The 66,634-nt window shown below is 45.9% G+C and overlaps 1 protein-coding gene across 8 annotated transcripts; it reads right to left on the bottom strand.

Annotated features, from left to right (window-relative positions):
* Nucleotides 1-21,614: 21,614 nt before the first annotated feature.
* SLITRK3 (SLIT and NTRK like family member 3) lies at nt 21,615-39,114 on the bottom strand. 8 transcript variants are annotated; one of them, XM_064721333.1, is made up of 4 exons: nt 32,634-37,313; nt 25,398-25,455; nt 24,578-24,749; nt 21,615-22,058 (listed from the first exon to the last, which is right to left on the bottom strand). In XM_064721333.1, the coding sequence occupies exon 1, from the start codon at nt 35,677-35,679 to the stop codon at nt 32,842-32,844; it is 2,838 nt and encodes a 945-aa protein (XP_064577403.1). In that variant the 5' UTR covers nt 35,680-37,313; the 3' UTR covers nt 21,615-22,058; nt 24,578-24,749; nt 25,398-25,455; nt 32,634-32,841. The 8 variants fall into 8 exon arrangements, with proteins under 8 accessions (XP_064577403.1, XP_064577402.1, XP_064577401.1 ...); XM_064721332.1 differs by lacking the exon at nt 21,615-22,058 and adding an exon at nt 38,831-39,114 and having other exon boundaries at nt 23,056-24,749; nt 32,634-35,697; XM_064721331.1 differs by lacking the exon at nt 21,615-22,058 and adding an exon at nt 37,331-38,794 and having other exon boundaries at nt 23,056-24,749; nt 32,634-35,697.
* Between the last annotated feature and the right edge of the window lie 27,520 nt (nt 39,115-66,634).

The following is a 66,634-nucleotide window of genomic DNA, read 5'->3' as shown; positions in this document are numbered from 1 at the left end:
TAGCTCATTGAAATCCAAATGGCACAGAGGGGAAAATATGCAGAGTTCAGATTCAGTGAAAGCAAAGTTTTTAGAAGGGGCTTCCTTCAAGTGCCCAAATCCCAGAGCAGCCCCTCTGTGGGTACAAAACCATAACTGGGACTCACCATTGTTCTTTTCTGGTTGTGATTCCTGGAATATGGGAAAATTCATCCAGGGAAGACACAGCTCATACTCTGAGTCTTTGAAGAAACCACAGACATCAATTCCTGCCTGAAAGTTTAAAAATTATCTGATTGGAATAAAATCTGTACAGAATCAAGGTAAATAATTGGGAGGTAATAACTCATTAGCTTATGAGATATTCCAGAGAGACTGAACTCCCTCACACCTAGAAGGAAATAGAATTGCTTACATTTTCCCTCCCTTTGGTGTCCTGATTGTCACATGGATAATGCACATTCAACAATTTACGACATTTCTCAAATTATTAAATATATCACTCAGTTCATGGGAGTTTATGCTCCTTAGTTGCTCCACCAGGGACACAAACTTTTTTCTCTGACTGGTGTGGATGCATTTCTGCTCAATTTCCTTGGAACAACCCCTTCGCACCCTGAATCACTACAGCAAAATCCAAACACAAAACATGTCAGAAACTTGCCCTGACTAAATCCCACTGCTCTCCAATGTAAGAGCCCCATAATTGCCCAAACTGCTGCTTCATTAAGGCACTATTTGCTTATTTTTCTATTGGATTTGCAGCTTTAGTGACATCATAATTACAGCAAAGATACACAAGCCACCTAAATTACCACAGCAATTAAACCCGACTAATGTGCCACAATTATTTCCTCCAAGACAAACTTTCCAAGGATCCTTTATTCCTTTGTTTGATGCCATCCAACACTTCCAGCCTCTGTTTGCTTTCCCTGTGTCAATAATGCTTTGGAAGTGGCAGCTAAAATTCCGAAAGTGAAGACAGCAAATGTCACATGTAGAACTGCTCAGGGATAAGCACAGCTCAAGAGTTTTGCTGTTGGGGTGGCAGCTCTCTGCTCTAGCACTGAATACCCATGGAAAGCAATTATTCATGTTAAAAAGCTTGAATTTACCTCCAAAAAACGCTCCTGCATTCAGAGCTCTGGCTATGCACAAACCTCATTACAAAAGAAGAGCATCGAGGCAACATCCCCAAGTTTCTGTGCCTAAAGGATGGAGGAATGAAGTGACACCAGGTTACATAAAATATTGATGCTCACTTTTCAGTTACAGGGTTTTATGTGTTTTGCATGCAAAAGGTCTTCCTGCTTGGAAGGTTTACTACCAGAATAAATTATTATTACAACGTGTCTTCTTTTGCACAAGTGCTTCTTCAGCTGGCAGCAAAGAATAACTTGGGAGCTGATGTACAGACAGTTTTCAAAACTCACATTTTTCTGGAAAATTTAAGTGCAAGGATATCTGCACAAGCTGTGTAATTTATCACAGTGATTTCTGTTCGGGCACCTCTGCAAACAGGAGGAGGTTTGTCACTGCATTTCAGTTCACATGCAGCAAAGATGGTAATATCCCTCCTAGTGGTTTATTATTTTTACTATCACTTGAAATGCCCAAATCCCATCAGACTGGGCTGCCAGCACAGGGATCAGCCATTCCCTCCCGTCCTGGCAGCAATTTCACCCCTGCCTTGCCTGGCAGGGCTGCCACTGGAGCATCCTCTCACAAACCCAAGCTGCCCTGATATTTCCTCTCTTTGTGGGAATATCAAAGTTCCCAAGGGCTTTAAGGTCGTTAAGAGCTGTCCAGAAAATCTGCTCCTTGCTCAGTGGCTGAAGTGTAAATGAAAGAGCCAGCTCTGTTATCATCAGATCAGGTGTTATCTGAAGCAGGCTGGGGACAACTCAGAGGGACAGATAATGCTGTTGGCCTTGGAGCTGGGAGAAGAAATGCTGCAGAGTAAAGCTGCGCACTCAACTTTGCATTTTTAAAGCCTTCAAACCTCAGTGTTAACATGCAGCAGTTTATAGGAGGAATAATTAGTAAAGCCAGGAAATAAATGCGATTATTTCTATAACAGACCTTGTTTATTGTGAGGAAAATGTGAGCTAATTCAGGTTTTAGTCCTGCAAACCAAATTAACTTCATGATGTTTCACCGGGCCAAATCATGCTCTGCATTGCCTCCTTTAGTAATTATATCCTGACAGTGCATAATTAGTGTCTCAAGCTGAATTCCCCCACAGCCATCAAATTTGCAAAGAAAATAAAAACTAAAACAGGGCGCAGGTAGAAGGCTCGGGAGGAGCAGGAGTGGGGTGTGTGGGATGGGTGTTTGGTGCAGTCACACACAGGGCTGATTTAGAACCATGATTTTCCTGACTCCAGCTGGATCTAGACAAGAACCAGGAGGCTCAGATCTTGTGGAGAGTTCACCAGCAGAGCCAGGAATATCCATTTGCCAGAGGAGGAGGCTGAGCACAGCAATTTTTATTCTGTTCCTGCTCTTCCAGCACAGATCTTCTTCTGTGAGCCCTCCTTGCCAGCTCTGGGGGGACAAAGGGGTACCAAAGCACAGAGGGACACCTTGAAGAGCCATAAATCCCCATGGCTCACCAGCAGAAGTGTCCACCCACATGTTTCATGCTTAATTAATTAACAATTTAGCTGCTAATGATGTTCACTCCATATATAACCAGAGTTCTTGCCAGGGAGCTCCATCAGACAAACTCCTCGCCCAACATCAACCCAATGGTCAAAGCTCCCCTCAAAAAAAAAAAAAAAAAATCCCAGAAAATGTGTCTGGGGGTAAAAGGCACAAATTCAAATTATTGCTTCCACCCAGGGCTCTGAGCAGGCTGAGACAATCCAGAAATAATCTGTTCCATCAGATTTTACAAATCAGGGGCAGCTTTTGGGGAAAAAACCAAAACCTGGTGTGAGTCCTTTGCTGGCATCAGCTCAGGAGGAGAGAAACTGCGACTGGGTGCCAGCTCTGGAGTAAACCAAGCTTAGGTGAGCTCAGATTTAAGTAAATGTGATCCTTACCATGGTGCAGATTCCATTTGAAGGCTGCCACATCTCCAGGGGCAAATTCTGCATCAAGCAACAGCTAAATTCACAAGGAATGGGAAACTGGAGTTGGAAACAGATTCAGAGATGAGTGCATTTATCTGTACAAGATAAATCAACAAGAACAGATCAATATTCCTCTTTCCAGCTGTTAGCAAAACACACAGCAAAAGTCAATTCCATTAATAACATTCCTTCTGTTAATTTAATTTTGTACATTTTACCTTTCCTGTTCATTAGAGACAAAAAATTCCTCTTCCAAATAAAGAATGTTGGGAATTTCAAGTATTTAAGCCAAGCTTAATTTCACTCATTTTTTCTATGGGAAGCACTGGGGAAAGCTGTGACAGAGGAGCAGAGTCTGGACTGGCTTGGCCAGCAAAATTTCAGGTGTGACTTTTCCTGTGGTGCCAAAAATGCAAAAATTATTCCATGGGCATCTCCTCCTGATGGATGGTGGGAAACATCCACAGGGATGGAGATGATGTGGTGATTGATATTTCCATAATGAATAAATAATCACATATTGTATAATTATATATTAATATCTATCTGCAGTTATAACACCTGAAGTGATAAACACCCTTAAAATTAATGTCTGTTTTTGTAAAGTTGAGAAAAAGCTGTGTTACTTTCCCTATGTGAGAATGATGTCTGCTAAATCTAAATAATAGATTTAATATAATATTTATATATATTTATATATATATAATATATATTTTATATAATATATATTATATATATAATATAAATATATGTAACTTTATATATATAAATATATATTATATATTTTGAGTTATGTTAGCATAAATTTTGATATCTAAAAATAAATATCAAATCTCTATGATGTAAATAAGGATGAATGATTATAAAATATTTAAATATATAAATATATCACATTAGTTAATAATTATATATTAATATCTATCTATATATAAAACTGAATGAAAAATTAAAATTAATTTTATTGTAAAGTTAAAATATTTTATATATATTCTAATATAGAATATAGTTTAAATGTCAAATAATATCACACAAAAATATGGCAAAAAAAAAGAGTTTCTACTTAAAACTCCATTGAGTGAGTGGATAAAATGCTATTCCTTTGAAACTGTGGGTGGTGTTTATAAACACAGAGGTATTTTGGCATCTCAAAGCAAGCAATTTTCTGTGCTCCCAGGGCAAGGCTGGGTTCCTGCAGATCCCTGTAAGCTCTGGGTTTAATGAAGCTGAAAATAACCTTCAAATCTCAGGATCAGCCTCATTGCAGTTGCTCCCCGCTTTAAATCTGCTTTAACTCACAATTGCATCCTATTTGGGATTGTTTCATTTTCAAAGTGATGGCTGATGGAAACTCAAGCCACTTCCAAGTCTGATGCATTTGCCAAGTAGAAATATTCAAAATCTAAGAGGAAAACGAGAATTATTAACCACAAAAGGAATGAAATTTAATATTTTGATTGGTTCTCTTTGATGTTGCTTAGGAAACACAACGTGGTTCAACCATTCGGGTGCAGTTGGTTTCTTTGGGGGTTATTTATCTTTACTGCTAAACAAAGTGTGAAAATCCTATTTTTTTGGACAGATGAGAGAAAATAGCACATTTTGGTGGTGCTGTGGGCACTCACCTGTCTGTGGAAAAGACCCCTGAGGATGCTTCCCACATCCATCAGGAGGAGATGCCCAGGGAAGCCTTTGGGCACCATCAGGGACCCCAGGAGGAGTCACCCCTGAAACTTTGCTAGATAAGGAAAAAAAATAGTGAAACTAATATTTAAATATTTAAAAATTAATCCCTAAATATTTAAACCACCCATAATCTTTATTTAGAAGAAGAATTGTTTGTCTCTCTTTTTCTGTGACATTTGTGACATTTAGCAGACATGATACATAGAGAGAGCAGCATAAACTTTTTCTCAACTTTACACAGACATTAATTTCAAGGGTGTTTATCACCCTGAGATAGTTATTAATATATAGTTATGTAATATATGATTATTTGTTCATTATAGAAATATTAATCACTACATCACCTCATCACCACTAAAATGCTTATGCCTAAAGAGGTCCTTAAACAAATAAACACAGAGAGAACTACACTGACTCTCTTTTGGGGCTCAAGTGTGACAAATACTGATGGAAAGCTTTCTAATTACCTGGATAATTAAGAGGTTTGGTGCACCATTGTAATTTTTCTCTCTAGAGACCACATGTACTTTTATGAAACTAAACAAAGGCCTAAGGAAAATTTTCCAGAGCCAGTATTCCAGAGAATTGTTTCAGTGTGGTCCCTCAGGTGTCTCATCCCCCTCCCTGTACCTGTTTAATCAGTCAGGCACTGCTGACTGCCAAGTCCATCTTCTGTGCCCTCTGTAATTGCAAATCAATCATTACAGAGGATTCCAAGCAAGAAAACAATACTAATAAGAGCAAAAAGCAACCCTTAATTAATGAAACTCGAAGCCTTGCTAATCCAGGTGGCCCAGCCCTGTGACAGGTAATCATTCCTGGCTGATTTAATGAGCACCTTCATCTGGCACTTCCCTGCTCTCAGGGCACTTGGACACCTCTGGGTTGGTGGCTTTGGCTTCATTAATTTAATTTTTAGACCCTAAACGTGGTGAAAGAATTCAATGGGTATGTCCATGCAATATTTTACATACAGAGCCACTTGCAGTGGAGGTTGCTTTATGTGTTTGGGAGCTGATTATGGCTGGAACTGTGAAGTGCAGGGGTGTGCCCTGGGCTGAGATGGACACACAGCCCCAGATTTGCCTCTTTGCATCAGCTGCACTTGTGCTTTTTGCTCAGGGAAACTCCTGCTCTTGACAGAAACAGGAAAATAATATGCAGATATGAGTCTGGACAGGCAGTTTTACTAAAACACCGAGGTGTTTGCCTTGTATAAGCAATAATTCTTATTTTTCTGCCATTTCCACCTCCAAGCCGTTTGCTCCAGTCCCTGTGTGTGAATGGAATTACACAGAATGGGACTGGAAGTAAAGCAGGTGCTCGGCATCACAGCCCTGCAAGGCAGTGGTTTCCCAGGTACCAGTAAATGGTTTTATGGTTATAGGGGTTTTTTCCACACAGTTTTTCTGCTCCCTCAGTCTCCTGATCCTTGAGCAGGCGTGTGCTGATGCCAAAATCCAGGAGGACACATCCTGTGACTGTCACCAGGCACCAGAGGATGATCAGGGTGAACTCCACTCTCTAAATTCCTCTTATCCATCCAGACCCAGAGAAACCCCACTGGCAAAAGGAAAACACAGTGACAGCTTTGAAAGCCCCATAAATTACATCACTAACTTATTCAATTATCAACACTTATAAATAATTCAGCTTTTAAATCCTGCCCCCTAATCTCAGGGTTTAAATCAAACACTCTTTAAGGACTGTGAAATAAATCTCCAGTTCAGGACAATTCACCCAGCACAGATTACAGCATTATTACACCAGTGGGCAAGCACTGAGAATTGGGTTTTATTCCTTGAAAAGCACTTTACACACAGAGAACAATTTTCTCCTGAGATGAACTATGGAGTTTCCTACAGGTTACTAAAATTCCTGAAAAGGAAAAGATGTTGGGCGCTTTTTAACAAATTTTTGTTATCTCTTTTAGAAGTAATGTCCAGCTGAGGTTGTTGATTTGTTAAAAATGAATTTATCACAACCTCTAAGGAGCTCTCTACCATGCTCAGAACATGTGAAAAGGCAATGCAGAGGTAACAGGGTGAATTTCCTGTTTGTCCAGTGGGAGAACAGATCCTGTGCACAATCCCTGAGTGTCACCAGAGGTGCAGCTCAGTGAGAGCAGCAGGAACTCTCACAATTCCACTGGTGGCTGCTGAAATCCCAAATATGGGAGCATATTTAGATGGACTCCAGCCTCAAACTGCTGAAAACCTCATGGTTTTCCCAAATTTCTTTTTTTTTAGTGAGGCAGAGTAGAGGAAGGAGTGCTGAGCCAAGGGGGCTGTGCTGGCTCAGAGAACAACCCAGAGCCATCAACACTGAACTGTGCACCAGCAATCAAACTGATTAAAACTAATTAAAACTAATTAAAACGAATCTCAGCAGCCAGATCAATACACACTGGCAGCTACCACTGCATTTAGCTGGTGGTTAAGGGATTTAACCTCATAAAACAGAATTAAATACAGAGAAATTGGCTGTGTTTCGCTAAGAAAGTGTGGAAATATCTGTGCTCAGAGAAGCAGCGGCTGATCCTGCATCCCTGGAAAGGTCCAAGGCCAGGTTGGATGGGGCAAGAGCACCCTGGGGAAGTGTTGGGAGCAGAAAAAGATGAGTTTTAATGTCCTTTGCAACCCAAACTGTTCTATGATCTTAAACAAGAAACAGGAGAAAGAAATATTTAATATCTAGTCTGGCTACTTACTGAGTTGTTGTTGGAAAAAACCACTGGGAATTAAAATATTCCATTCAAGGCAGTAACCAGGAGCTGCAGCCTCCTGGGCTGGAAATCTCATCACAAATGGCATTATTTTTTGGGCTCCTGTGCTTATATCTCCCCTCTTCCTGAGAAGATGATTACCTAAGTGCTTCCTGTCACCTGTGCTGCTGCTCATCCACAGTGCCCTTGCTCCATGGATTCTTGATTTCTTGATTTCCAGGTGTCTTGGGTTGGAAATGCAAGCTGTGCCTGGGGATGTGAGTTCAATTCCCATCTGTCAGAGCTGGGGCAGTTCTCTGCTGTTCTTTAGGAGTTTTCTTTATCTCTCCCACAGCCAATCCTCCCTCCAGATCTCTGCTGCTCATGGATCATTAATTATTAATTATCTTCTGTCCATGGCCAGCGAGTGTCCCTGCATGGCTGATCCAATCCCATCATCCCATGGGGAGATGCTCCGCCCAGGGGAGGAGCCAAGCATTCCTACCTGGGTACAATCTGAGCTTTGGGACAGCACAGCAGCCTCTGCCCCCTGCACTGCCAGAGGAGCAGCTTGTCGCCTGCCTGCACTTGCCAGAGGAGCAGCTTTGTGCTGCCCTGCATTCCCAGAGGAGCAGCTTTGTGCCCCCTGCATTCCCAGAGGGAGCCCAGGCCCATCTGCAGCAGCCCTGGAGCTGCAGAGAAAACTCCCCCCTTGTGCAGGATCCCTGCTGCAGCATTGGCACAGCTGGCACTGCAGGAGGGCTGAGCCCCCATGGGATGGGGCTGGGACACCGCCCTGACACACAGGGGGCAGGGACTGCTCTCACTCTGCCAGTGTTGTGTTGCATTACTGCATTTTTATTTTATTTTTATTTTTTCCCCAATAAAGAACTGTTATTCCTATTCCCATATCTTTGCCTGGAGCCCCTTTATTTCAGATTTATAATAATTCAGAGGGAGGGGGTTTACATTTTCCATTTCAAGGGAGGCTCCTGCCTTCCTTAGCAGACACCTGGCTTTTCAAAGACACCGGGGCTGCTGTCACAGCTTTCTGTGGCCTTTCAGCTGCTGCTGGGTCTCTGCAGGAGCAACCCAGTGTCAGGAACCTCCTGCTGTGCCTCAGACTAAATGAGAGCTGTCCCTGACCTCCTGCCTGTCCCTGTCCCTGCCTTGTGCTCACATTTCCTATTTGCTCCAGGTGAGACTCAGATATTTCTCACACTTCCATCTCTCAGTGTGTCTGACAGCTTTCACTGAGCTGCTTTTCACTGCCCAGGGAGCAGCCCCAGTTTGTAGTGTCACACTCTGGAGTGCAGGGACCTGGCCCTGCCACGGTGACATTGATGGATCTCTTCTTTTGCTGCACTTGCTGCTTTCTCTTCCCTTTCTTCCATCCACTGTGAAGAGAACAAGTGAAAAATTGGCTTCCTCAGGGTGAGGGGAAACCAGCACATGGAATTTCCTGCTGGTTAGCTCAGCTCAAACCCCACGCTGTGTCTAGCCCTGGGACATCCTCCCTAAACACTGGCTGGTGGGAGAACTGCACAACCTCATCGGTTCCAAGGGGAATTACTAACATTTTAAAACATCTGAATATTCAGTAGCTTGTCCCAAAACTACTTTAATGAAACAGAATGAGACAGAAAGCACAGCAGAGGGACCATGTGCTGACCCCTGCCTTGGGAAGGATGGGTTGGGAATGCAGGGAAAGTTCAGGTGTGGCTTCCACCTCCAGCCTGGGCAATCCCTCCCCAGAGGCATCAGTTACCTCCAAGGGATGATGACATTCCAGCTACGGGGATAGAAGGAGTTTGATCCTGGCCACCTCTTCCAATCACACAGACAAAGAACCTGAACAACTTTCTGACCAATCCTAAGCTAAATTTAAACTAAAAAAATAAAAGTGCTATCAAGCCTAATTACCATGAGTCTTGCTCTGAAAGAGGAAAGCATTATGCAATTGTAAATTATTTTTAGATAATGAACTGTTGGTTCTTAACATGTAATTTTTCCTGTCTGAAGAATAATGCAGACAATTTTTTTTTTCTAGTTTTCCAAACTAAATCCTACCCCAAGAGTGGAAGTCAAAGCTGGTGAGATGCACTGTCAGAGGAGAGGGACTGTGCCTGATTCATTCAAATTAATTTCATTCACCCTCCATGTTCCAAGAGCTGAGGTGGCGAATCATTGGCATGATGGGAAAAAATCTGGTTTTCTCATGTGATATACAGGAGTCAACAACAAAACGTTTCCTCAGCTACTTCCATTTTAGCTGCTTTTCTTTTATTGGCATTCCCATTGGAATTCCCCTTTTATTGGCATTCCCAAAACTCAGTTTTGGGCAGGAATTGTCCCCTGTGAGGGTGGAGAGCCCTGGCACAGATTCCCAGAGCAGCTGTGGCTGCCCCTGCATCCCTGGCAGTGCCCAAGGCCAGGGCTTGGAGCAGCCTGGGGCAGTGGAAGGTGTCCCTGCCATGGCAAGGGTGGCACTGGATGGCATTTGAGGTCCCTCCAACCCAAACCATCCTGGGACTCTCTGACAGTTTCAGTTTGAGCAGGGGTAACCTCTTGGTGGGGTTTTGTCTATTATCCACACTTAACCAGGACTGTGTGGCCACGGCTGCTTTGTTTAAAGCACAAATAACACTGAGAGAACTCTTGGAGATATCTGAAATCATTCCTTCAGCTTCCTCTTGAAGTTTCCATCACCTGCCTTAAGCAGCTGCTGTCATGCACACAGGGTGGGATGGGATTTTATCCTCCATATCCCCACCTGCCCATCCCTTACCTTTAAATTGTGTCTTTTCTCCTTAGTGAGGAATATGCCAGGACCCAGACATATTCCCAAGGGTGGTGGCTGTCACAACACCCAGGAGCTGCCTGTCCTGGCCTAGCTCAGGTGGAGCAGTTCTCCAGCAGCTCCTGGAGCGGTTTCCTCATGTGTGTGGTTTCAGGATCCGGCTCCTCCCTGTAGCAATGTGGGGTTTAGATGGTGGAAAATCTCCTTATTTCCTGTGGAAAAGCCGTTTGAGGAGGTGTTCAGGCCAAGCAGTCAAGTGCACACAGCACAGTCAGCACGGCCTGCTCAGCCAGGAGAGGCAGCAGGGCCTTTGGTGGGATAAATCCCAGCCAAGGTTTATTCCAGCACCCAGGAGGGGATCAGGCACAAAAGCCCAAACCGTGTGGTGTGCACAAGGTTAAGTGTGGGTCAGTGGCCGATGGTTTGAGGGTTGTGGTTTGATACCACAAAAAATGAGGGAACAGGGAAAGGAGAAACCATGAGAATTAGGAACACATAAGGAGCACAGACTGGGGTGGATCAGTGTTGAGAGGCTCCATGGGAAGGCTTTTCCTCCAGCCTAGATGGAAACTCTATGGTTTATTCTTCCAGGGCAAGGCCCTGGGGATTTCCCTGAGGGGTTCAAGGGATTCCTCACTTTCCCTGCAGGAATTGCTGCCGGGAGCAAGAGGAGGAGCCGAGCCCTGCTTGGAGCTTGGAGCAGGATCAAGGCTGCTCCTCTGCTGCCATTTGAGGAGTTTGGAAACAAGGGAAAACAGCAGATGCAAACAGAGCTGCACAGTTTGTAGCCCGGGGTGGGAGGGTTATTTCTGTTGATTTAATAAGTGGCTGCTTGGTCAGCTCCTGCTCTAAATGAGGAGCCAGTTCCAACACTGTTGGTGTTCAGAAAATCATCTTCAGTTTAGCTGGAACATTGCTGGAGTTCTACTCTGTAAATTGCCATAACTCCTGGGTGTCTATTAGGGACGTTTGCCCCTGTCAGAATGAATAAAATTATTGAGAAAAATGCAAATAGTTGGGTCTTATGTGAGTAAAGTAAAATATTGTCAGCTCCAAAAGGATTAAATTCTTGGTGTCTCTTCAAAAGCTTTATGTATTTCATCTTCTGATTAAAAAGGAAGAAGAAGGAATGTTTGCAATATGGAAGCATCATGCAGTTATTATTCCATGTCCTCCCTGTGTCCTCCCTGCACAGCCAACCCTGACTGAGACACTGGAGATTCAACTTTGGGAGAATTTCACTGTCTGCCCTGACATTTTACACTTCCCTGTCCAGACCCACATCTTCAGTTTGAAACTGGAAACTGTAGAAATCTTTTAGGCTTAGTCTTTGTGTGTTTTTGGGGTCCCCCAAAAGTCATCACTGCAGGTGGAAAAGCCTCACTCAGACCCTTCTCTCAATCCGTCTGTACTTGCACAAATTCTGCACCTCTGGGGTGTTTTATTGTGTGAAATATCTGATCCTTGTGCTTCAGAACCTCATTTACATTCACTTTTGTGCTTGTGTGGCACTTACACAAAATTCAGAGAGTTCTCAAGAAAATGACTGTTGGTACTTAAATGCAGAATATGCTTTTTAAACATATAATTAAACCAAGATATCTCCACCAAGTGCACTGAAATCCATGTGCCCAAATTCAAGGCTATATCCCTGCCATGTTTTAAGTCTGTGTTAAAACCAAATTTTTATTAAAAATCTGGGATTTTTTTCTGGTTTGTTCTAGGCATGCTTATTTTGCATAAAAGGTGGAGTTTTGGGGATGTTTCCTCAGTATAATTTTCAATTGGGGGATCAGATTTCCTCCTAACTCTTTTCTATTTCTGGCCAACCACAGCTGAACATCTGTTTATTTCCCAGGAAAAATGTTAAACAACAATACAAGGTTGTAAATGGAGTGAGCATCTGATGGAACAAATTCTTGTTTATAACCCAGACCTGCACATTGGGAATTTTCTCCTGACAGTTCAGAGCTCTGCATCAAAGTCACATCTCCTGAAAATGAACATCAAAGCAACTCAGCTCGTTAGGGTGGTGTTTCAACAAAGTCTGTAACATCTCTATAAATTAACAAGTAATTACTGCTATCAACTTTTTATTGACTGTATCACCATTCTGTTGTACAGGATGCAACTCAATGGAGAGAAGAGTTGAAGGGATTAAAAATAAATCTATTTAAAGCAGAAATTAGGTTGGTTTGACTTTCCTGTTTTGATATTAAACAAAGAGTCAAACCACCATAAGTATTTTCCTGTAAGGAAAAATACAGAGTGCACAGCAGGGTTCTGAAGGCAATAAAACAGGACATGATCAGCCCTGGACAGGATTTTATTTAGGGAGACAAAATCCTCAGCCAGGGAGTTCACGTAGCAATGACAAATCCCATCAGAGGCCAACGAGCACAATTTGTGTCTCTGTGGTTACCATGAGCCACACGATATTTTTAACAGATTTTGATCATTCTGGAGAAGAGTTCAAGATCTCTGGAAGTCCTGAGGACATCTCACAAATGATTGCAATGTGTGTGTTTTACATCTAATAATAGCCATGTGTACAGAAATGAAATCACTGTGGCTTTTATACGTGGTTCACATGTAAAAACGAGTGACTTTGAAGGGATGGCTTTTTATTTGTTTAAAAACTGCTGCTGCCATGTGGTTTCTTTTCCTGAGACAAGTGATTCTCACATATCTTTTTGTTGAGCTTCATCAATAACCAAGAGTTATTCATCAATCCTGGTGGAGATTCTCATCCCTAGGTCAGCAAGATCCTCTCGACTCCGACTTGTGACCTCCCAGCCACAGCCTTGATTTGGGCAGTTTTGGAACCTTGCACTTATTTTATGATTTGAAAGCCAATTTCAAACTGTAAACAGATGCATGAGTCATTTTATAGGCACTTTCTCCAGAAGATGCTTACCCAGTGTTTTTAAATGCTCACTAGTTTATGCTTCTGTTTCCTGGAGATATTTAGAGAAATAATTATAACTGGGAAGATGCAAAGCTCCAACTTTTATTAATAATGCACAAACTCGTGACATCCAACAGCTTGTACACATTTAGAGCATCCAAATGCTCCAAAGGACTCCGTAGATTTTACATTTGATATTATTTTCTTGGAAGCTTTGCTATTCTGGATTTTCTAGTGAAGGTCAAGTCAATCAAGTTGTCTCAATTTATTGTTTGAACTCAGATAAAAATATTAACAAATGTAGGGATTTTACATGAACTAAAATTTCTTCTTTTTTCTTATTTTGTATATGTTTATACATTTTTCTGTTGAAAACATGCCTTGAATCACAGCATGTTTTCTATTCTAGCTGCTAAAATAAAGCCTTCAGGATGGATGCAGCATCAGCCCTTCCTCTGACTGTAGTTACCCTCATTGGAATTTCTGATCACACCCAAATCCACCTCCTCTACTGAGATTTTCCAGCCCAGCAGATGGGAAAGTCTATTGAATAATACTAAACACTCCTACAAAAGACACAAACCCAACTGAAACCTGACTTTTCAGACTTTTAGCCTTTAAAAGACAGCGAGGAATTTGGAGGATTTTTTGCCTACATAACTTTTGGGAGCTTTTCTGCTTTTCCTCAGCAACATGCACAATCTGACACAACATGATAAAATGGTGAGGGAGTCCACCAGGAAATCATTTCAGTGCTTTTTCTGAGTGTTGCAAACTGCTTTAGTGGCTGGAAAGGAACTTCTTTCATTGAAAGGATCTTTCTGTTTCCATGAATTTCTATGCAGCAGCCAGCTCGCTTTGCTGGGCTCTGTGTCCACAGGGATGTGCCCACACAAAGTCATGGGAGGAACCATGCCCTGGAAAAGCAATCAGAAGAATTCTTCCCCAACCTTAGGTGGTTATTTTTTCCCAAAGAAACACAAAAAGAGGCAATGCATTGTGGTTTTGTTCCTCTTGTTAAAGGCTATTCTTGTGATTTTTCAGTTCAGATTTGCCTGGATAAAATATTCAGAATAAAACACATTATCCATAATCCCTTCTGGCCTAATTCCATTCCGAGTTTACTGATGATGCAAGCTGACATTCCCAGTAACTGAGGACTAAGTTTAGCCTCCAAACATGCATGTTGCACTCGGCTGGAGCAGTGTTCCCTGCAGACACGGATCTGCCCTGACTCACAGCGAGGGGATCTGCTCCCTCCCAGAGGGGCAGTGCCTTCCACCATGCTGGGGCAGAGCAGATCCTCTGGGGAGCACCCCCAGGCCATGGGGCACATCCCTGTGTCCAGCCTTGTCCCCAAACCCTGGGGCACATCCCTGTCTCCAGGCTTGGAGCAGATCCCCATGTCCATCTTTGTCCCCAGGACAGGGGGCACATCCCCATGTCCCTCCTTGTCCCCAAACCCTGGGGCACATCCCTGTGTCCAGCCTTGTCCCCAAACCCTGGGGCACATCCCCATGTCCATCCTTGTCCCCAAACCCTGGGGCACATCCCTATGTCCAGCCTTGTCACCAAACCCTGGGACACATCCTCATGTCCATCCTTGTCCCCAAACCATGGGGCACATTTCTGCATCTGTCCTTGTCCCCAGGCCATGGGGCACATCCCTGTGTCCATCCTTGTCCCCAAACCCTGGGGCACATCCCTGTGTCCAGGCTTGGAGCACATCCCCATGTCCATCCTTGTCCCCAAACCCTGGGGCACATCCCCGTGTCCAGCCTTGTCCCCAAACCCTGGGGCACATCCTCATGTCCATCCTTGTCCCCAGACCCTGGGGCACATCCCTGTGTCCAGGCTTGGAACAGATCCCCATGTCCATCTTTGTCCCAGGACAGGGGGCACATCCCCATGTTCCTCCTTGTCCCCAAATCCTGGGGCACATCCCTGTGTCCAGCCTTGTCCCCAGACCCTGGGGCACATCCCTGTCTCCAGGCTTGGAGCACATCCCCATGTCCATCTTTGTCCCCAAACCCTGGGGCACATCCCCGTGTCCAGCCTTGTCCCCAAACCCTGGGGCACATCCCTGTGTCCATCCTTGTCCCCAGACCCTGGGGCACATCCCCGTGTCCAACTTGCCCCAAACCATGGGGCACATCCCTGTGTCCAGGTTTGGGCACATCCCCATGTCCATCCTTGTCCCCAGGCCATGGGGCACATCCCTGTGTCCAGCCTTGTCCCCAGGACCTGGGGCACATCCCTGTGTCCAGGCTTGGAGCACATCCCCATGTCCAGCCTTGTCCCCAAACCTGGGCACATCCCGTGTCCAGCCTTGTCCCAAACCCTGGGACACATCCTCATGTCCATCCTTGTCCCCAAACCCTGGGGCACATCCCCGTGTCCAGGCTTGGAGCACATCCCCATGTCCATCTTTGTCCCCAGGACAGGGGGCACATCCCCATGTCCATCCTTGTCCCCAAACCCTGGGGCACATTCCCGTGTCCAGCCTTGTCCCCAGACCCTGGGGCACATCCCTGTCTCCAGGCTTGGAGCACATCCCCATGTCCATCTTTGTCCCCAAACCCTGGAGCACATCCCCGTGTCCAGCCTTGTCCCCAAACCCTGGGGCACATCCCTGTGTCCATCCTTGTCCCCAGACCCTGGGGCACATCCCCGTGTCCATCCTTGTCCCCAAACCATGGGGCACATCCCTGTGTCCAGGTTTGGAGCACATCCTCATGTCCATCCTTGTCCCCAAACCATGGGGCACATCCCTGTGTCCATCCTTGTCCCCAAACCCTGGGGCACATCCCTGTGTCCAGGCTTGGAGCACATCCCCATGTCCATCCTTGTCCCCAGGCCACAGGGCACATCCCCATGTCCATCCTTGTCCCCAAACCCTGGGGCACATCCCCATGTCCAGCCTTGTCCCCAAACCCTGGGGCACATTCCCATGTCCATCCTTGTCCCCGTGCCTGTGCTGGCCCAGCCCTTCTCTTTAACCACTAAAATCCACCCAGCTGCTGCACAGGTAAATCCCTTAGGGTGGGAAAAATTGGGAAAGCTGATGCAGAAATAATGGCCCAAATAAAACCTGCACTTGAAGTGGGAGAAAATATTTTCACCTTGGTTTAATTTTAGGCTGGAATTTTTCATGTCTGACCATTGCACACCAACACAATGCAAACCCCTGAAGTTAGGCAAAAAAATTAGATGCAGAACATTGTTCCCTGTTTATTTCCCAGTCCAGCTGGTTTGAATAGAAACCCCCATCCTCTGTCACCAGCTTCACTGGGGGACATTTCCCTGCATTTCTGCAGAGCCAGCACAACCCTGCTGTCACCAGTCCCTGCTTGTGTTTCTCCTCTCTGCTCCCACTGCTGTTCCTGCTCTTTGGCAGCACTCAGGACCATGGAATCCCTGGTTCTGGCTCTTGGGGACCAGTGTGTCCCCTTTAGGGAAAACTGAACTAATTCACACTTTCACATTATGCTTTCCATACATAATTTGGTGCTTTTTTTGGGGCTAATAGATGAGGAGAGGGAGGCATGCAAAAACTACAGAGTTTTCCCAACTGGCTTGTGCAGAGTGAGACTCGGAGCTCCAAAATTCCAGTAACTCACCCCAGAGGCCAAGCAGCTCTGCTGCCTTTTGTTTTCCTTCTTGCAAAGCATCTTTATTCCTATTTGCAGACTAAAAGTGACGAGCTATTGACTGCAGAAAAGCCAGTGGCTGGAATAGTAAATAAATCTTGCCTGCCACAGCGCTGCCTCCGCAGTGAGAAACTCGAGCTGACACGTCTCTCATTACTCTGTGTTGTTTCCTGGATAATTTATGACTCTCCATTGCATGTGTTTGGAGTTGTAAATGTGATCTGCAGCTGCAGCTGACATCAGGCATGCAAAGGACAGCTCCCAATAATGCTGTTAGTCCTTTATGGGCAGAGTTACAGTAAATAACACTTAATGTGAAATATGTAGAGCCATAACAAACATGACAGTGGCTAAGGTTGCTTCTGCTGAGGATGCTGAGATTGCTTGCAAGGAAGGCAAGGAGCTGCATCAAGGACAGGGCGCACAGGTTCTCAAGACTCCTCCCTTCTTGTAACTGAGGTAAAACCCTACAAGAAATATGTTTTAATACTCCTGTTACAACAAATTCTGAGAGCTCTGTCTGGATAAAAGAATACCTGGTCTTCAGTCCATTAAGGCAGCTCCAGGTGATCCAAGGAAATTGATCCCATGGAATGTGGATGTTTCTCATGCGCTGCTAAATATGAACTCAGTGTCTCCATCCACAGCAATTTTTCACCAGATTCTGAGACTGGTCTGGGCATCCTCCCTGTCTGCCTAAAGCCAAACAGGAGCACTAAAAAACAGCCTGATTTTCTCTGTTAGGGTGCTCGTGTGGATGGAATTCTGTGGGGTGCCAGCCACTGTAGGTTTCTGAACTGGAGAAACCACTGCAGAAACAGCTTTTGTTATTTCCCTTCTTGTATTGCTGACTGTGATCCATTTTCACTCTTAAAGCAGAACTAAAATGTTGCTTTTTAATGTCAGGAAACCATTGTAGGTAAATTCTGCTTTAAATTACACTCACCTGACCCTATAGAAACTCAAGGGCTGATCTTGCAGTTTCTGATATTAGGAAGAAATCCTTTATTCAGAGGGTGGTGAGGCCCTGGCAGAATTTTCTAGGAAATGGATAAGCTATGGCACCACAGTTTGGTGGCAGAATTTCCTAGGAAATGGACAAGCTATGGCTCCACAGTTTGTGATTTCCTGAATATTGGAATTTCCTTTCTTCCTTACAGGGTGCTGCAAAGAATTGGAAGAAGAATTGGAAGCCAGTCCAAAACACAAGCAACTGGAAAGTTTCAGGATCAAATATCAATTCATCTCCAGAAGTTCATCTCCCTGTTTGGGCTCTCTCCTACCAGCTCACCACAGCACTGGGAAACTTGGAAAACACAGAGAATCTTAATTTTAAGTTTTTCTCCTGCTCTGCTTAAGCTGTGAAAAGAAACAGGCGAATGTAAAGAGATCCACCCACTCCAGGCACATTAATTACAGGGACTGAAAGCCAGCCAATAACGGAGGTAAGACAGAAATGCAGTGCATTAACAACTGAACAATGGCCATTGTTCTCTCGTTTGCCCACAGCTGCAGGTGTGTACAGCACAGCCTTTGTCTTCCCGGGGGCTAATTTGAGTGTTCTGACATTGCCAGAGAGAATTCCTTTATCCGTGAACATCGTGCTGCCAGCCCTGTCCCAGGCACACACACAGCTTCAGCCTCTCTGCACAATTTTTTGTTTCACGCACAAATAAACAGATGAAAACCTGTTTGTTTGCCCTCCTTCAAGGACCATTGGGTTATTCAGGGCAAGAGTTGTAGCACAAAAGAGAAAGTAAATATAAATTAGGCCATTGAGACAGTCCTCCTTGTATTGCAGTGACATTTTTCTGTGGAAATAAAATAGGATGTGTAAAAGGGTCAAACTTCAAGAAAAAAATCTTATTTCTAGTGTTAACTAGTCAAGGGCCGGCCTATACACAGCTGAATGCTACAGGGCCAACTAAAGACACACATTTGATCTTTTCCCCCATTCTCTCCATAATTAATAATTCAATTTTACGGTTATTTCATTAATTTGATTATATATAGAACAATTTTAGGTGTGGTGTTGCCTGTCCCTGAAAAGAAAAAGTAATTGCAATTTTTCTCTGGGTTCTCCTATTCTCAGTTATTCATCTGCTACAAATATTACTTTTAGTAATGACAAGGTGGCAGCACCAAAGATCATGAACTCAGTCATAGTTTGCATTTGGATTCATGTAATACCAGAAGTGAGAAAATTATTGGATATTAATTCCAAAGGATCAGGCATTCCCAAACCCCTGTTGATTACACCCACATTTCTGGCAGTGGAAACCCAGGGGGTTTTTTGGTTTTTTTTTTTTTTTTTAATTTTAAGCCTTTTGCCACCAATATTTTAATTATTCTTCCTATCAATACTTCATTACATTATCCTTAATAGCAGGGAATCTCAGGTTTGGGTTGGAAGGGACCATAAAGCCCATCCAGTGCCACCCCTGCCATGGCAGGGACACCTTCCACTGTCCCAGGCTGCTCCAACCCCAATGTCCAACCTGGCCCTGGACTCTTACAAGGACACAACATTTATTTATCCCTTAAAACCATCAATTTCTGAAGTTTAAGATGTGCAATATCTTTTAGAAAACATTTTTGAATCCCAAAATAAAACCTTTGTATGCTTGAGAGGGTTTTTTTCCACAGTACCATTTTTTCCCTGCAGACAAAACTGACAAAAACCAAAGCACAGAAGTTTGGCAATAAAAGAGTAAAAAAAAAAAAAAAAAAAAAAAGAATTGCTCTTTCTATGAGTAGAAAGTTTTGTTAAAAACATACTTTCTTCTAAATGAGTATTATTTTCAGAAAGCTTCTCTATGCTTCAAAAAGTGAGTTTCCTTCAGATGAAAAATGTGGGGTTTTTCTTAAGATGAAAACAACATTGAAAAGGTTTTTGTTTGAAGTTACATTCAGGGAGTCACATTTTTTTCAGATACCAAATATTCATAAAAAAATGTCAGCCTGAGGATTTTGTTTCCCAATTAAAAGCAGACATTTTTCAATGGATGTGGTATTGCACTAATGACCCACAGTTATTGCAAATGGAGAATTTTTGAAGATGAAAAATCTTCAGGAACTTAATCACAGCCTTAAGTGTTCAGAACTTAATCCTGACACATCTCTATCCAGATTTGTCAGTGATTTATTACCATAATGCACTATTTTGTTATGCTATTAATTATTTTGATATTAATAATTTCTTGTTTGTTTAATTTTCACTTAATTCTTAAAACCCTTCTTATAGAAAGAAGTACCAGTAACAAACTTTCCCCTTTTTTGTATATCTGCAAAATTCCATTCAATAGAGGATCTGGACATTGGATAAAACACATTATACTCAGGATATTTTTATGAGAAAAGAAATTTTCACTGTCTTCCCCATGGAGACAGGAAATTGGGAACAGAAGTTTAATTCCAATTAAACTCTAATTAATTTTAAATATCTTGGTGTTTAGGTACAACACAATCCCCCAAAGCTGCAGGTAGGATAAGTGGGTGGGAGAGGCCTTTTCCTGGGAATGTTTTGCTCTCCTGGAGACACAAATCTCTCAGGATCCCTTTCCCATTTGCTGCTTTGAGAACAAATTGTATCTCATCAAAGTTGGATGAGTCTGCACCAAAAAGATTTCCAGAGGGAGGAGGAGGAAAATATTTTGTCAGAGGAAAAATTGGCAGCTGTGTCTTATGCTCCAGACAAGACCTTGGTGGTCAATACCTGCTGATTTATTAATACAATGTGTTGTATAGAGCTTTATCCTTATTGACAGTGTGAAATATCTTTTTTTGGTTCAAGCAGGATTTGGTAAGGGGAGATTTCCTTCGAGATTTTTATTCCTAGCTCACAAGGACAGGAGGAGCCTTTAGGTGGGTGTAGAAGGTTGAACAGGAGCCTGAAAACCCCTTGTGAATTAACAGCCTGGCCAGGGGCCTGGGGACACTTCTGCCACCAAAGGCCATCCCACAGCAGTGACTTCTTTCCATTCCCATGGGTGAAAGGCAGGAAAATGCCTCCAGCAGAGTGAAGCAGCCCAAGAACTTTGGTGGCTGAAGCTCACACGAGCTGAGAAGTTGGGCGGATTCGTCTGGATTATTTCAAGCAATTCCAATGGCTGTTTGGAAAGCTCCAGCAGCAGGTACCAAAGATCTGGTGTCGCCTGAGCAGCAAGGCTGTCCGGTTTATCTCGGCTGTTTGAGGGGCCTGGAAAGGCCCGGAGTGGCCTTGGGGCAGCCCGCGTATCGAAGGACGAGAAGAGGCTTCAGTTCTTCTTTCGGTTTTTATGTTTATTAATTGTTTATCTAAAAGATTTTCTTTCAGCCGAACAGAGCTCTGCTCAGCAGCCAGCCATGAGCACACTGTGCTGCCCTCCGGGGCAGCCACGTATCTTTATACCCATTGTTACGTGTACAATATTTATCATTTTTCCCCAATACCATTTATTCTTATAACTCGGTGCACTTTCAGTAATAACCAATCCCAAAGTGCCACCATCACCACAGAAGATGGAGGAGAAGAGGAAGAAGAAGGAGGACAGGACACACCCCAATTCCTCCATCTTACTCCTCTAAACCCCCCTGTACAGAAATCCTAAACCCTGTGTCTCACCCTCTAATTAACTCATCCCTTCACCATTCACCCCGGTGAAGCCCTCATCCTTGTCGTCTCCTGTGTGGGATCAAAGTCCAGCCACCAGACACTTCTGGCAACATTCCAGGACTCCCGAGCCCCCCAAGGGTGCTCTCGGTGGCTCAGCACCTCAGGACTGAGATCCTGAGATCCGACACAAGGCCAGCAGCACTGCTGTGCTGGGAGGGACAGTGGGAACTCAGTGGGAATCTGAGGATGTATTTAGGATTTATTTACACCAGGCACTGCAGCCTTTGGGTCTCAGCATTTCTTTGGTTGTCCATCTCTAGCATCCACTCGCTTTGTAACTCCCATCCTAAAATCCACTGTTCCTTTCCCAAGTATGAAGTGGCATGGGAAATTCAGCTTTCCAGAGGCAGGGTGGGTTTGTTGTTCCTTTTGAGCAGCAGTGCCAGGAGCTCGGGTTCATTTTAGATGAAATTCATCCTGCGAGGAGGAGATTTGCAAAGCTCATCACTCCCCTGCTGCCTTCAGCCTGTGGGTTCCTGTGTGAACGGCTGCTCCCCTGAGGACATCCAGGCATCTTCCTCAACACTGACATCAGAAAAACTTCTTTCCCCAAGTCTCCAGACTCTGAGCAAAGCAGCAGCTCTCTGAGCTTTGTGGTTCACCCTGCTCAAAAAAAAAAAATTAGCCATTGGAGGATGGTATTCCTGTGTGTGCCCCAGAGATGCTGCACACAAGTGCTTAGTCTGACATTAGGCCTGCATGAGTTAATTAAAAAATAATAATTTTTTCCTTCTCATCTTCTGGTTGTCTCCAGTCAGGCAAATATGCTGAAATCACAAAACCAGCAAAGGGATTGCTTTAACTAGGAGATAGGGTATGAATTCAGCATATTTTCTGCATAGAAATATGACATTTGTATGGAAATGACCCGTTTTCTTGAACAGGCAGCTATACATCACAGAAGTTTCACTGCAATGTTTATGCAAAAGAGATTGGGAAGCACTTTCCCATAAAGTGCTGATTTCCCCCAGACGAAATAATAAGGCAAAGCACAATCCAGAAGCTCAGGAGAAACATTTCACTCAATGTCATGTACTCTGGGTGTTTGTTTTGATTTCCACGATGATTTCATGTTTGTCTCTCTGTCTTCTCCCCGAAGGAAGTGCAGGGCTTAGGAAGGAATGATCCATTCTCCCTTTTTTATTTCTTAACCACATCCCAGCTTCCAAACGATGGCAGAAGGGCAGCAGGACATTTCCACCCTGCCCCAGGGACCAGGACAGCCTGGGGAAGGTCAGGGTGGAGGCACAAGGAGGTTTTTGTGCAGGACTGGACAAGGGCTCTGCCACAGGGAGCCAAAATCCCCGTGACAAATCCACGCTCCCATGACCTACATTTCCTGGAATATTTGCACAGTGCATGTGGCAATTCAGCAATCAGGCAGCGCTCTGGGCACGCAGCTCAAGGAATGCTGAGGGATCAGTGCTCTGCAGCTTTTCCTTTCAGATGCAGTGTGTTATGGGCTGGTATTCCACGGCTGAGCTGCTTCTAGCTCCGGGGCCAAACCCAGAGTAAGGATCAGCAACACAAACTCAAAACCAACACCAGCACATCTTATCCATAGAAATGTGCTATAACCATAGAATACATAACTAGCAAATCATTTTTAGGCTGCTTTTATTACAAAATTACAATTTGAATTAATAGTTGCACAAGTACAAGATTGTTTTTATGCCAGTGCTGAATGAAACGCTCCGACCTCGTTCAACCCCACCGAAGTCAAGTGCAAAATTCACCCTGATATGAATGAGAAATTCTTTGAGTTTATCATGAATTAAGGTATAGCTTGTTCTGATGATGAATTGAAATTATTTAAAATCAATTAGAACAGAAAAGACACATCCCAAACTAGATGTTCACTGAGCTCAGATTCTTGATTTACAGCCCAACATCCTGACCCTCAATGGAAATCCATACATCACTGAGGCAACATAATCAGACTTCAGATAACTTACTCCAGAGCAGGAAAATTTTTTTTCCCCCTGTTCAAGCCAATTGCTGGGAAATTAACAGCAACCAGAGTAATTAGCAGTGCAGATATTTCACCATCAGAACTCTGAGAGCATAGCAGAGGTTTCCAATGCACACTCAACAACTCCTTCCTTTCCTTTGCCTGTAAAACCAGCCCTGAGTCATTTTGGCCACCGCTTTATTTCACAAATGTGGAACAGCTCTGGAGCAGTTCATGATTTACTGCAAGTCCTCTGGAAGAGTAAAAACCTTCCAGGCTTGTGCTCAGCCACTAAGCACCGCTCCTTTCAAAACAGAAAAGAAAATTTAAGAAATTTGTGCCAATGTGACATTAATGGAAGCAGCTTCTTTTTTGGGGGGGTGTTACAGAAAAGGACACGCCGTGGAAATGTGATTTCCCCTAGTTGCATGACTATTTATATAGAGAAATAGAAATTCATATAAATGTATACATTTCTATAGATACACATTTTGTACACTGGAGGCATATACATACATACATACATATATACACAGGGTGTTATATACACATCCAGATTTGTATATACATATATATAAATATATATACACACGCAAATGCACACACAGCTTGCTTTGGAGCCAGCTAGAGTTATAAATTCTCCCTCCCCCACAGAGCCAAGTTGATCTGAGCTGCCTCTGCTCAACACCCCACGGTTGTCTCTCCAGCCCGAATTAAATATAATCCTCATTATTCTGCCTCTCTGGTGCCTGAGAAACTTGGCAACCTCTCTGGGTGACTCGAGATGCAGCAATTCCTCCTGCCTTGCCTCTCCTAACCTATTCTAGGAGATGCAATATGCTGCTAAGATTAAGTGTCCAAAATGTTAATATGTCTGAAAAATGCCTCCACTGACCTACATCGGGAATGTAGGTCGGAAAGGAGCTATTTTTAACCAAAATGCCCATATTTTTAATTACAGTCCAAAGCAAGCCACATTCCTGAATCTCCCAGAAGTTTGCAAAGATTGAATTTTACACTTCACTAGTGTAATTATAGGTACATACTCAGATTTACACACAGTATATACAGCACATACTCAGCGTTTCCGTGACACACGAGGCACTCGCTCCTGCTTGGAGCTGACAGCAACTAATTTTAGGAGCATCTCCTCCTTCTCCCTGATGCATACCTGTTAGGGATCCTTCTTATCAGGGCTTTGTGCTCTGAAGGCTTGCACAGATCTGGTTGGCTCTGGTTGGCAAAGGCCTGTGACACCACCACGGCCAACCTGGCCAGGCTGCCAGCAAGCTGAGGGCACTCCAGGCGGGGCAGAGGGAAGTCTCGAGGTGCAAAACACCACTCTACAGAAAAACCCAACAGAGAGAACTGTGTTTTCACTTGGTCTCCACTCCAGGCACAAACAGAGGGCTCAGGGTGTGTGTCCTCAGCCCAAGGAGGATCTGTGCATGCAGACAGGTAAAAAAAAGCAATTCTGGGAATGCCAGCGACCTGCAGGCTGGTGAGAGCCGGGGATAAAGGCAGGAAAAATAAGGTCTGGGAGCTATTTGTTACCTGCTCTAAAACAAGGGTTTGCAACAAGAATTTCATGTAGTTATTGGCTGTCTGGAAGCCAGCGAGAGGCACTTGACTTTCAGGTGCCGTTCTCACTGTCAGCCTTGGCAAAATTCCCACTTGTCACAGCTTAGCCATTGCCATTCCTTCCATCAGCCTTCCTGGCTGCAGTGTCAGAGCCCCCACTACTAGCAGGAATACATATATATATATATATATATATACATATGTGTATATTTATCTACATAAATTACATCCATCCACAATTCTTCACTGGTTTAAAACTGAAGGGGACAATTAAGCACGGACTGAACAATTACTCTCTGCCTTAATCAGTGCCTTGACTCTTCCTCAGGACCCCTCAGGGCTGGGGCTTGCCCTTTTTTTTTGAAGAAAACACTGACATCAACTGGATCTAAAAAAGACTTTTTACTTGCCATATTTCTTTGCTTGCCAATACTATCCACTTTCCAAAGCAGCCAGGTTTTTGGGTCACTGCAAGAAAACATAACAGAAGTGATGCCACAGGAAATGTCTCTCTGATTATAAAGAATGCATTTAGGTAGAGATTTATTCCAGGAATGCTTTGGGGACAACTGATCAGTCCTGCCCTTGCATGGCAGTTTAACAGCACCAGAGAAACCTGGATGTGTTCCCTAAAAAAGACAGACAAGCTTAACTGAGCAGCATCCATTACCAATGCCTAATTTTTGTAAAGCTCATTTTTCACCAAAGCAGCACAAGATGAATTTTCCCAGTGCTCCCAGGCACATGGGGATGGTGGCTCCAGTGGTGCAGGACCCCAAGGACTGGATCTCTCAGGTGGAGCAGCTTGGCTGGGCCCATCCAACCCTGAAATCTCACTAATGGGGATTTCTGGCACCTCCCTTTGAGTCAGACAGTGCTGGGCACTCCCAGGACACAGCAGAGACATTTCAGCTCTGAGTGGCAATTCCTACTCCCTTTGGAGCACACCTCCCTCACTCTCCAAAGAAAAGAAGCACAAGAATTAAAGTCCTATCATGAGAATTTTCACACTGCAACGTTTCCCTCTCTCTGGTTGTACCAGTGATAAAATCAAACTGAACAATCACAGAACAAAAAAACTCGCAGAAACCCAAACATTAATTAACCCAACATTAATTAACTTTCATTTGCAAAGCAAAAGCCTCCAAAGTTCAAGGATGGACTCTGGTTCAAGGGTTATTCAGATAATGGACATTTTATATATTTAGAGACCAAGTACAAACTCAAAGGTTCATGTATCTTTCTATAAAACTCAGTTTAGGACAGTTACTGTTGGGACTGACTTAGCCTTAAACAAGTACAGCCTGAAAAAATGACCAAAAAATACATTCCTGTAATTCTTTAGGGTGTAATCCACCTACTGTGGAAAAGCAAAAAAAGCAAGAAAAAAAATGCATATAACCCCCATAAGCAGTATATTAATGCCACTGTAACATCTGGGGAATGTCATTAACTTCAGATAAGGTCCCTGCAGGATAAAAAGTCCCAAACCTTTCTTCAGCTTTTTTTTTTTTTTTGGTTATTTGGTTGGTTTTTAGAGTAACTGTCACAGGATTCCCTCCTCAGGAATGGTGCTGGGTGCCACCACCACCAGCAAGGATGGCACAGCCACCAGAGGCAGCAGCACAAATGAAGTCTTTGCCATTCCAAAAGGGATTTATCACAATTCAGGAATTCCTGCTTGGAATCATTCACGCCCTACTGCAGAACCTGATCAGTGCAGAGAACCTCCCTCCCTGGCACTGTGCTCCAAGGACAAGCCAAATTGCTGTGCCACATGCCATGGGCAGGATATTCCTCCACAGGCAGGGTTGGAATTCCCAAGTACAGAGAGAGTCGCTCCTTGGCTAACCTGAAATATCTCTTCAGGATTCACAGAATATACAGGATATTCTTGAGAGATTTAGAAAATTCTAGTGGAAAAATAAAGAAATTAAGGAAAGTAAATGGACATTAAAGAGTCAGGATAGGACACAGGACTTGGTTGTGAATATTTTATATTTGCTCTGCCCTCTGTTAGTATCTGTTCTTTTTGAGGCACCCAACAGCTGAGTCTTGCATGTCCACACCTCTAAATAATTGCTAAAAATAACCCCACACTCCAGATCAACATCCTTAACCTTCAAAAATATCAGGATTTATGCACCACCCACCCTCCAGAGACCACCCAGCACAAATGTGGGACAGAGCCTTCCTACAGCTCTGCTCTATGGGCCTTTTCCTCTCATTTTCTCACCAAAATTATCCATCTGACACCATCCTGATAACAGCACAATACTGACCAATTTAGCACAGGCAATGCCACCACAGGGAAGTGTTTCCAAATGCTTCCACAGGGATCAAAAATAACCTACAGGTGTCACCCCAGCAGCCTCCTGGGGAACTCTGTGCTTTGCTCTCTGAGCACAGTCTATGGTCTATAGAAATCTGCCAAACTGCCCCAACAACCTGAACAAACATGAGATAATGACAGAATTTTACAGCTGGGAAACCCTAAGGATCAAGGGAAAGATATTTTAAAGATGTTGTAGGAAACACAGTTGTCCGAGCCTGTCAATCACAGAAACACAGAATGCCCTGGGATGGAGGGGCCTCCATATTCTTGCTCTCAAAGAAAAATATAATACTAATAAAGTATTTCCAAATAATTTGCAATTGTTACATTAGTAATCTGCTTGGCTACTTGGTCACCAATGCCATTAGAGCTAAAAAAATTTGTCCTTAAAATCAAAAGCCTCAAAGATTTTTTGGTTAATTTGTGAGTGGGGTCAATCAGAGAATCACAGAATTGATGGCAAACCCATTTTCCCTGTACCACTACTCATTTTATTCTGAAACAGTCCCATGGAGTACTTGTCTCAAAATACTTGAATCCACTTAATAGATGTTGTAATTTTCTGAGATCAGAATTTGCTCTTCATTCAAGTCTGTTGACTAAAACTGATCATAATGTGGTGTCTCAACATTGGCTTCAAGGGAGCAGAACTGGGCCTCCCCTCCATTCCCACTCAAGGGTTTGTTCCAAGCACATTCCAATTCTTCCGCTGCCCAATCAAACCAGAAATATTTCAAGAACTGGGAAAAAAAAAAAGTATTTCCACTCACACCAGAATTAAAAAATAGGAATTTTTGTACAAAGAGATGTGTTGTGAGCTACATCCTGGGTCGTTTTGCATTTGTTCCATGGAGAAAAACTGTGTTGTACTGTGTACAACACAAATACATGACTGTGTACACACAAATACACAGATACATAAATTCACTGAGAACCTCAGCTACAGATTGAAAACCAAGCCTTGGAAAAACTCAGAACATAGGAATATGCAGCGCACAGATCCTGATTTCCCAGTGTCCATAAATCCATGTTGTAAAAGCAAGCTTGCCTTTGGAAGAAGGGCAATCCTGGAACAAGTTCACCCTGGGGTGGCTGGAGCTCTGCCAGGAGTTGTGCCCGTGGTAAAGCAATGTGCTGAGCAATGAACTCCCACACTCAGGGCCAAATTCTACTTGCTGCTCTTCACGTGAACATCTCTGTTAAACCTCAACCCCAGCCATGACATCTTCACGTGAAGTGGGTACTTGAAGCGAGTGGAAGCAGCACAGAGATCATCAAGTGCTGCTGGCACACCCAAGTGCTTCAGGAGAACAGCCTCACATTTTGGAGAGACCTTTCCTCCCTTTCATGGCTCTCAGAGAACAACTTGGACAAACCCACATATCTCTAACTTAAAACCAGCTGTGCTGCCACACTCAAAGGTGGTTTTGTCTGGAAAGGTCTCTGACAAAATCTGGAGCTGCCACAGCTTAACTCATGTTCACTGAAGCTCCTAAGAAATGAGATTCTCACTCTCCAATAACACTCTAAGCACGGCAGTAGGCAACAGGCTTTCCAAAATTCACATTATCACTCATACCGTAACATTTGACATCTTTCTATCACTGTTGATACACTCAAGAGACCCATGAAGCCATTTCCAAACAAATTTTTTAACCTAAGTTACAATGCGATGGTGACATCAATGACAACATCCAGAAAAGACAAAAAGCACCAATAATTGAGCACCAGGATCATCTTTTCCATTTCCCTGTGTGCAGCTGTTGGCTGGGACTGGGGCTTACCTGGCCTTGCTGTTCTTTTCCACCTGTAGGAAGAATTTCAATGGTCAGTGAGGGAATAAACCAAACACTTGCTGAAGTTTTACTACCACAGGCCGAGCTGCTCAGGCTGACACCAGGTACTTGTACAACCATGAAATCAGCTAAAAAATTATTTATTTCACATAGCATCCCATCAAACAGCTCTAATGCAACTGCAGATCATTTGATTTTATTTGATTCCTTCCCAGTAGAATTAATGCTACCAATGCTACTGCTGATAAAGACAGAATTATCATTAATACTCCCTATTAATTAGGAGGAACCTGGGTTGGAGCATGCAGAGTGTCACCCACTGCAGGTCAGAGATGATGGATCCACTGTTTTTTCCTGCCCTGGGAAAGGAATGCTGCTACCCACTCAGCCTCAGCTCAACATAATGAAAAAGCAAAATAAAAGTCATCAAAACACCCTTTAGACATCACACTTAGACACTGTCAACACTTCCAGAGCAAATCATCCCCAAATCATCTCAGTACACAAGGGAACGGAAGTTTCCTACGCAAGGAAAGAAAAATAACTCAACGTAAGCCAAAAATTATCTCTTTTAATACAAAATTCCATTCTCATAGAACAAATTTATTTCCACTGAATAAATAGATCTGCTCACCGTCCACAGGCGAGATTACTGCCTATAGTAAGGATGAAATTCTCTTGCCTTTCTGCAGTTTAATGAAAATATAAACATTATTTGCAACTGGCTTTACTCTATTTGGATACAAGTATGAACACTTGGGGCTTTGAGGACATTGCCAAATGTATACAGCACCACTTTCACTGGGGATTGTACTTTAACCTGATTTATACAGCTCCACGCATCACTTGCATGTAGGCTTATCAATGTAATTATTACAATTATGATAAGAAGGATCTGGCCTTTGCACTTGCATGTTTAATACTCTTAGCACGTGCATGCTCTTCCACTATCTATTAAAAACTCAGCAAAACAAACAAATGAGCAAACCCCAACGGGTCAGAGCTGAAGGCAGCAGTGAGGAAACACAATCTCAACTCAAGAGAGGAAATTGCAATGTGTAATATTTTAACTGATGGCGTGGAGGGTGATGCCAGCTTTACAGAGGATTGGAGCTGTCCCTCCATCTCCAGACACACACAGCTGCTACCAAGGCTGGGGAAATGACTCTCCAAGAGTAAATCTCACCATGAGCATCCTGCCCAGAGCTGTAAATAGCGACATTGTGGGGGGACAATGAGTATTTATGGGTTTATCTCTGTTAAAACACGTTGTGTGGGTTGAAACCGAGCTGCTCCCCAAGGAAAGAGCAGGTGGTGGGGACGGTGGCCTCGGCACTGTGATCCTCTGCCAGGAGGTGACAGACCCCGCTCCCAGCAGCACCTTTGGGGGAATAACCTCGATTCACCTGGACAAACCACCCTGACCGCTGTCCAGACACATGGTGCTGATGGACACATTGGGTATTTCTGGATTAACCCCATTCTCTGAACACAATTGGATATTTCTGGATTAACCCCACTCTCTGGACACAATGGGTATTTCTGGATTAACCCTACTCTCTGGACACATTGGGTATTTCTGGGCTGACCCCGTTCTTTGAAGGCCCTGAGGGCAGCGCCCGGCTGTGGGGGCTGCCCATGGCGGCCCTTCCCGCCTCGGGACAAGGCGCCCGCGGGTTGATTCGGCGGGGCGGACGGGGACAGGGAGCGGCCTCGGGAGCTGCTCCAGGTTGGGATGGAATCCAGGATCGAGTCCAGGATCGAGACCGGGATCAACCCTGGGATCAATCCCGGGATCAATCCCGGAATCGAGCCCGGGCCCTCCGGCCCCGCCGCTGCCCCTCAGCGCTGGGGCTGGGGCGCCACCTGGCGGCCAAGAGGGGCCGCGCCCGGCCCGGGACCGCGGGGACAGCGCCGGACAGGGGGACACGACCGGACAGAGGGACACCGCCGGACACAGGGACACCGCCGGACACAGGGACACCGCCGGCGACAAGACACCAACGCGGACAAGATACCAACCGGGACCCGCCCGGGCAGGGAAATCCCACGCTCTTTGGTCTCCCTCCGGTTGCAGCGGGAGCGGGAGAAGGGCAGCGCTGGGATGGATGCTTTGCTTTCCCAGATCGCATCCCCCCATTCCAAAGTGGAACTGCGGTTTAATCCGGAGGGGTGGGAGCTCTCTGAGTGCTCACCCCGCTGCCAGCACCGGCAGCATCCCCGCGATGCCTCCCGGTGCCTCCAGCAGGCCGGGAAGCAGCGCTCCGGCGGGATGCGCTCCCAATTTCCCCAATATTTTTAACTGTCAGGACAGTGCGGCAGGGATACAGATCGCAAATCGGATTTGTGACAGTCTCGGGTGGTATCTTGGCAAGAGACGCTGTACAGGGTTTTTTTTTTCTCTGTTAACATCACAGTGCATCGAACTGTTATTAATAAAATAGCGTTCAAGGTTAATGTGGGGAAGGAAATCTCTGTGGAGGAAGCTGAAGTTTCAGGTTCAAGCTTTGTATTCCTATATATATATATATATTTTGGGGTGTATATATATATATATATATCTGCAATTTTTTTCAAAACGTTTTATTAGGAAAGCTATACCAGACGCATCACTGTACAATGATTTAACATTACCTTTACAATTTATATTCACTTGAAATTACAGAATAAATATATGCACATTGTTGTACCTTTGTGTGTGTGTGCGTGTGTGCGTGTATGGGTGCATGAGAGAAAACATTAAAAGTGCTTCCTACAAAGCTGTTAGTGAGAGGTGCCCATTAGCTTTTAGGGGTTTTTTTTTCTCCTTTTTTTTTTTTTCTCTGTATATTTGCATGTCGCTTTTATTAGGAAAGTGCGGATGTCCTCCAAAAAAAAAAAAAAAAAAAACAAAAAAAACAAAAACCATGGCGTCATGATGAAGTGTCGCTGAGCATCCCCTAGGTGTGTGCGCCACGTGGTGACATCCTTTGGGCTGCTCGGCTCCGGGCGGCTTCCCCCAGCCCCCGGGACTGCCCCCGGGGTTCCCCCCGAGCCCCCCTGGAGGGGCTGGGCTGGCGAGGGTGAGGGTGAGGAGTGTGCGTGCGAGGGAGGGAGAGAGACAAGAGTGAGACATTCGAGCAAGACCCTCCCCTCCCTTCCCTCTTGCAGTTTCCAGGCATGCAGCAAACTGCGCTCGTTTGCTTCTTTGCATTATTATTTTTTTTTCTCGCTCTTTTAAATAAATGTACAGAATCTGTGCCATGATGGGCAAGAAGAAATCAGGCCAGAAAATGCCATCTTCCCTCCCCCTCCCCTCCAAGGGAAAATATCAAGGAAGTTTACTGACAACGGAAAAAGGAAAAAAAAAAGAAAAAAAAAAGAGTCAACGAACAAAACAAACAACAAGAATAAAGAAAATAAAAGAAAAGGGAAAAGAAAAAAAGAGAGAAAGAGACACACATAGAATTTACTCAATCAGGATCAATACAAAGATCCCCGATAATAATAATAATATAATAATAATAATAATATACCTTTAGACATGGCACAGTCAAAGTCTCAGTTTCAGTATAAAAAAATAATGATTGATTAACATCTGCTGGCAAAAGTCTGCGAAGGCACTTCGTCGATTACTGATCTGAGAAGGGCCCTGCCCCGCAGCGCGCACATCTGGCGGGGCAGAGCGCACAGCTGGATCCTCTGCTCGCGGGCGGCGGGGCCGGGCGGGCGGCGGGGCGGCGGTCAGAACCGGTACGTGGTCTTCTCCAGGACTTCGAGGTAATCCGGCTTGGTTTGGAGTTTGGCCCTTAACTCGAGGTATTCGCTTGTGGGGGTTTGGTGGTCCGGGAAGCCCTTGCCGGCCGCGAAGAGCAGGGTCTCCTTCAGCCGGGCGTCCTGCTGCAGGTCCGGGTATTGCATGCCGGGGGGGTGGACGTGCAGTTCCTTCAGCTTGGGCACGGTGCCGTAGAGGCAGTCCACGAAGCCCACGGCGCAGGGCGGCGGGCGGTCGCGGTCCCGCGGGGCTCCCGCCGCCGCCGCCGCCGCCGCCCCGAGCGCGCCCGCCGCCAGCCCTCCGCCCGCGGGGTGCTGGGGGTGCACGGCCACGATGGTGTTGAGCTGCGAGCTGGACACGGCCAGGCTCCACTCCTGCTCCTTCTCCAGCAAGGTGCGGTAGCTGCTGCCCGGCTCGGGCGCGGCGGCGGGGGCGGCGGGGTGGGCGAAGCCGCGCTCGCCGCCGCCCCGCAGCAGCTCGGCCGCCTCGCCGCCGCCGCCGCCCGCCGCCTCTTCCTCCTCGCGCGGCTTGTAGATGGGGTTGTTGCACATCTGGGTCACCGGGTGCGGGATGTAGTCGTAGACGTGGCCCGCCGGGGGCGCCTTCTCCGGGGAGCGCTCCCCGGGGCCCCCCCCGCCGCCGCCGCCCCCGCCGCCGCCGCCGCCGCCCTCGGGGAAGAGGCGCGGGCAGCGCAGCGGCACCGCGCCCAGGTCCGCCGCCTCCGCCCGCGGGCCGCGGAACGGCAGCTTCCGCCGGCGGCGGCGCAGCACGAAGGCGAAGAGCCCGGCGGCCACCAGCACGGCGGAGAAGAAGAGGACGAGGAGGCTGAGGATGAGCACGGAGAGCGGCACGGCCGCGGCCGCGGCGGCCGGGGGCAGCTCGTAGGCGGCCGCGCCGGTGGCGGCGGGCGGCGGCGGGGCGGCGGCGGGCGGCGAGGCGGCGGCGGCGGCGGCGGGGCGCAGCGCGGCGGGGCACAGCGCGGCCAGCTCCAGCGAGCGCAGGTCGCGGCGGGCCAGCGGCTCGGGGCTGGCGCACAGCACCTCGCCCACCACGCTGACGGAGCTGAGCGCCTCCAGCCACTGCTTGAGCGGCACCAGGTCGCAGGTGCAGTCCCAGGGGTTGAGCTTCAGGTCGATCTGCACGATGGCGTGCAGGTGCTCCAGCACCCCGGCCACCGGCAGCGCCAAGAAGTGGTTGTTGCGCAGGTTGAGGCGCGCCAGGGAGGTGCCGGCGAAGGCGTCGGTGGGCAGCGTGCGGAGCAGGTTGTCGTTGAGGAAGAGGAGCTTCAGGTTGGGCATGAGGCTGAAGGCCGCCGGCTGGATTTCCCTGATCAGGTTGTACTCGAAGTACAGGTAATGCAAACTCTGCAGGCCCCGGAACATGCCCGGGGTGAGCCGCTCGATGTCGTTCCCGTTCAGGTACAGGCTCTTGAGGTTCGGCAGGTTGATGAACGCCCCGTCCTGCACGTAGGAGATCCGGTTGTTCCCCAGGTGTAAGAGATCCAAGGAGGAAAAATTCCAGAAATCGGAGCGGTAGATTTTCTGGATCAAATTCCCGCTCAGGTACAGCTTCTTGGCGTTCAAGGGCCTGGGCAGGAGCTCGGAGATGTTGTGGAATCCCCGCTCCTTGCAGTTGACCGTCAGGCCCAGGTCGTTGATGTGCAAACTGCAAGAGCAGCCGGTGGGGCAGATGATGGGGATGGGGGGCCGGGTCTGGTAGGCAGCCACGGGAGGTTGGTTGGGCCCGGGGTACAGGCCACGAGGGGTCGGGGGAGGCCGGGGCGCCCGGGGCTGCTTGGTGGGCTTGGGCTGCTTGTTGGACGTTTTGTACTCAACAGAGGAAGCGGTGAAATGGAAGGAGGACAGCATGGAGGAAGGCTTGGTAGGCCACGCGTTCTCCTTGCTGGAGGACAGCTGAGGGATGCCCAGGCTGGCTTCCACCTCGGAGTCGGACAGCATGGGGCAGAGCTTGCTCCTCTTGATCTCCCGCAGGTCCTTCCCGTGGAAGTGGAAGGGCGTCTCGCAGGTGATGTCCCCCACCAGAGCGGTGTAGGGGATGCGCTCCAGCCAGCTCTTGAGCTGCACGATCTCGCACGTACAGTTCCACGGGTTCTCCTCCAGCTGGATCTCCATCAGGCTCCTGCCAATGTGGTCCAACATCCCGCGGTACGAAAGGACTTTGAGGCGGTTCCCCCGCAAGTCCAAGTGGGTTAAGGACACAGACTTAAATAAATTGGTGGGAAGCATGGGGATAAGATTGTCATTTAGGATAAGGACCCTCAATTTACTTAGGTTTCGAAATGCCCCACTTTCAATCCGTTTAATGACATTGTAATCTGCCTGCAGATATTCCAGACTTTCCAAACCCAGGAAAGTGTCGTTCCTGAAAATGTCCAATTTGTTTTCGTGCAAATACAACCTCTTCAGAACTCGGAGCCCGTTAAAAGCCCCCGTCTGAATGTCCTGCAGTGCATTGTTCCCAAGGTTAATAGATACAGCATTGTTCAAGTGAAGAAAACTGTTGGTGTACAATTTCCTCATGGAATTCCTCTGCAGATAAAGTTTAAAAGGTCTCGACCACGACTCTGTTATCTGACTAATATTTATAAATCCCTTGTTGTCACAATGTATATGGAAAAGGCTCTCCTTCACTTCACAGTAACATGGATCAAAGCAGGGCTCATCCAGTTCCTCCGAGTCCTCTATCAAGGGAATAGGTGTAGTCCATGCTAGAGCAATTGTGCTTAGAAGAATTATCCACAACATCCTTCCTTTATGAAGCCTCTCTGCCGTGGAAGGTTTCATCATTTGTTGGTGTTTACAAAACTGCAACGGGAAGAGAAACACAGATTTCAGTATTTCTGCCCTGCCCTTCTCCTTTCCCTAAGCCCCTACCTGCTGGACTCATGTCGGGCTCCTGGAAAGTTCAGCAATTGTTGGGCAGACGTTCCCAACCAACTCCAGGGGTGTCGGCTGGGCGAGCCTTGCCCTGATTTATACTTGGGAGATGTTAGAGGGCTCCATCACGCGATAGCAGCCTGCCTGGCTCCCCTCCCCGTGGTAAATGCCACCTATAAAGAGGACAGCACATGCAGCCCCGCACGGCACCACGAGCACACCGAACGTGTTGCGTCTCTCCATGTTTGCCAGGCTTGGGAACTGCCCGCATCTCATCCCCGGGTGGAATTTCAGCCCGGGAGCCATCACACATCACAGCCCAGGGGGGGAGACACACCAAGGGTGGGCACATCTCTCCAGTGTCGCACCACATCCTTCATCCATGCAAACTCCCAAAGTTATTGGACCTCCACCCTGAGATCTCCTTCCCTCCCTGCCTCCCGGCTCGATGCGTTCCACACGCGAGTTCCAGGGGATGTGCGAGCTGTCCCTGGCAGAACAGCTCCCCTCAGAAACCCCCACAGCATCTCCACCGGAGTAAATGGTTAACGACCCTGATGGGGAAGGAAATCTCCCCCTCGCAAACGCGCCCCGGTGAATTAATGCAACCGGTATATTATCAGATAAATACACACCACATATTAGTCATTTTAGCTGATTAAAGCATTTAGAGATGATTAATCTTTCTAAAGCACATGCCCATGCGATCAGCAGATCTAAAGGGAAGTGACAGCTGAAGAGGCACCTAGGATTGAAATGCTCAGCCTGCCTTGGATTAGGGCATTTTGTGCCCCCAGGACCAAGCAGGAGACCCGGTTAAAAAGCTGAAAGTGGAAGAAAAAAAAAATACCTTGACACTTACCAGCCGATAAATTCTCTATCCTACTATACACGATTCCGAATGAAGACACCATTCTTCTCCAATCAGATGAAAATAATACTGCCCTAATGAGATGCAGCTCCTTCAACATATGGTTTCACCCTTCCTTTCACCAGATATTTTAAATGTATGGGCACAGGGAAACGCTAAGGATGGGGATAACACCAGTGGTGATGCAGCCTTCCTTGAATCCCTGAAATGCCCATTAGAATGATTCGGAGCGATCATTGCTTTTAGTCTCAATCTCCCAATAAAAAGGTCCTTTTTGCCTTCCTCGTGTAAGAACTAGAAAAAATTGCCCCCCATCCGTAAACTTAAGAGCAGAAAGATGCATTTAGGGGAGAGAAATGCCAGAGGAACAGAAATCCTTAGGATCAACTTGCAAATGAAACCCTCCCCTGTGGGAAAGAGGAGATGGTTGAAAGCACGAAAAGAGAAATACCCTCTGCAATTAAAACCAGCATCTAATTGGGGAGAAGGGAGAGAGACGAGAGCTATATTGCAGTATCAATCTCTCCGTCTCCTTTGCAAAATATTAGCCACTTAAGTTCTTTCTCTTCTGCAAGGGCTGTAATAAAAATAAAAAAATAAATAAAGAGGATTATTATATCTTCTTTTTGGAGGAGGGGGGTGTCTTTGACCCTAGGCGGAAACAAAAGGATCCAGAAAGGTTGTACTTACCGGTTTGCAGGAGAGATTTTAGCACATCGTTACCAAAAAAAAAAAAAAAAAAAAAAAAAAAAAAGAAAAGGCAAAAGAAAGGAAGAGGGAAAAAAAGAAAGCTCGAGTTTAAAGATTGCTGGTTTGTCTCTGCCTCTCCCTCTCTGTGGCTCTCTCTCCCTCTCTCTCTACTCCTGCTGAAGCTGAGGCAAAAGGAAAAAAAAAAAAAGAAAAAAAAAAAAAAAAGGAGAGAGGAAAAAAAAAAAAAAAAGAAGCAAGCCTGAAACGTGCTGGGAATGCAATGAGCCCCTCAATGATCCTTTTTAGGATGCAGAGCTGCTGTTTGGCACACTCAATGGAGGAGGGAGCAGAGGGGCTGCTGCTGCTGCTGCTGCAGGCTCCAGCGCCGCCGCCGCCTTCCCCGGGCAGCGGCAGCGGCAGCGCGGAGCGGGCGCGGGGCGCGGCGGCGAGCGCGGGTGCGCGGCTGTGCGCGGGTGCGGGGCGCTGCGGGCCGTGTGCGTGTGTGTGTGTGTGTGAGTGTGTGTGCGTGTGTGTGTGTGTGTGCGTGTGTGTGCGCTGCCGCTCCTGCCCTGGATCAGGCTCCTCCACGTCATGAAAATCAGCTTCAAGAAGGGGAACAAACGGAGGGGGCGCGCTCGGCTCCAGGTCGGGGGCGCGCATTTGGGAAGCCCTGACTACACAGTTTTTTTTCCCTTGCCTTTTTTTTTTTTTCCCTCTATCCTTTTTTTTTTTTAATCCTTTTTTATTTTTTTTTTTTTTAAGAGAGAAGGAGGGGGCTGGTTGGCGGAGAGGAAGGGAAGTGGGAAACGGGCAGATGGGGGAGGAAAAAACCTGAGAAGAATCAGAGAGGGGAAAAAAAGCCGTCGGGATGGGGCAGAATTTGCACCCACCCCCCTTTCCAAAAAAAAAAAAAAAAAAAGAAAAAAAGGGAAAAAAAAGAGGGGAAAAAACGAGAACAAAAAGCCCAAGTCTGGAGGAAATCAAAGCTGCTCTGACTGCGAGTGCCAGCCGAGGGCTGCGGCGGGGGTCCCGCTCCGGCCGCCCCGCTGCCCCCGCATCTCCGCCTGCTCCGCCCGGCGCTGCCCGCCCGTCCCGGGGCCGCTCCCGCCCGAGCCTCGCCGGGATCCCGCAGCGCCCAACGCCTCGGGAGACACCGCGCACCTCCCGCACCCTCCCGCCGTGTGCGCGGAAGCGGAGGGGCCGCGCCCGCGGTGCCCGCCCGCCCCGGGAGCCGCCGCAGGTAACGGGGCTGCGCGGGGCGCGGCGGATCCGCGCAGGGGGGCCAAAGTTGGTGCGGGAGATGCGCGGGGGGCTGCGGGCTCTGCCTGCCCCCGGGGCTCGGCCAGCCGGGAGGGAATTGCTGCGGGCAGGGCAGGCGGCGAGCCCCGCGCTGCTCCGCGCATCCCCGCCGTCCGCACCCGCGCACCGCCCCGCGTAACTCCCGGGCATCCCGCACCCCCCTCCCGCACCCCGCGGTGCCTCGGCCGGGAGAGACTTAACTGGAACCGCGGCTCGGCAGCGAAAAGTTCGGGGGCAGAGCCGCGGGAGCGGGCGGGAGGTGCCGGGGGCTCCGCGGGCTCCCGCCGCCCCGGGGCCGCTCTGCGCGGGCAGGGGCGCAGCCTCCGCGCCCGCGGACGCGCAGCAGCATCTTCCCCCGGCTGCCGAGCTCTCCTCCGCCGGTGCAATATGGACGCACCGCTCGCTCCTAATTAAATTGCTGCATCATTCATTTTCTGACGCGGGAGCGACATGGGGTACGGCGGGCTCCGTGCACCGACACCCCCCGTTCGGAACCGGGGGGAGGCGGGGAAAAAGGGCCGGAGGGGGAATCACAACAGTTTGTTCTTGCAACAAGCTCGCACCTTGGCGGGCTCGGCAGCGACTCAGGAAAGGCACCTAAGGAGGGAGCAAACCCCGCTGGGTTTGGGGGGCAGCCCCTCTTTCCCCATGGATGCAGGGTCGGGGGGCGCGGGGGAGCCCTGACCTCGCAACTTTGCCAAAGGTCCCCGAATTTCGCTCGTTTTCCTCGCCAGGGCTGCTGCCGTCGGGCTGTGCGGAGGGGCTGGCACAGGGCAGGGATGGCTCTGAATGCGGAGCGGGGAGCGCTGCGGGGACGGACGGACATCCCGCAGGACACACGGACACCCCTGTGCCCGGCTGTGACACGGGACAGCCCCGCGGGATGCCCGGGGGAGGAGGAGGAGGAAGGAGGGGACGGCCCCGCATCTCCCTTCCCTTCCCATCCTTTATGTCCCCGCAGTTTCCCGGAGGGCTGAGGAGACTCAAATGCCACAGAGAAGCGGCTCTGCCGGGGTTTGTCCAGGCCGTGTCCCTTGTCCCCTCAGCCGGGAGGCAGAAGTCACCGCGGGCCATCCCGTGTATCCCCTTCCAGCCCCAGCAGCTCCCGGCCCTTGTCTGTGCTCGGTGTGAGTGTGACTGGCAGCGGCTCCGGGGAAGGGCACGGCTGATGTAACCAAGATTAGGACGTCACTCGCTTATTAATGATAATTATTATTATTGGCAAGCCAGCTATCTCCTTGCCAGAGCCCATCCTGGAGCTGTGGGGATGCTGTCAGCAGGGTGGGAGCTGGCAGGTGCCCTTTGGCTGCCTCTTGCCAGCCTCAGCGGTCATCACTGAAATGCACCTTTCCCTTCTTATTGTGAGAATAAGGGAGGAGACCCAACTTAGAGGTGATGCTTGGGCAATTGTTGTACCGTGCAGAAATATCCTCACAAGGTTCTGTTCCACCAGAGGAGAGCGTTCCCCTGCTGCAGTCACTGCTCAGCAGGCTCGGAGAGCTCCAGGCAGCCTGCAGTGGGAACCATCCCCTGTCCTGCCTTGCCCTAACCAGCAGAAGGGGCAGTGCTGGAGAGAAAATAGGGAGTTTCCCCCCAAAGCTCGCCCTGACTGTCCAGAAAGAAATATTCTGAGCTTTAATAGTGTCTCTGTCTCCAGCAAGCCACGGCAAGGGCAAAAGCAATAAATAGTGCAAGGGGAGGGCAGCTCTGCTGAAATTATTGCAAGTGGGAGCTGCTGCTTCCCAGCTGGCTGGGCTTGGTAAGGTCAGGAGCAGTTTGGGGGTGCTGGGTCTGAGTGTGGGGAGGGTTTGGATGCAGCTCCAGCTGCATCTCTGCCCCAAAGCCCTGCTGGGCACGCAGGGATGGCATCCAGCTGCCAGGAGAAGCTGTGGGAAGCCCAGCAGGGTGTGCTGATATCCCTGGTGGGATCATTGATGCCTGCTGGGATCTCCTGGGTGCCAGAGCTGCCAGCCCCATGCTCCAGGAGGGCTCAGAAGGAACATCCCATGGCTCTCCCTGCCATGCTCCTCAGTGGAACATGGGAACCCTGGGATTTAGGGCAGGCCAGGGTGCTGGGCTGTGCAGAGCACAGAGCTGAGCTCTGCAGCACACAGAGAGTGGCCCTGGGCAGAAACACCCACAGGCCATGAGAGGCTCATGCCATTGGACTGGGCTCAAAGCTCAGCTTAACCTCCTTCCCTGCTCCAATGACCCCTCTCCTTGTCCCCATGAGATTTCTATAGTTTCTTCATATTCAATATTGAGCTTCGCCTTCCCCCTTTTATTTTTAGAGAGCCTTTCAAATATTCTTGGGATTCTATATTAGAAATAATTGAAGAAGAAGAAATGTTAGTGTTTTTGATAGAGGAAAACGAGAATTGAGAGTCTTCTCTGTGCAGCAGTTAGTGAAGCAGTTTATGAGGCTTCACTTTTCTTATTCCCTCTCTGTTCCTTAATTAATTTATCAAACACAGACAGAGGAACAGAGTCATCAGCTGGAATTTACCTCTAGCCCTGTTCTGGAGGAGACTATTACTGTTACATCCCTGTCACATTGTCCCAGGGCTGTTTTAGGGACCACAACCTCTCTTGCTGTTGTACCAACAGCTCAGCCTCGCTCCAAGGGGTCCCCAAATTGGATGCTTGGGGTTGTCCTGTCCCCCTCAAGCCCCTGCAGAGGTCCCCTGGCTGCTGGAGGGTCCTGTTTGCCCTGGGAGAGCTCAGCCCAAGGCTCAGGTGCTGCTGAGCCCCCTTCATCCCGTTCTGGCTGCTCTGCTGCAGCCTGGATCCTGTTTTCCATACACTGCTGGCATTTGCCACGCCATACATGAAGTACAGGCACGGATTATCTGAGCTGCATGAGCATTGCTGAGTGCACATGAAATGGAGGAAGTGTCAGAATTTTAAACTGGGCTTTTCCAGCTGGAATCCTTCAGGCTGGAGTAGCTTATGTCAAACTGATCTTCCTAGCCACAATTTTTTCTCAGCGCCCTCATTATCAGTTATTTATTAAAGCATAACTTGATTTTTTTTATTTTTTTAGGACAGTTGTGCTATTTTCTGATGAAGCTGAGAAATAACAATGCACCACATGATACTAACATGGATTATTTCTAATATAAAAGTGTCCTCAGCTACTTGAAACTCAATGGGACACTGGAGCAGCACAGAAAGCCCAGCCATGCCCTCAGTAGCAAGTTATTTGTAATTGCTTTACACTCATGGGATTTTTTTTTTCCAGCAGAGAAATTTTGCCCAGCATTTGATAAAATGTGTAAATATTAAAAGGAAAGGAGGGAAGAACTAATAGACAGCATTAAAACAGAGCAGCAAATACCAGCAAATTGTGAGGGCAGCATTTTTAATGGATAGCTATTAAAAATAAAAGAGAAAAGTAGGCAAAATAAAAGGGAGGTTTTATTGGACAAAATTGACAGTTGTTATCCTTACTGATTCCTGACATTTCAAGATCAGTTTTTTATCTAATGTTTCAACAGCCTTGGGTATTTCCTTCTAGTGAACCACACTCAGCTGTAGCTTTTTTCCTCCCTTTTAGCCCACAATTTTTTTTTTTCTAAATGTGCTGATATTTATTATAGCCAATGTCAAAAAAACCCTCCACACTCCACTTATATATGAGCTTCTCCTCAGCCTTTCCTGGGATGATTCACAGCCCTGGGTGGGCACACACAGCTTCCTGTGGCAGCAGCTGGAATTCCATGCACGGATCCAAGGCAGAATAATGCCCCAGGGTGATGTGTCCCACCCAAACTGCGAGTTCTGAGCCACCTCCAGCCCTGGCAGGGCTCCTGCAGCCCTGCCCATCCTGCACGGAGTTCTGCAGCCACATCCTGGAATCATGGAGCCACTTGGAGGAGATCTCTAAGATCATCAAGCCTAGCCATTAACACAGGACTAACACATGCCCCTAATGGACATCAAGACATTTTTTATTCAGTTCCAGCAATGGTGATGCCACCTGAGCATCCTCTTCCAGTGCTTGACAACCCCTTTGGTGAAGAAATTTTCCATAATACCCGATCTAAACCTCTCCTGGCACAACCAAAAGCTGTTTCTTCTTGTTCTGTCACCTGGAGAAGAGTCCACAACCTCCTTTCCTCCATCACCACAACGTCCTGCAGCCTTTTTAACCCTTTTTATTCAGCAGAGAGGCTCCTTGCCACCTGGCAGCCCAAGTGGAGGTTTTAATGTCCTAAATGAGGCTGAAGATGGACCACACAGAGGAAGAGCATGGAGCTGGAACTGTGTTTTCTGAATCTCTCCATCCACTGCCCACAGACCCTGGTGGCAGGACACGCATTCAGATGGCAACTTCATTGTTCCCATTAGGAAAATCTTAGATAATGCAAAAAACCTGTTTGAATTCTTGTTGTGGAATAATGGTTGTGGTTTATTTTGACACCTCCACACTCTGCATGTGGATATTTTTCTATTGCAATTTCTCCTTTGGCTTCATTTCCTTTTCACCTTGTGGGCTAATCTTCCATACATCCCAATTCCTGGATTTTGCCCGGGTACACAAAAATGGAGATTAACCTCCAGTATGTGCTGTAAGCAACAGCCTGGATTTTCAGGGCAGCTGGATTTAGAGTGGCCAGAATTAGAAACGGGAGCCAGACGAGATCATGCTAGGGCAATTCCCCAGGACTGGCCCATAGAGCCAATCAATTTAAAATGTAATAGAAAGCACCAAATTCTGGGGGAAGGAAGGCACTTTACTGCTCATTTGGAAAGAAAAGCTCATATTGTAAATTGCTTTTCAGATCAGACTTGAGCCTACTTTTAGTGATGTCAGTGGTGCCACTTCCGTTCAGCCCAGCGGTGCCAGAATTTTCTGTTTACTGCTGTTGCTTCTCCTTTTCCCAAGATCCCTGGCAGCACCACTCCTTGCATGGTTCAGAGGAGGCTCCAGGATGGTCAGAGGGATGGAGCAGCTCTGCTGGGAGAGCTGGGATGTTCACATGCACAGGAGAAGCTTTGGAGTAACCTCAGTGTGGCCTGGAGGAGCTGCAGGAAAGATGGAGAGAAACTTTGGAGAAGGGATGGATGGACAGGACACAGAGAATGGCTTCCACTGACCCAGAGCAGGGATTAATGGGATATTGGGAAGAATTCTTCACTGTGAGGGTGGGCAGGCCCTGGCACAGGGTGCTCAGAGCAGCTGTGGCAATTCTGTGCTTTCTGTTACATTTTAATCCCCACTCTGGGTCAGTGGGAGCCATTCCCTGTGTGCTGTCTCTCCATCCCTTCTCCAAAGTCTCTCTCCATCTTTCCTGCAGCTCCTTCAGGCCACTCTGAGCTCAGCCCAAAGCTTTTCCCTGGATCCCTGGCAGTGCCCAAGGCCAGGCTGGACACTGGGGCTTGGAGCACCAGGGACAGTGGGAGGTGTCCCTGCCATGGCAGGGGTGGCACTGGATGGGATTTGAGGTCCCTTCCAACCTAAACCAATCTGTGATTCCAGGATTCCTCTTTGAGGACAGTCAGGACATGGAGACAGAGCTGATTGCTCAGAGGCAGTGAGATAAAGTCATTTTAATCTCATAGGAGAAGGAGTTCACCAGTCACGGAGGGGATGGTGGCAATGATGTCTGCTCTGCTCTTGAAGCCTTGCCCCAATTTTGTTTTTGCTCCCAATGACAAAAGGTGACCTTCCATCCAAAATGGGCTCAGCTGGGAGGTTCAGGATGAGCTGACTCACTCCTATTTCACTTATCCCTAATGGAATCTGTGGACTAATGCACCTCTAAAAATGGCCAAAGAGATGTGGGGCCTGAACTTGCGGCTCTCTCCTAACACCAAACACTGCAATTCTTGGGTTTCCAGTGCATGGTGCATTAACTCATTAGCAGGCACTTAGGATATAATCTTTCTTATGCTAAAATTATGAAATTGTGAGAGCCAGAACAAGCTCAGGTACCTGAGTGTCCTGCTCAGCCTCCAGCTCTGAGTGACCTCTGGAAGAAAACTCCTCTCCCTCCTTCCCACCAGCCAGGAATCCTTCTGGAAATTGCCATCAAAAATCAAACATCGTGGCTACTTTACATGCAGGAGTTCCCTGATTCTTTCTCTAATTTTGTTGAAGAGGAAAATTGCTGGTTTTCTTTTTCAAATTCCAAGGCTTTTGGCAATTTTACAAAAGACCAAATTTCTTTCACCAGGAACTTTGGGAACTGTCACTTTTGGTCACTGCATCCAGGGAGTCATTGCCTGTGGATGCACAAAGAGAATCAGAGGTCTAGGAAGTCAGACTCATCCAGGAAAAAGTAAATTAGGATGGCTCTGAATGGAAAGAAAACGACAATACTTTTGAATTATACAAAATTATGTTGAAAAGTAAAGGGAACATTTTGCTCTCTACAAATAACATCAGAGAGAGAACAAGAAATTGGTCTTAATTTGGAACTAGAAAGATTGATATCAAATATATTTGATGGAGAGGATGGCAGAGACTGGCTAAGGAGGTCACAACCCCACAATCCTGTGGCTGATCATGTTGAGGGACAAATTGTTTGTGACCATATACTACACTCCTTAAAATAAATATATTGTCAATAAACACAGGAGGAAAATTCAGCAAAAAGCAGATTTGGAACCAGACTCCAATAGAAACAATGACTTCAAAAATGTAACAAGAAAGGATGGAAGGTTTCTAGATCAAGATGGCTAACTCATGTTCTGGGCATTTCATATCCAGGCCCCAAATTCATGGAATTGGCTAAAATCATCTTCTTGGAAGTATATACATGGATATATGGATACACAAACACCCACATGCCTGCATTTTTGGATTATTTGTGCACATCTTCAAGTTTTCAAGGTCCTTGTGTTTAGGGTTTTTATTTTCCATTCATTTTCTCTCTGCACCATCCATCTCCCCCTGGCTGGCTGCATAGCTGGGACATCCCAGCTCCTTGGGAAGTCACCTTCCAGAAACCAGAACTTTGGGAAAAAATATCTCAAATAGCAGATTTACAGCAAGCTCTGAGCATTGGGATTCCTGAATAGAGATAAAATCTTAGGCAGGAGCGTAATGTTGGAATGTAAAATCCATAACAATTTCCTCCCCGCTTTCACAGTTTCAAATGTTTGCAGTTGCAGGGAGTGTGAGCGAGGCTCCCTTTTAGCTGTTGATTTAACTGGGCTTAAAATCCAATGAATAAATTGTCCATAGTTCATCAGCTTGTGGGGTGCTCAGTGCCCACACACCAAATAATAAACTCCACGTCCCACTGTGAGCAGTTTATGGCCAGGAGACTGCGGGAACGCGGCGGTGGAACTGTCAAAATAAAACATGTAATGGGCTCATAAATGAAACGAGCAGATATTGGTTTACAATCAAGCCCATAAATTTGTGTCACACCTGTCCTCTGGGTGGTCAGCAGCAGTCAGGCTGCTGAATTCTGGGCATATTTTCGAGCTGGTGCTGTCTGGTTTGTCCTTCCCTCTTTGCTGAGCGATACCAAGGGGTGAAGTGAAAGGCTGAAGGGAAATGGTGCCACTGCAGCCAAGGGGATGTGAATGTTTCAAGCTAAACATCCAACAAATCCAGGATAATTCAAGGCTAATTGTGTTTTATTGTGTTAACCCTTTTAGGAAAAAAAAATCAATGAAAATAAGTTTACAGCAGCTGTTTTCACCTCCCAGCAAGCTTCTGCACTTTCCCACTGAGGTTACTCTGAATGTGGAAATATTCTGACATAAGGATTATTATTATTATTATTATTATTATTATTATTATTATTATTATTATTATTATTATTATTATTATTATTATTTGCACCGAGGATTCCCTCTATGCAGGCCACTGGAGAAACGAAAACTTTACCCACAAAAGCTTCCAGTCAGTGGCCAGAGGGTGTGAATCTACCTGTGATTGTTCCTCTTCAAACCTACAACTTCTTATCAGGGCCTAATAAATTCAGCTCAATTGTTAGTATAGCTCTCCCAGAGGTTACTAATTTTAACAGGCCATTTTCATTCTTTTTCTGAAGAAGCCATAAGGGCAGATCCAATATTTGATGCCCCAAATAATCCCATAACTGATTTTAGGGTTGGACCCCAGCTGCTAAACCAGCTCCCTGCTTCATCAACTTCTTTGGGACTTTAGGAGGGTTTTAGTGCAAAATCTTTTTTTCTCATTTAATATTTAAAGAGAGCACTGTTAAATTGTGAAATTGTGTTGTTTAAAACACAATCTTTTATTTTGTCATTTAAGCAGTAGGGTTTTTTTGGGAAGAATCCATTCCTGATGGAGCCATTTGGAGCCAGCCTTACATGGAGGCCACTGAAGAGTCCCTCAGACCTGAACAATTTTCCAGCTTAAATACACAAGGGAGATGAGGCCCTCTGGAACTGCCTGCCAGGGCTCCATTCCCACCTCTCCTTGCTCTTCTGCATCCTGAAAACCCTGTAGAAGTCAAAGTTTTCTGGATTTCCCAGGTAGAGACTGATTCCTTCATTTTAAATACATGACTAAACCACATTGTACTGTTGAGCTGGATCAAAAAAAGCAGCAGAATGGCAAAACTACTGCAAAGCAGTGAGAACAGAGGCATTTTCTGATTTTCTGGTGTGCAATGCAGATGCAAACAGCACCACTTCTTTCCCTCCATTTGCATATCTGTAAATGACTGCAAGGCAGGGTAGGAGGAGGCCAGCTGGATTCAGTTACACAGAAAGGTAAAAATCTTTTGATTCTGATTTTCCATTTTGCAGCTTTGAGCAGGGTCACATCCTGAATTTCTTCCCAGACTTCAGAGAAAGGAGCGACGCTCCCAGCAGCGCGTGGGGATGGGAATCACTACAAGAAATTCTATTTTTACACTAATAATTAATGTTTGGTCTCGTGCAGCCTTCCCAGCGAGGCACAGCAAGCACATTTGAGGGCATTAGAGCTGCTTAGGGAGATTTCAGGGGACACTAATCTGCAGGACTTTCTCTGACAACCCAAAGGCAGCATCACGTGAGAGCCTTATCAGGGCAAACCCTTCCCAGCCCATCTGCAGCAGCCCTGAGCACAGAGCCTGGGATTCCTCAGCATGCTGGATTTGCTGAGGTCACAGCTGGATTTTTGGTGTGCCAGAATGATTTCTGTTATTTTAGAATACTAGAAATTATTATTCAATTAATAATTGTAATAAATTCTAATTTTATAATGGTAAAAGTATAAAATATTATAATTTTATATTTAAATATAAATATTTCAATTATAAATATAATAATTTATATAAGAAATAATATAAAGGCTCCAGGTTAGTGGCACAGCTGCCTCCCAGCCCAGGATGAGATGCAAACCTCTTGCTCTGTGTGATTTTCACCTACTTAATAATAATAGTGACAAACAACAGCACTCATCATCATCACCACTGCCAAGAACAACAACTACAACAACAATAATTACAATAACAACAATGTTACCTTTCACTAGCTCCTTATAAGCCTTGATCATTATTTAATGCATCTTCTTAAGCATTTGTTTTTATTCTTTGCTTCATACTTCAAGTAGCAGCATCTCCTGGCACTGCCATAATTTCTGCACATACAGCAAGGCAAGGGTGGTCAAACTGGGACACAAACCTAGAGGAGTAGGTGGACAGTAAATAATTATTAATTCTTTCCAGCCATTTGTACCTTAGAAAGGTCTCCAGCGTGTTGTCACTCTGAATTATTTGCCTTTGCTGATGAGCACAATCCTAGGAGTTACTCACAGACAGATCTTTTGTACTTGGTGCAAAATGAAATTGAACTAAACCTTCTTCTGTCTGCATTGCCTTATTTCTCACAGGGCTTTAGCACAGCAGAGGATTTCCCAGGTAACCAGGTGCTGCTCAAAGGCCCTGAAGTTGGAGGGGGATAAAGGCAGAGCCAAGTAAGTAGAGCAGAGAATTCTCTGGGTTAGGATGACAGACAGGTTAAGATGACAGAATGTTCCCCTACTTACCAGTATATTTTTTTTTCCGGTTTTCTCCCTTTTGATTCTCTGACCTGCAGTGCTAGAATGTGTAACAAAGCTCAGGCACCCAGGGAAGGGCATGGTCTGCAACTTGTGCACAAGGAGGGGAGCAGAGGGGGATATTTGGAGTTTAAAGACAGAGTAGGAATTAGGGAAGCTGGAAAGTCTCAACCTTGTAGAGCATCAGGGGAGGGGGGATGACAGAGAGGGTTGAATCAGGTTAGACTGTGATATGAATTTGAGGGAGGCTGGAATATGCCAAAGGGCGTCAGGAGATGTGGGATTGGATGCAGGAGCGGGTGCTGGCCAGCTGGATTTGGGTATTGCAAAGGCCGGGTGCAGGGCCCGCTGGGATTTGGGGTTTATTGCAAAGGGGCCCCGGGGGGTGCAGGCCTCGCTGGGAGCTGCCAGCCACAGCTCAGAGCAGGCCCAAGAGAGGGAGAGAGAGATAAAGAGAGTGGGAAAGAGGATGAGAGAGCGAGGTTCTCATTACAATACAATAAATCTTCTTCTGGTCATGGAACTTGGGGTTTATTGCAAAGGGTCTGGGTGCAGGGCCCTGCTGGGAGCTGCCAGGCACAGCTCAGAGCTCAGAGCAGGCCTGAGAAAAGAGAGGGGGAGAGAGGATGAGAGGGTGAGAGAGTAAAAGGGGTAAGAGACCGAAGTTCTCATTCCAATACCATAAATCTTGTTCTGTGTTGAATATTCTAATTCTCACTAACCAATCTAGTACAACATACAAATCCTACAGCATTTCCATACAGCCTATAAGAATCATTACATCACCACACTGTGTTACATTTTAAACCCTAAAAACTCCTCTTTGGGCCCCTTCTGCCAAGCTGGCAGGGTCTGCTCTGACCCTTGGGCCTGTCTGCAAGCAGAGGGTGTTGTTCCATCAATAGGGGATTACCTTCAGCTGGCCACACCATTGTTTTCCAGTTGTTCAGTAACTAAAATATCTCAAAGCTTGCTTTCATTTCAATCTCGCTTATAGTTTCCATATTCTCAAAATCTTTTGCCAGACAATCATATTTATAAGGCTTTCCTGTTTCATCTTCCCCAACATCGACTGTCTGGCAGTGGTGCTGGGGATGGAGACTCCTTCCACACCCAGCCTGTGGCACAGGTGCTCCCAGCAGCAAAAACCAGAATCCTTGGCACTTTGGGAGGAATAGAGAGGGGTTTGAGCTTCTCTCCCAGCCCCAGGGAAGGGTGCTGGTGGTTATTTCAGTCCCACATTAGCACTTTTGGGAGGAAGCCTAGTGCAGTGGGGATGATCAGTCCGGGAAGGGAGGCGGGAGGTGTGTGCACCTCCATCCTGTCTGCAGGAAACCAGAGCAGGTTCTGGAGGTACTGTGATTCTGGTTCCCACCTCCTCCAGCCTCTCTTGTGTAACCCTGAGGACTGGATTGGAGCCCTGGCTGCTTGGCTTGGAAGGTGGTTTCAGTCTAAGGCTCCTGGAAGTCCATTTGTTCTCACCAAAATGCCATTTGTTCCTCCTTTCTCCCATGCAGGTAACCTGGCTCTGACACAGAGTAGTCCCTCAGAGGATCCTTGGCTAATTTTAGCAACCCAAGCGTAACTTGCCCCATTTCTTGCAGGTGGAAGGAGCAAAAAAGCGTTTCTGCACCAAAGCCTTTTTTTCTCTGTTTGTGCCAGTGCGAGTGAGGCAAGAGCCTGACTTTAACAGAACAGATAAAAATAAACCCAGCCATGGACAAAGCCAATTATGTTCTCCATTGCCTAGGGATGGGCAGCCTAATTTGCAGCTGACAGCGATTTGATGGACTGAACCATCCTTTTTCTGATCCAGCATTTGAAGTAATTTTTATTGTAAACCAATCATTAGCATGCAGGACTCTGCGTACCGCCGGTGTCACCGTGACAGATTCCCACAGCACTGCTGGTGCTGCTGCTGCTCGGGGCTTCTCCTCCATCCCTCACTGCCCTGGCACCTTCTGCTGGTGCTGGCCATGGCACACCATAGCCCTGTCCCCAGCAGAGCTCAGCAGCTGATGGTTTGGGTGAAAGGGGCAGTGCCAAAATCATCCCCAGCTCTGGGGAACATGCTTCAATCTCCTCACTGTCATTTTGGCAGGGCTGCTAAATTCAGTCCTCCGGTCCGGAATATTGAGGCTGGGAGTTTAGCAGTGTGCATTTCCTCCATCTCCATCTACAATGGCCTCTGATTTTGCTCTCTTGTGTGGTTTATAGGTCATAAAATGATTTCCCCCTCCCTGAGGAAAATCTCGAGGCTTTTCCTCCATCCCTCACTGCCCTGGCACCTTCTGGGAGGTGCTGGCCATGACACACCATGGGCCTGTCCTCAGCAGGGCCCTGGGTGAGAGGGGCAGTGCCAAAATCATCCCCAGCTCTGGGGGACAAGCTTCCAATCGTTCCAATCTCCTCGCAGTCCTTTTGGCAGGGCTGCTGCATTCAGTCCTCCAGCCCAGAATGAGCAGACAGCACATGAGACTGGGAGTTTAGCAGTGAGCATTTCCTCCATCTCCATCCACAATGGCCTCTGATTTTGCTCTCTTGTGTGGTTTATAGGTCATAAAATGATTTCCCCCTCCCTGAGGACATTGTACTGGTTTGTGTCTGACATCTGTGCAATGCAGTAAGTCCTAAGCTGTCGTGTAGCATCTTTCTGTTCCCTGCCTGGGCACCGGGGCGCAGCTCCTGCACAGCGTTCTTGGACAGAGCACCACTTCATCACAACCAGCTGGAATTTGTTTCCACCAGAGCTTCAGCAATTTCTCTTTGCAGCAGCCCCAGAGCTGTTGGGATTTACTCATCTGCACCAGAAAAAAAACTTCCTCATGGAAGCTGTGGGGTGCAGAGGTACAGGGGAATTTGGAGAGGATACATGGAGGGTGAAGAGCTGCTGCTTCTGCAGAGGTGGTGTGATCTACATCCCCTTTCCAGGTCTGTGAGAGCTCAGTATAGACCCAGGAGGTTCCATCCACATTTCCCCCTATTTTTAGCTGTGAAATCTGCAATTTCTTCCTTTCCACTGTGGTGTTCAGTAAAGACTGATTAACAAATGATAGACACCCACTGCTGCTAACAGGAGCAATCAAACCCTGTAATTTTCATGAGACAGGTCACCAAGACTTCCCTCTGATCCTGCAGAGTTTCAGCAGCACCTCCACTCCTGCCAAGCCCTGAGGTAAAGGAGGGTTTTTGAGGCTGTGTCACTGAGCACAGAGATGGTGAGACAGGCCAGGATCAGGGCAATTTGTGCACCTCAGCTTCTGCCCCTTCCACTCACCTGTGCCAAGGTACCTGGGTGCTGAAAAACTGTGAGGAGCAAACTCTCTATTTTTCACTCATGCTTTGTGCCTTATAATTTACACTGATTACATGTTTATATTGGCCAAACATAGATATATTGCTTTTATTACCTTGAAAAGATCAAAGGCCACACCCTAATACCTTCATACAGCTGTTTGCAGCAGTTAAATACATTTCTAGCAAATGTAAATTATGGCCAAGTGTTGCTAAAATTGAGGTTTCTGTGCACATTTCCCAGTGATTTCCATAGGCCTGGTCCTCCCACCTGTTTAAAATAAGCCCTAAGACTATTCACCTTGCAGCACTCTATGTTTAGACACTTATTTTTAAGATTTTCATTTCAGTTTTAATGTATTCCCTTTTTCTGGAAATCAAAAGAAAGCTTGCTAGGAAAATAATTCAAATTTCCATTTCCCCCCCACATTTTTCCATGTTGATTATTCACAGGTATCTCTTGTTCTTCTGCAAGTTCTCTGAGTCATGGATCCTTCTCTGACAATCACTGCCATGCACACCCAGCACAGGCCCCAGAGCAGAACAAAGGCATTTTTCAATCAAATTACATTTTCAAATAAATTTTCAAACCCTAATTTATCTTTTAATTAGGTAAACAGTTGAGACAATAAGCAGAAGTCTTGTGGCAGCCAATTCCTGCAGATAGTCAGTCATTCAGGTTCAGTTCTTTGCTACATGACAAACCAATGTGTTGATCTTTAAGTATCCTCAAGAAATTTGATCTCATGTTAATTGGTGGAAAAATTAGTCAATAATTGTTATTATATGATCAGTTTGCCTCAATGTTTGTCTTCTGTATAGATTTTGATATGTCTATATAGCTTAAACCAGTTTTCTGAAAGGGGAAAATAACATTATAACTCATTTTGGGGATTATAAAAGGAGTAATTTTCTTGAAACTGGTCTTTAATACAGCTAATAGCTCTTGGCTTCACCTCGAGATGCTTAACAAGCCCATCATTAACTGTGGCTAATGAAAAATTAATTAAACTTTTTATAATCTAATACCAGATGACAAATCATTATAAATCATGCCCTCGGTTATTCATGTCACTAAAGGCAATAAATGAGTTGGAAAGTTCACATATATGTATAAAGCTGTAAACAAATACACAATGAATGGTGCTGGCTGTCAATAGTTATTGTTGTCAGCAGCTTTTAAAATTTCTATTTAAGATTCCCAGAATTCTCACTAAGGTATGACCCTGCATGTGATTTTTGGAAGATTTAATGAGAAACCTCAACATTGCACATGATCAGAGACTCCTGGCACCAGGATGAGCCACAGCAGCCTGGAAGGGAATTAGGAAAACTGGGGAGATCTGGAAGGAGGTGAGCAGAATTATTGCCAAGTCTGGCAGGACATAATTTAAAAAAAACAAACCAAAACCCTATTGCACTGGGTTTGAAAGTCTTGCAGTAAGAACAGGGAACCATTTTTTTTCTTTCTGTTTGGAATTTGTCTGATTGACCCAATGAAGGAACAGCAGCAAGATCAATTAATTGTGTCTGCAAACCAGTTTAAATGTCTCAGATGTGCAGGGTTAATGGGGAAACACTGAGCACTCCAAGAGCCTTTCACAGGACAGGTCCGAATCCATCTGTAAACCCAGTGGATATTTCCAGGACAGCAGGATTAGCTCACAACTCCCCAAACCTGCCCATGGATATCAGCTGTAGCTCCTGAGGGGAAGCAGTGCTGGGCTTGGCAGGACCCCAACCCTTCTGAGCAGCCAAAATTCCCTGTGGGATATTGGGGATATTGGGGCAGCCCAGGGGGCTGAGCTGGTGAGGAGCAGCACTGTGGGTGCTGCAGGAACATCAAACTGAAAATCACTCCTTCATCCCAGAGGGAGCTGTGGGGCAGGACAGGGGCAGGTCAGGAGCTCCTGCCCAGCTCCAGGCCCCGTCCATCACTCCCAGCCCTTCCCTTTCAGGGCTGCACACGCTGAACCCTTTGTAGGATGAGAGGAGAGGCTTTCCTTTGAAGTAACTCCTGCTCTGGGCATGCTGTGCTCCCTGTCCTTTATCCAGCTGCTCTTTCAGCGCTGCCCAGCCCACACTGCTCCTCCTCAGGGCCGCAGGACCCGACCTTGGCTCTGTGGGCCCTTTGTTCTGCTTTGCCTTCCCCTCCCATCAGCTCTGTGGGCTGTGCCCAGCCCCAGTTCCACCCCGAGAGCATCCCCACAGATCTGTGAATATAACCCCAGTTCCACCTCTCAGTTTGAGAGCATCCCCACAGATCTGTAAATATAACCCAAATTCCACCCTGGCTCAGCCTGGGAGCATCCCCACAGATCTGTAAATACAACCCCAGTTCCACCTCTCAGCTTGAGAGCATCCTCACAGATCTATGAATACCTAGCAGCACATCCCCACCCCATGGAATTGCCTTCCTCCTGTCCCTTTTGTCCTGTTTTTTGGGTGCACTTGGGGACAAAACCTCTTTTTGGGCTTGGGTGTGCCTGGGGACAAAACCCCTTCTCAGTGAACTTATTAAAGCCCCCAAAGTTGCTGATGTACTCCAAAAACGACTGCAGCCCAACACAAACATATTTTCTGCCTCTCCCTCTCGCTTGCAAAAGCCCAAATTGATTTATTTTCAAACTCAAGCATCAGTTTGCCAAGTGCAGGAATATGTAATGCAGCAATTATGGGCATTCCCCAAAAGCTGCTTTTATGTATTTATGAAGAAAGCTCCCATGGGTAACACTTCATCTCAAATATTTGACTTGGAAATGCTTTTATTTTTCCAAGTTCTTTTCAGATTTCTCTTCTGAAAGCTGATGTGATATTTTTCATCTCATGTAACATTTCTTTGAAAGGCCACATTCTGTAGCCATGGTTTTGCCATGCAGGACTCTCAGGGAGAGAACAAACTTTTATGGTGACATGAAATGTTGTTTCACAAAAGAGATCACAGCACCCCATTTGTTTTTTTTTTTCTCCAAAAACCACATTTTAACTGATTTTTTTTTTTGATCATCTGTAACTCAGACATACCAAAATGTAATTAATTTCCATCACAAAGTTTCAGTTCTGGTGCAGAATATGGTCCTAGGGATAGAATCCAGAAATTGCTTCCAGCATGTGAAATGTGCAATTATAAAAAGGAAATATTTAACTCCCACTATGCTCTTGGGATCACAATGTCAATTAGAGACCTCCAAAAAATTAATTGTTTCATCAAATGGAAGCACCTGAGGAGGGTCCATGGCCAAGGTGCTCTGCCAGGGTGGGGTAATATTTATAAGACATGAAGATCTGCTTTAGGATCAAAATATTGAGCATAAAAATGAATAATCATCCATTTCTGACAACAATAAATGACGGTGACACTCAGCTGGTGGGAATGTCAGAGCTTCACCAAAGGGGCTGCTCAGGGGCTCTCACCTGCAGGAATTGAGCTCAGGGGGAAATTTACCTCAAGAATTGAGCTCAAGGGTAAGTTTACCTCAAGAATTGAGCTCAGGGGTAAATTTACCTCAAGAATTGAGCTCAAGGGTAAATTTAGCTCAAGAATTACCCTCAGGGGTAAACTTAGCTCAAGAATTGAGCTTAAGGTAAATTTACCTCAAGAATTGAGCTCAAGGGTAAGTTTACCTCAAGAATTACCCTCAGGGGTAAATTTACCTCAAGAATTGAGCTCAGGGGTAAATTTAGCTCAAGAATTGCCCTCAGGGGTAAATTTACCTCAAGAATTGCCCTCAGGGGTAAATTTATCTCAAGAATTGAGCTCAGGGTAAATTTACCTCAAGAATTGAGCTTAAGGTAAATTTACCCCAAGAATTGAGCTGAAGGGTAAATTTACCTCAAGAATTACCCTCAGGGTAAATTTACCCCAAGAATTGAGCTCAAGGTAAATTTATCACAAGAGTTGCCCCCAGGGTACAAAGAAGGGCTGTCCCTGTGCCCACTGTCCCACAGAAAGTGTCACTACTGCCTGGCTGTGGCCCTGAGAAGGAAAATAAAGATTTATTTGTGACCCCCTGCTACTTTTCATATTCCTTCAAGTGCTTAGGACAATCCTGAGGATGCCCCTGATAGGAAATGAAAATAAAAATGGAATTTCTCTCCCTTCAGAGCCTTTCCACAGAGCTGGAGCTGCTTGGTGCTGGCTGGGGCTGTAATTGATGGGCATTTCCAGCAGGAATTGTAGGAACTCTCATTTTCTATGGCAGATTTCTTCTGGAGCCAGCATTGCCAAGCCATGATTAGATCAAATGACACCATGGGAAGTTTCTGAGGGAGAAAAAGCCGGAGCAGGGGCACTGCTGGAATGTTCTGTCCCCAGTGAAGGGCCTTCCTTCCCAGGGATCCTGTGAAAGGCACCAATAATTTGGATCTGACAATCCCTAACAGCCGCCACTGCCTGATGAAGGTCAATAATTTGGATTTTAATCCCTAGCAGCACTCACTGCCTGGATGCTTGATCACAGTGTGATCATTTCCTCTGCAGCAGGATCTGTGGGATTGCACTCCTCAGGCTGAAACAGAGATATTTTACTGTATTTACTGAAAGCATGCCCCTTTGTATTTATCTCTGCATTTATCCATTTTTACTCTCTTTCCAAGGCAGGATTTGCACTGACTAACACCATGGGAAATTCAGAGCCAGTGCCAGTTAAAAGCAGAGCTGAGAATTCATCGGCTTCATTTGCAGTGCTCTTTTATGGAAATCAGGGCTCTGAGCAGGAACCTTTTGTTGTCCCTTTGTGGGAGGTGGTGTGGCAGGATAAATTGAGTCATTAATTGCAAAGCCACCAGTGGGATCTCGGGATATGGATATGATGTGTGGGAATGCATGGGAAGTTGAAGGAATGGGATGTGCAGAGGCTGCCACAGTGAAAAAATATTGAATATGAAAGGTGAGAACAGAGGAATTGAAAAGGAAAAGATGATTTTAAAGAAAAGACAACTATCTGCAAAAAAAAAGGGGGAAATAGAAATAAGAATTAAATGCTGGATATTCCATATTATTCCAAACACTAGTTACAGAAAGCTGCCATATATTAAATTTCATTGTATTCTGTAAAATGTGGGGATTTTATGGTCTTCCTACCCCTAAATCCTGTATTTAATATGAGCCCCAACAGCTGGAGTGGCAGGAAAAAGACAAGTGGAAGGGATGATCCAGAGGGGCTTCAGGTGCTGAAGTTTAGATCCTCAAATTCTCCTTATTAATTTGGATTTATTTAACATTTTCAAATGGCTTGTGATGAAGTAATACAAATGAAAATTCGTGGCATAAATACTGAAAATATTGGCTTTTCCAGCAGAGCAAAGGGGGAAAAAATCACTGTTGGATCTTGTGCAGCTCTGGCAGACACTTTGATGGTGATGCAACCTTAAAAAAGCACTGAATGGGGCTGTCAAATAACCTGAGCAGCAATGTATAGATATATATAAAAATATATCTGAAGTGTTACATAAAGGAAGAATTTTAATATATTACAAAAACTGGTAACATGATGGCAAGAAATCTGTTAATTAGCATGTCTGCCATACATCTTTTTGAACAGTCACCTTAAGAAGAACTGAGGACAGTGTTAGCAACGATGTGATACAAAATAATTAGCTTGTTTTCAGGGCTTAAATAGTCATTACTTTCCTGTGAAGTCCCTAATTAAGCTAATCCTAGTTTATAATACATTAGCAACAACTATTTATGTGGAAGCTACTTCTTAGGGGGCTAAAAATAACACTCAAATTTTGAAAGGCTCAAAATGATCTGCAAAATTGTAGAGCTCGGGACAGGAACAATACAGACTGAAAAAATTATGTAAGAGCTTGATTTATTCCTCACTGCCCACATGAAATTCGCTCAGCTCACCTGAAGGCTGCAGATACAACTGTTTAAAGGCTTTCATGAAACAATTTTCTCCTTTCTGCTCTCAAAGCCCATGACAGGCTGTTACCACGATTTTCTCAGGAGGTCCTGTTGCAGCACTGCCCAATTATTTCCTAAAAAGTGTAAAGATTTTTCTCCCTGACTCACAGTGCAAGAGATGAAGGAGCGATTTTCAGTTTGATGTTCCACTTCAATCAAAGGAAAAGAACTGATAACATGAAGTTGACACAAAACAAAGCACAAATGTCTGTGCTGTTGGACAAAATGGGCTTTGACCTTCATCCACACACACAAAAAAAAGCAGCTCTAAAAAGGTAGAAAAAGATACAAAATGAAGAAGATCCATATCTTGCAGTTGCTGTTTTTTCCCAAGTGGACAGAATTATGGCTTTCCTTGACTTTCTGCCTTGCTTGATCATCTACCTCTGGTCATTTGGAGGTACAAAGCCATCAAATCATGCAGGAATGAAATTATCTGAGATTATCTGAGGTGGGAAAATCCAGACTGACGTGGAAGACAAAGGACTCCCCTCCCAGCCAAAAGGAATAATTTATAGAAAAAAATTAGGCAGTCAATGAATCCTAAAAAATTGAACAGCCAATGAATCCTACAAAAGATCAAAATGAAGCAGGAAACCTGGATCTCCCCATGGCTTGGATTTACAGGGAAGGAATTTCAGTTTCTTTTTGAAGACAGAGCTGAACTTCTCACTTAAATAATTTGTAGAAGCTTTTTTATCAGCTTAGGCTCAAAAGCTGAGTGAGATAACCACAGTGAGGAGGAAAAGTGCCTGAGATCCACCTGAAGTGCCCTGAGCCACAAACCATGGGGTTCCCTTCACCTGGCTCCCCCCTGAAACGAGTGCTGGCTGCATCACATCATGGAATATCCTCTCTGTTCCCCCTGTTCTCCCTGTACAGATCAATAATTCATCCATTTTTCTTACATGGGCTGTTTAATATGTTGTAGGAGGTAAAAGATACAGAGTGTGTAAGGGAGGGAGATTTCCTTCAGGAGGTATTTGCAGAGCTGTAAAGTCCAGGAGCAGGGGAAGGCAGAGTGCAGGGATGTGTCTCCCTCAGGTGTGACAAGAAACTCCTTTTCAGGCCCACTTTTAAATTTTTTTCTGCATGATAGGTGCAGAAAACCACTCCACAAACAATTTGCTGAGGCAAATACCAGCGAGTCCCTGATTTAAACCCATATAAAACAGAGAACAAATTCACCACAGTGGCACAGTCCTGGAAAAATGTGATGTTGTGCTCAGAGTAGAGGCAACATGCACAAAAATTACCTTTTTTTTTGTGTTGTTTGCCTCTGAATTGAAAGTCCAAACTCCTGATTCTGTCTCCAAATGAGATTTTGGTAGCATTGCCCAAGCCAGTGTGTCCAAGCCTCCATTGTCACCCTGCTGAGGGCTGGGACAGCCCTTTTAAATTCAGAAATCCTTAATGCACACATGTACAAGCTCAGGCTGTTTTTTTTTATGAGCTCCTTTAAGTTGGAAAAGATTAAGTGGAATTAAACATGGATGCCTATTTAACAGAGCCCTCTCCCAGAAGAGATGCCTTTTCTCAGCACTCACTCCAAAGACTCCTTTAGCAGTGTTAGATTTGACTGCAAATGACAAGCTGTACACAGGAACCAGACATTTCTGTCCCTATCATCACTTATTAACTGTTGTTATTGTCGCTGACAACGTCGTGATAATAACAGGGATCCTCTCCACAGCTGGCTTGAAGATGTAGGAGTTTGTGACACTCACAAGTGTCTCAGCAGAAGTGACAGGTGAAGGCATGCTCAGAAGCAATTTATCCCGGGAAGAGAACATAAAAGCCATGCCTGAGACCTTGGGGGGCCTTTGCTAACCCTCAGGATTTGGTGTAGGGGTTGAAAAGCAGCAGCAGCATTTTCTTTTCATAAGGTATCACCTGGAAATCACTCCCCAGTGCCAGCAGGCTGCAGCTGATCCAGGAACATCATTGCCAGGGAATAACGGTGTGGCAGTGAGCACGGTGAGGGCAGCTGTGGAGAAAGCAGAAAAAGCAGCTGTTGGCTGATTCAGCATGGAGGGGATGTGCTGAGAGCTTGATTTCCTTCAGCTCCTGTGAGGTGTGAGGTTCTTCCGAGAGGGCTCAGGCCTGGAGAGTGGATAATGCCTTCATCTTCCCAGGTTTTTGTGTTAGGGGGATCTGAGCCTTTCAGGGACCCCCTCACCTGCAGTGCCAAGAGCTGGATCCTGTGTCCTCACATAAGAAAATAAAGATGGTGCAGAAGGTGGTCTCACACCTGAGGAGTTGCAGCTGTAATAATCACCAAAGATTAGGAACAGGCCTGCTCAGGCCTGGAGAGTGGATAATGCCTTCAGCTTGCCAGGTTTTTTTGTTAGGGGGATCTGAGCCTTTCAGGGACCCCCTCACCTGCAGTGCCAAGAGCTGGATCCTGTGTCCTCATGTAAGAAAATAAAGATGGTGCAGAAGGTGGTCTCACACCTGAGGAGTTGCAGCTGTAATAATCACCAAAGGTTAGGAACAGGCCTGCTCAGGCCTGGAGAGTGGATAATGCCTTCAGCTTGCCAGGTTTTTTTGTTAGGGGGAATCTGAGCCTTTCAGGGACCCCCTCACCTGCAGTGCCAAGAGCTGGATTCTGTGTCCTCATGTGGAGGGGTAGAATGTAAGAAAATAAAGATAGTGCAGAAGGCAGTCTCACACGTGAGGAGGTGCAGCTGTAATAATCACCAAAGATCTGGAACAGGCCTGCCCTTAATAGGCCACAGCTGTGTCCAGTAAGAAGAAGAAGAAGAGTGCTACAAAAGAGTAGGTGAGCTGGGTGAGGAGAGAGTTGAGGTTTGTTGATTGTGCTGTGAGGAGATCTCCATGAGAAATCACCAAGAAGGTATAGGAACTTTGCAATAAGATGACAGCATCCTCATCCACGTGCATTTCTCCAGACTCTGGTCTACCACAGACCTACCAGCCAAAGCCTGAGGATCCCTCACCACCTGCAGCTCGCATTTTGATGGGATTCTCAAAGGGATTGCTCTGATGACCTGAAAATTATTATAAAATAATCCTGAATCCAGTAAATCTACAACCACAAGACTTCAAACAAAGGATTTAGAAATATAAGTTCTTGACAGAGTCCAGGTCCATGTGAGTTTCTCACAGATGGGTGGGAAGACAGCACAGCCTGAGCAGCCCAAAGTTGTGACCATGCCCTGATGGGTTGGGAGGAGCCCCAGCAAGGCTGGGAATGCCAAGATGTGGCCAAAGGAATTTTGTGCTGGGTGGTTTGCAGCTCAACCTTCAGGAGGTGTTTGGACAACTCCCCCAGTCACGTGTTGGGATTGATGGGGTGGTGCTGTGCAGAGCCAGGAGCTGGATTTGGTGATCCTTGTGTGCCTCTGCCAATCCAGGGAATTCGGAGCCTGTGAACTGCTGAGAGCTCCCTTGTCAAGGGAAATACAGGTTGGATATCAGGAAGAAGTTTTTCACAGAAAGGTGATAAAGTTCTGGAATGTTCTGCCCAGGGAGGTGGTGGAGTCCCCATTGCTGGGTGTGTTTAACAAAGCCTGGATGTGGCACTGGGTGCCAGGGTTGAGTTGAGGTGTTGGGGCTGGGCTGGACTCGATGATGCTGAAGGTCTCTTCCAACCCAGTGATTCTGTGAATTCTGTGAAGGCCATCAAGTCCAATGCCCTGATTCTCCATCACTGACCTCCCAGGCTGGCACTGCCCCTGCTCCACCAGGAAATCTTCCCTGCTGTCCAAGGAAATAAATCTTTGCACCTTCTCCAGCCGTAAACTAATGATTCTGAATGATCAAAAATAAAATGGCTTAGGCAATGTGTTATCTGGAGTTGGAAGAGGCAGGTTTCAGCTGTGCAAACCAAAGGCAGGGGGAGCGTTATTAGCCAGGCTGTGTCTCCCAGGATTAGAGGTAGGAGATCTAATATATAGGAGGACCCAAGGGTGAGATTATCTCGGGATAATACACCCTGTAGGTTTTGAAACTGCAACCAAAGCAATCAAACCTGTTACCATAGCATTCGTTTTAATGCACAGATAAATTTGTAGCTCTTGTTTATATAGCTCATCCTCTGGAGGCACTAATATGATTCCCTTTAAAACTCAAGTTAATGAGAAAATAATGGAGCATTGTGGATATAAGAAACATTTTTTCCCACTGTCGCTGTCATCATCTTTTATACAGTCAGACTGATCTTTGAAAGTATAAGTTGGATTTATTTTATGTACCACAAAACCTTTAAAAATCTTTCTTTAAACTGAGCTTTCTGATTCCAGCCCAAAGCCAGAAATACTCACTGTCTAAGCATATTTATAAATCAGTATATCACCCGTAAATCTTACCTTATCCCTAATAGGAAATTTAAAATTGTAACTCTTGAAGCTTCACCTTGGCAACACACATTCTTATTTTTATTGGCTTTCCTGGACAGAAAGCGCTGATGAGATGGAGAATGTGGCCGGGGAATGGGGATTGCATCTCCCTGGCTGGGTGCAGTGAGCTGTGTAACGAAGCCATGTGTGTTTACTTTCCTTTGGATACAGCACTGCAGCAAATCTCCAGCCTTTCTCAAGGTTTTTTCAAGTTTCTTTTTACCCCATAAAGGTGTCCTTCAATCCTTTTGGACCAGCTGAGGAGCTCCATCCTCATGGAATGTCCTCCAGTGCAAGGATGAGGTGTTGTTGTCAAGACTTGGTACAAAGCTCAGTAAATTCACTTTGGGAAGGATTGGTGGTCTATACATAATTTACATTATCTAGCATTTATTATTCATACCTATAAACAGGCACCTGTGTGGATTGGGCCTTCAGACACCTCAAACTTCCTAAGATTTAATAACAACAGAAGTAATGTAATTTGCTGGGACGGATGTTTTATCCTTGGCCTCACTTGAAGATTATGGGAGTTTTGAGCAGGAAAACTCCAAGGCTACTGTTGGCTGTGCCTCTGGTGAGGGGCAAAACTCATTCTGTTCGTAACTCCACCATTTTTTGTCTCTGCTCCCTCTGGTTTTTCTTCATCTCACCTGAATTTGGGACTGCTCTGCTCTCCTTTAACCCAGGAGAAGTGTGGCCATGCCAAATCACACCTGCTCTTCCCTGCACCTCTGTGCTGCTCCTGTCCTTTGCTCTGTCTGGAGAGGCACAAGGATGAGAGAAGAGAAGAATGTAATAATAAGAACAATCTTGTGGGTCATGACCAAGATAAATTTAATCTCTCTGGCCTCCTACAGGGGCTGGTGCCTGGTTCACGAAGAAGAGCTGCATTTTGCTTCTCCCCCTGGACATGCAGGTTGAGGTGGTGAGATATCCCAGGATTTTTGAAGCCTCATTTCCACACAGCCCAATGTCAAGGCTAGCAATCCTGCTGTTAAAATGGAAATGTAATTATTGACTCGGAAAAACGCTGCGCTGGGAAGTCACTAATGAAGTCAGCCCCAAACGAGGGAATTGGAGAGGGCTGCATCGTTAGAGCCACTAAGAAATATCATCTCAGCTGTCAGCAGTGGCAGGGGAAGGAGTGCAAGGCTCTGGCTCGGGGTTTGTGGCTGAGCAGAGCAGCACGAAGCAACAGGGCTGAATTCGGATTTCGGGAATCGAAGATACAGGCCGATCCTATTAATAAAGGGGATTTAATAAAGGCCAGGCTTAATTCTGCTGTTCCTTAGGCTCTGGACAGCTCAGCAGAGTGGGAGATTCCTCCTGCCGCTCGCCCACCTCCGTGTCACAGAGCTCTCCTCCTCATGCCTGTTCTCCTGTGTGCTGTGGAGCTGGCACAGTTGGAGTCAGACTCAGCCTGTCCCGCTGGGATCTGAGCAGCAAAACCAGTCCAGTTCTCCTCCTGACAGATTTACTTTAAATAACTTTATATTTCTAATTGCTCTGGGACATGAAACATGTATGGAAAGATCTCCAGGGATTGGATTAAGTAGTTTTAATTATGGCTCTGGCCTCTGTGGAGAAGCATTTCTTGAGGAACATTAACAAATATACTCTTGTTTTTTTAACCCCATTTGGTGTGTGGGAATTTTCTACATCTGAAAAAGAGAAATTAATTTAAATTTAATGATGGTGTCTCATTAATTCTGCACACCTGCTGTGATCTACCATGTACAAATGGAGGTATCACAGTGCAGGAATGAGGGATCTGATCCAGACTCCTTGCAAATAACCCAGGCAGTTGGATGGCCAGGGATTCAGTGAGGTTGGTTTAGGATGCCCCCACACCTCTGGGCAGATGTAAAATTGTTCTCCACTCTGTTTCCAACATCAGACACACCAAACATCCCCATTTCTCTTCCTTCCCTGGGGACTATTTCAGTTTAGCTGATTGTGCTGCTGGGAAAATATTCTTAATATTCAGTCCCATTTCCCCTCTAATCCCATTTGTCCTGCTTGTAGCCCCCAAAAGGATCCTTCCCTTCCTTGGGGTGTTTGCCCCAGGAAATTTTAGACTGTTCTTGATATTGCCTTATAATTATGGCTCAGCTGATCTCCACGTGTTCCATATGTGCCAGCAAACAGGGACAGCATCCTGAATGAATCCATTCAGCTCTGAACCATTTTCCTGAGCTCTCACCAGCTCCGTTTCACTGCATTTGGGGTTTGATTTGTGAAACAGAAATCCCCAACTGCTGCTGCAGGATGGATATTCCACTGAACAGAGAGGAAAGGATTATGTAACGATAATAGCAACAACAATAATAACACCAATAATAATGATAAATGAAAATAATTACAACAATATCATAATCATCATCTCAATTTTTTTGTCTTGCCAGGGAAATATTCAGTTTTCTTTTGAGGTTTACTCAAATGAATTTTAGCTGGAGTTGGGGCTGTCAGAGCCTGAGCCCAAGTCCAGTGAAGACTTCCAGCTTATTTTAATGCATATGAGCAGATTGGGATTTGAGACCTCAGGTCTTCAGTTTTCAAGATCCTGACTGACACAGATCAATGGGTTTTATTCCAGAAACTCAGCTGGGACAGTTAATGCCCATTAAGTTGGAGACAGTGGGATCCAGCCAAGTGCCAAAGTGCTCTTCTGAACTGGATATTATTAAAATAAAAAAGTATTTGTGGCTTGGTATAAATGTTTAATAACAGTTAAAATACTGAAAGCACATTATTTTAACTATTTGACTAAACAAGCTAATGAGATAAAGAGCAGAGATAAATGAATGCATAATTTATGCATTTGTTGAATGACTGCTCCAATATGTTTCACTCTTTCCAGTCAAGTGGACCTTTATTTCCTGTGTAATTTGTTTAATACCCTTTTCCTTTTCCAGTAAAATCAATTCCCCTCCAATAATTCCCCATCCTGTGGTGCAGCTGGGTGTGTTTGGGAAGGTTGCTGGTGGGACTTTGGGGGATTGTGGCATAAGTGGAATGGGGGAGTAGGAGTTGGACCTTTTATTTTATTTTGGGAGATAATAAGATTTTAAATGCCTTGTGTCTTCTAATCGCCTTTCACGACCCTTCGGAGCTGCAATCAACTGGTTGAGAAAAGCAGCACTAAAAAAATCAAATTGTGACTTCTCAGAATTAAATTCCTCAAGGCTTTCCTCAAGGATAGGGCATTTTTGCATTTTTTACTTTGGAAAAATATTGCTGGAGGGACAAAGCAATCACATCAGTGATTTGGTCACTCAGGGCAAATCATGGCTGTTCCGCCCATTTTGATCCAGAAAGGTCCTTCCTTAGAGTTTTAGAAATGCTGTCCATTCACACCTTAATTATCTCAGATCGCCTTCAGAGCTTTGCAGAATATATGATTTTCTCAAGAATCCAGTGGTATTAGAATTTATTTCCCAGTAGGAAATTGTCATTTTAAGCGCAGAGATACAAATAAAAATCCTTTTTTTTTCTTTTAAAGATAACTTATCTAATACTATAATGCCAATATTAAATAAATCTGAGGATGGAACAAGGAGCTACATAAATAATTCACTTTAGCTATTAATGAAATACCTGTGCTAATACCCATGGATTTATTGCACACCAACCATACACACACCAAATCTACCCAGAGTTTTCCTGCTGAAGGCAAACAAAGCAAAGGGGTTTTAAAGGCAGAATTGAAATAATGTGGAAGCACACAGCTGACTTTTATAAATACATGAGCAAATACATGTTGATTGCTACTCCATGCTGATAAATGCAGCTTATTGAAAACTGGGAGAAGGGAAAATGTCTGCTGAATATTACAGTGTGGCTGAATGCTAACCAGGAAAGAGATTTCAACTCCATTGTTGGGAATTCCCCAAAGCTTTTGCTTTTGCTGGTGCTTCAATAGGCAGCTGTGGCACGTGTAGGACAAACAGAACTCTGTGCAAAAATATAAACCCTCCCAGAGGAGCTGGAATTGCAGAGTGACAGATCCCTGGGATAAAGATATTCCTGGGGTAAATAAATTGATAGGATTGGTGTGGTGCTGCTGATGGAATTGGTCTCGTTAGAACAAGGTAATTTAAATGAGTAAAAATATCTGGAAAGCTGTTTTAGGGGTGTTTCTTTTTCATTTTTGTTTAGTGAGAAGTAGAAACCTCTTTTTAAGTGTTCTTATGTGTGAAAAGGAGTGAGCCAAACAAATCTTCCCCTCGAGGAGGAAATCCAGCACTTCAAAAGGGGCACCTTCCACTGTCCCAGGGAATCCAAGTGGCCTTGGACACCACCAGGGATCCAGGGGCAGCCACAGCTTCTCTGGGAATTCCATCCCAGCAACTCCCCAACCAGGGAGGAATTCCTTCCCAATATCCCACCTATTCCTGCCCTCTGTCAACAGGAAACCATTGCTCCTTATCCTGTCCAGGCCTTCCCCAAAATCTCTCTTGGAA

This window comes from Zonotrichia leucophrys, chromosome 9 (genome assembly GCF_028769735.1).
Source record: "Zonotrichia leucophrys gambelii isolate GWCS_2022_RI chromosome 9, RI_Zleu_2.0, whole genome shotgun sequence".
Lineage (NCBI taxonomy): Eukaryota > Metazoa > Chordata > Aves > Passeriformes > Passerellidae > Zonotrichia > Zonotrichia leucophrys.
This window is presented reverse-complemented; position numbering and strand designations above follow the sequence as displayed.

Bases quoted from the DNA above. Each gene is read 5' to 3' on its own strand.
- SLITRK3 (XM_064721332.1), bottom strand. From the start codon at position 35,679: ATGATGAAACCTTCCACGGCAGAGAGGCTTCATAAAGGAAGGATGTTG.